Consider the following 66,150-nt stretch of genomic DNA (forward strand, 5'->3'; position numbering starts at 1 on the left):
AAAACTACAAAGGTCACAACAAAAGGAGCACAAAAAAAGAGTGGGATAATTTCATAGTTAATAGGTCAGAATTTTGATCAGGGTGATGTCAACATAATATCTTCTTGAAAAATATTTTCCTGCTTGTGGACAGTCCTTTTTTAATTTTACAAACTATTGTCTGCAAACTTAGGATTTTTTTTGTTTACAAATAAAGCACAATATCTAGTAAATGCCGCAATTTCCCTTGATTTCTTGATGGTGAAATACAAATTTTGCCCCCCAACAACAGCTGAAAAAGGCAATTTAATAAAGGTTGCGTTATTTTGCCCCCAAAATCAATTTTCGAATTGATTTCCTTGTTGGTTATACCTTATTCCTGATTCTAAATGGGTTGAGGTAAAAAAAATATATTTGTTATATATATATCTGGAAGATTGCTGGAGTCAAGGAGTTGCCAGGATAAAAAAATTAATTGTCAGTTGTGTGTAATTAATAATTAGATTGGAAAACTTGTTCATTTTAAACATAGAAAAAAGGATAGAAAAATTTGGTAACCACTTAAAAAAGAGATATTTTAGAAGCCTAATTAAGTTTTCCATGGTATATTTCAAGACAAACATATGATGGAAAAGTGAATTGTAGAGTATGCACATTAATCAGAATATTCAAGAATCCAATTATTAAAATAAACATTTTGATATTGCTTTTTAAGTAGATACTCATTTGTCAAAGAAGTTTTTTTTAAAACTTAGCAATTTCTTTTAGAGGCATCTAGTGGCACTTTTAATGTTTTTATTTTTTTTTATTCAAGTCTCTACGATATCTTGTTATGTTGCTTTTAAGTCTCTACGATACCTAACTGTGTTGCGTTCAAGTCTACGAATATTTAAATTTTTTAAAAAAATTTTGTGGTGGTAACCTCTCCTAAAATAGTTAGAAACCTTCCAGGGACCTATGATGAGCTACCCTGTTAAGGAGAACCCGATTGGTTCAGCGAGATCCTTCGGTAAAGACAGACAAACATAAATCCTATTACTTTATTATAAGGATTACAGGCGGATTGAAGGACATTTAGAATTATAGAGTAGCTTCCCTGCTAAAAAAACACATTAATATTATTGGTCTTGGATAATACAAATTATAAGTTTGTGGTCTTTTCAAAGCATATTGTTGTATACTGTACATTTTTGCTATAGGTATTACCGACAAAACAACCAGATTTATAATATTAGCGACACATTTGAGGGGACTTTGAATTGTTAAATAAACCAATAATCTACAAAAGGGTTAAATTTGTTTATCATCATTCAACTTCTTTTTTTCTTGTTTTTGTGTTTTACGCTCTATGCGGTAGTAATGGTATCTCTAAAAATATAATATACATACGGACATTTATAATACACAAAGTAGTCGTACTACTGAAAATTGCAAAACTTTTAAATTTGTTGTTTTGACTGGCAACTTTTGCATGCCTTTCTTATAAGGATTGATATATGTGCAAAATTTTACAAGCTGGCTGGATATTAGAAATATAAAAATAGAGATATATGACAATATAGATAACCAGCGACTATGCCCCTAGAGGAAGTTTAAAGAGGGTGGCGAATGTAGTCAACCCAGTACCATCTTAAACATTGTTTTTAAAAACAAAAGTAAAAATTATTCATATTTTTGTAAATCCACCCGTTCTACTCCTAAACTTTGATCAGTCAGGAGTATGGGTGGGTGGTAGGTGTTCCACCTTCTTTTTTAGGTAAATATTCTAGCAGTAAGTTACTTACCTTTTTTGTTGTCTCCACCCCATGAATAAAATCGTATGTAATCCCCCCCTCCCCTGCAATGCACTAGTTAATTTTGACAAAATACACTTTTAATCACTCTTGTTAAAAGTGAAGCTTTTCTATAATTATGGTAGGTCCGTCCGTACGTCCGTAATGGTTAGCTCTTTTTGTTAATTTTGCATGATGATTGCTATAACAATTAGTCACAACATTATAAGCAAAGTATCACTTTAATCAAGTCCTAAAAATGTAAGTATATGCTTTAAAATATTTCGTACAATTTTTTTTATAACTTTACATTTATATTCAGTTCATTCAGTTCTGACACTTTTTATGTTTGTTTGCATTACCGTTTTAGAGCTTCGCCTTTATGGATGTTGTTACCTTGTTTTAAAATAAGTCAAATTGTTTTTATAATTGCATGAATTCTATTATTTGCTTAATCTTTTGTTTGTATGAAGGCGCGTACATAGGATTTTGGCAGGAGGGTGCATGAAGCGCACATCTAGCGTACCAAGCACGCGCTGCACGATGGATGGACATTACTCAGTTTAACTATATAGGGAAGCTTTGCTTTTATCCCCAATAACACAGATGTTATATTCATAAATTTATTTGTACACAAGTTAAACAACAATAAATTCAATATCTACATTAATACATTATATGCGGTAATAATAAATTACTTCCATTTACATGTTTTGGAGTGGGAATGAACAACCTAATAGATATACCAAGTTATGATCATGGTTTACCTAAAATAGAGAAGACGAAGATCGAAAGTCCCTCAATGACGTCATAAAAATGAGGGATGAGGAGAGGAGGAGTGGGAAATAAAACCCCTAAAAAAGAGATGGATAATCCCTCGTTTTTATGACGTCACATGCTGATTTTTTTAGAGACTTTCTTCGTCTATGGGGCGTACCATGATTTTTGGGGGTGTTAATTTTCAACAACACCCCCCTGAAGCACGCCCTTGCTTGCATGGTTCTCTAGAATTTGTCTGCCAAGTTTGAAATTGAGAAAGGGGCCGGACTTTTTTGGATAAGAGTCAGATGTTTTACAAATACTGCAAGTAGATTTTATGGAAAAACATTTATGCATGCATTTGTTTTACAAGCGGATGAAGACATATCCTTATACAAATTTAACATTATGTCTGTCTGTTTTTCTGTACCGAAGGAATCTCATTGACCACTGAACCAATATGGTTCTCCTTTACAATACTCCAGGAAAGGTTTATGTATTTTCTTTTTTGTTTTTCTTTAAAACTAAAATTAAAAAAGGGTGGGGGTCCACCCCCTCCCCTTAACTCAAATGGCGTATCTGCTTGTATATAATGTTAATTTTGGTTTGTTGATCTGGACTGATTGAGTCACAAGGACCTCAGGATAGTTTTAGGCTATTTTACTGTGGAATCCCGCCATAACCTTTTTGATTTGAGCGAAGCCATTAGTGGTCAATAAATTAAATTGTCCAATATGTGAAATTATTTTTGACTAATTAGAACGAGTTTAGAATATGTTGCACTATTTTTGACCAAATAAGACCTAAAACTATTGTATGACTAACAGGACAGAAGGAGAGAGAAAATAAATTTTAGAATATTTATTATTCTACCCGTGACCCACCCCATGACCATGTGCCGACTTTCAATTGGCTCTTTGAATATCAGCCAATAGCATCGTAAATAATAACACAGCTAATTTGATGAAAAGAGCAGGAAGCAATTTGCTAGCAGACAAAACAGGTCCCAAGACAGGAGTCAGATATAGTTGTCTTGGTTATACATCTACTAGCGGCTTTGCCCCTAGCCTCTATGGGCTTTGACCCATAAGGTAATTAAAAAAAAAATTTAAATAGTTAAAAAATTGGAAATGCACCCACTATTTTCGAACTTTTACAAAAAAAATTGAGGGAAATTTTGTTTTTTTAGGGGGTTGGGGATGTCCCACCCCCCAAGAAAATATCCTAAAACCACTACAGGACCAGTAGGTAATTTCCCTGAAGAGTAGAATCCGTTCAGAATCGGTTCAGTGGTTACCGAGATCTTAAGCGACAGACATACTGACGGACAGACACACATCCTGTTACTTTATTGTAAGGATACTTTATATACTGTTTGATTGTGAAAACACTGTAAAAAGAGAAAGAGTGTGTAAAAAATGATTGATGTGTACAGCGTCTGTAAGATCTAGGGATTAGGCTATGATTTGCACATTTTCAATAGCGAAGCATTTCTATAATTAGGGTCGTCCGTACCTAATTATTTCCTTAACGGGCATCTCAATATTAATTTAGGCATGTTAGAATTGACCTGTCAAACTTTGCATGATGATTCCTGTAGCAGTTAGGTAAGATTTAGTAAACGTAAAAACTCATATTTTATTTTAGAATTATTAAAATGCATGTACATAAACAATATCCTGCCTTTAAGCAATTTTGCAACAAATTTATATTCAGTTATGTTTATACAAATTGATTTTCTGCTTATTAAGTTCTTCATACACTCTACAAGAGTTAATGTACGTTTGTTCCACCTTTCCTTTCATGGATATTTGCATTCTTGTTCAACGTGCATTCTGAGCGCCCAAACTTGTATTACAAGTTGCTAAAATAAATGAGTATACTTTACTTTATTGTTTTAGGATAGCAAGAACGAATATTTTCTATGTAGCGAATCAAAAAAATATGAAAAGAAAAGAATTTCCTCCCCCCCCCCCCCATCCCCATTAAATTGGATTTTTGGTAGCAAAGCTACTCTATAATTCGAAATGTCCGTCCGTCTGGTAGAAACAATATTGGGGAAACGTAACAGAACGTTTTATTAAGATTGAGTGCTGGTTCGCTTCCTAAATTTTCACGTTATACAATTTAAAAGGTTTCGTGATTTATTTTAGTTTAATATTTCTTTATGTCACTGATCTATCCTATTATATAAAGTAGTAAACGTTTTTTTGTCTGTCCCGAAGGATCTCGCTAACCGCTGAAACGATATTGTTCTCCTTTACAGTGAAGCTTCTTATATTTGGGAGGGTGTCTTCACCCTCCTCCCCCCCCAAAAAAAATTTTTTTTTACTCTTTTGAAACTAAAATTTAAAATGGGATGAGGTCGACTTTACCCCCTCCTACCTTAAGTGCCCCTAGAGGCTTCTAGGGGGCGTAGCCGCTAGTAGTTCATATTTCTCCGAATGTCCAGTCCATCCATAATTTGCAAGCTTCGCTACTTATGGATGTTGGCATCCACTCTGCTTTGATAAGGCTTCAGATGGTGGCTTACAGCCGCAGCCACTATCAGTCACAGCCATTTTCAGCCTTATCCACTTTAAAATAGCTAAAACCTTGTAAGCTAAAGTTCTTTTAAGTTTTGACTTACGTACGGAAAATCGTATAACTATAATACAAAGTAGCTCCTGTTTTGGTTTTCTTCGGGGGTGGTACACCCATAACCCCCCCCCCCAAAAAAAAATGAAAATATCCCCTCCCCCCCCAAAAAAAAAAAATTCTGGGAAACTAATTCACATAAATTATGGGCGCAGCACCAGAATTTTTTATTTTTTTTTTATTTTTTAAAAATTACCTCATGGAGCAAAGCCCCTGGAGGCTAGGGGCAAAGCCGCTAGTATCCTTATTAAAGAGTATTCATCTAAAAATACAAAGAAGAACGATGTCTGTCTGTCTGTCTGTCCCGAAGGATCTCGCTAACCGCTGAACCGATCGGGTTTTCCTTAACCTTTACATGGTAGCTTCTCATAGGTCCCGGGAAGGTTTATAGCTATTTTCTTGAGAGATGGGACACCCAAAAAAAATCTTTATCTTTTAAATCTGAAATACAAAAAATTAGTTTAGGAATAATTAACTAGAAAAATTAACGTTATTATGAAGTTTTTAAGTTTAATAACATTGCAAACTTAGCTTTGACATGCAAGCTTTCATAAATGCACGCAAGACATAATTGTATGTTAGGGGGGCCGAGAGGTACACCCCCACGTAAAAATAATAATCTAATAGTTTAGGGGGGGGGGGAGGTTAGGATAATTATAATTTTTAAAGTAAACACTAATGATGTATTATCATTTACTACCGGATATGCCCCTAAAGGCCTTTAAAATAAAAATTTAAAATGGACGTTCGGACATTCTGGTAATGATTATAGAGTTGATACGCTTTCTAAATCGTACCTAAATACTACAGGAATGCAAAGTTTGAAATCGATAGGACAATTCTAACATGCCTAAATTAAAAAAAGCTATCCGTCTCGGATTAAAAAAAAATAAATGAAAAGTAATTAAATATTAATAATGTATGTAGGTATATGGCATATGAATTGAATGGATCAATGACCTATGGATAAATGATTCAATATATTTTTTACCGAGCTGAGGTTTAGATCCACCATATTTATCCATATTCAATAAATCAATTAGAAATATAAACATATTTATTTTGAAAGTGGCAAAAAGAAAACCAAATTATCCAAATAAATCAGATTCGGTGGCTGAACTGTATTGATAATCGATACATTATTACTTGGATCTTGTACCAGAATTTTTTGTACTCTGTTAAAGTGATGCTCGCAGCTGGCTAAAATAAAGATACCTCCACAAACACCCCTTTTTATCCCATCCCCATCCCTCCTACTGGATGGATGAACTGACCAAAAAAAGAGGTCCATATTAGCTACCTAAATTGAAGACAAATTTACCCGTGTCAATATTTCCTCGTATATCTTATATCCATTGTATTGATATTTTTTTTCATTTTGTAATCAAAAATTGTTTACATTTAGTTTTTTAAAGCGAAGCTATTCTATAATTAGGGTCGATCCGTACGTCCGTCTGGAACAGCTGGCTTTTTTCGTTAATTTAGGCAAGTTAGAATTGTCCTATGATTTTAAACTTTGCATGATGATTCCTGCAGTAGTTAGGTATGATTTAGAAAGCGTAGCAACTCTATAATCGTTACCAGAATGTCCATTCGTCCATTTTCAACATATTGCTTTTTAACTTTTTTAACAACAAATTTGTATGTGATAAAATTATCCGATTGATCTGATATTCCTAGGACAACAAAGTACAATGTTATAAGAGAAGCATCTCTATAATCAAAACATAAAAACGTAAGGATGTCCTTTAATCATTGTCCTGTATTTAAGCAGTTTTTCAACAAATTTTCTTACAATTTTGATTCGACATTTATAAATTTATGTTCTGATTTTTTAGTTCTGACACTCTACAAGTGTTAATGTCCGTTCGTCCTACTGTTTCAGTGCTTCGCTGCTTATGGATGTTGTCATCCTTGTTTACATTTAATTTTGAATTAAAGAATTTTAGTAGCAAAGTTACTCTATAGATATGTAATGTAGGTAAAACTATGGTTTTAATAAATGTTTGAAATTTGTAAAAAATAAATAAAAAGGATGACAACAATCAAAGCGTTAATCTGACAAAAACAGTGATGCTATGTGGTAATACGGCAACAGACGGACGGGTAGTTTACAGAGTTGCTACGCAGTGGCTTATCATGTCAAGCCTTCTGCACTAATCCTATTATATCACCATTCACCTCATGACCGCAGATGACCCCGTTGCGCAGCGGTCAAACTGGACTGGCTAAATAGGGGAGGGGCACGGACACTTCGCAACCCCGCGCCCCTCAGGCAACTATACAACCGGGAGAAGGTGCCTTCCCTTTTACCACCGCTACCCCCACAGAATGTCTACCGCCGCGGGCTACGCCCTTGTCTCCCACACCCCCTTCAAACCTAACCTATTGTTACAATCTATTTGTATATATATAGTAACCACCCATTGTAAATGTATTCAGTTAAATATATAATTTCTGTATGAGTAAATCCTGCTAGTTTGTTTTGGTAGAATACTTCAAGGCTAGGGCTCGTTGGATTCGAACTCGCAACCGGTGAGCTGAAACGCTTCGGCTTACCACATCTTGGTGTCAGCGTGTTTCAATCGAGCCCTACAGAAACTAGCCAATTCTACCTCTGATTGGACCCTTTTGCAAGTAAGGGGACAGTCAGCTGCCAACTGAGAAGCCAACTGACCCGCGAGACGGCCTTTTTAGGTTGATTTTCCATCATTTTTAACGCATTATGTAGGCCTCTGGCCTACGGCAAGCAGATTTAGCCTGCTAAAAGCGCCAGTTTACGGCGTTTTTCCGTACCGTGTGGGAGTAGCGCTAGGTGCGCAGCCACGGTAATCGGATAATTTAGCTCAGACGGCTACAGAACTGAGTCTAGATTGGCAAGTGTAGCTGGGACAAGCCCCAGGACACCCAGGCCAAATCTACGAGACGGACAGCTAAGTGCTGGTCTCCCTGAAAAGGCAATGTGTGGCTGCGAAGCTTCAGCACACAAGTAAGGCCTACCACTGCGACGGATAGCAGAATTTGAGCCAAAGGCACGGCAGGACGGGACATTCCCTGCCGTTGCCTCCCAGGATTCGAACCCGAGGCGCTGCAGGAAGGGCCATTCCCTGCCGCCATCTTTCGGGATTCGAACCAGCGGCGCTGCAGGACGGGACATTCCCTGCCGCCGCCATCCACTTGACCCTTGCAGGACGGACATTCCCTGCTGCCGGTGCTTCCAGAATCACACCTAGAGCTCCTAGTGATAACTACACATAAGTGTGTATAAATGTCAACCAAGTGATAAAAAGAAATATAAAATTGTTGACCCAGTGATAATTGATAAGCTCTAGTGATTCGAAGCTACAGTATAAGCCACCACCAGCGGTCTGCACACACCATGGTAAGCAATACTACCATAGCTGCGGTTCGGCCACCGCCGAAGTTTCTGCCGACCCCAGCCGAGCAGGAGGCCCCCTTGTCTCAAGGGCAGGACCTCCACTTCCCCTGCCACATCAGGGTGAGGTTCCCTACTCCTGACCCTGCCCAGCACGTACAGGTTGATGCCATGGTAGATTCTTGCAACCGTGTACCAGGGTCTGCCGTCATTTCTGAACACCTCATGCACGCAATGGGCGTGCAGCGAATGTTGGTTCCAGACAACACCCAAATCCTGACTGCTAATGAGGAAGGGCAACCCCTTCAGGTAATTGGAAAATTATATGAATTATATATGGCAGTCTCACACACTCTTATACTCCATCTGTACCACGTGACTGTGGTACGGAATCTCTCACACCCTCTGAACCTAGGAGGGTACTTTCTCAAGGAGTTTGGAACTAGGCTCTGTTTCGACATGCAACCCCCCTGCTTGTGGGTGCGTGGGGAGTTTATCCCACTCCGTGGCGTCCCCATCGACCGGGAGACAGCCGAGAGAGAGTTGAGTTACAAGGGGCCTCTGCCAGGCCCACTGCCAGAGCAGCCGCGTGTAGTCAAGAAAGGCACGCACTGGGTGGATGCTGCGCTGAACGCCCACAGGGGGACCAACCTGCTAGCCAGGGGGTTGCCCCCAGTACCCAAGGTGCCTCTGGAGAACCTGCCAACGACGTTTCCCGAGATTTCCAGCCCTCCAGAGCCTATCTTCTCCGCCGACACCTTCATCAACGGCCAGCCTTGTCCACCTGGCCCCCTCTACCTGGGGCCCCCAGCAATCCAACCGGCCAAGTCCGAGCCCAGGCCCGTCAAGTCGCGGTCTGATGCACTCGGAGCCACGCCCAGCCCCCAGGAATCAGCCTCTCCCGGCGCCGTGCCCGTCAAGTCGTGGCCGGACGCCCCCGGAGCCACGCATGGCTCCGATGCCTCAGCCTCTCCTGGCGCCGAGCCCGTCAAGTCGCGGCCGAACGCCCACGGAGCCAAGGCTGGCCCCGGCACCCTGGCCTCTCCCAGTGCCGAGCCCGTCAAATCGCAGCCGGTGGCTCCCGGAGCTGAAGTTGACCCCATGCCAGCCACGTACAGGCTAAGCGCTGTCACTCCAACCGATGGCCAACCACCCCAACTCCGTACGGCCAAGAGGGTGGTCTTGCCTGGCCGCGGTGTCATGGCTGTCCCCGTTGAGCTAGTGGGACACCGTACCGTCCAACTATCTGCCCCAGAACAGAGGTTTGGGGAGTATCTTGTCATCCCAGAAGGCCTGTATGCGCACAGGCCTGGCTCCGCCAGCGTGTTCCGAGTGCTGGTGGTAAATGAGGGGGAGATGCCTCTCCTGCTGAACGCCGGCCTCCCCGTGGCTAGGGAGCTGGTAAAGCCCGACATTCTGGAGGTTTCCGACAAGCCTCCCCCTCGTATCCATTCGTTCCAAGAGCCTGTTGAGCCCCCAGATATGCAGCAGCTGTGGGCAGCCCTTGAGATGGAGGAGAACGAATTTCTGCGCAAGGACCCCCTGCTCAAGAAGGAGGTCTGGACCATGTTGTCAGAGTACAGAGATGTCTTCTCAAACTCTACCCCCGGCTGCACTGATGTAGTAGAGTTACAGCTGCGCCTCAAGCCAGGGACCCAGCCGATCCGCCAGATATTTAGGGATCTGAACCCGCGGCAGGAGGCTGAGCTGGAAAAGCAACTGGACACCTGGCTGCAAGAGGGAGTCATAGAGCCTTCAGACTCCGCCTGGAGCAGCCCCCTGGTGCCCATCAAGAAGAAGGACGGGAGCACCCGCTGGGCCGTCGACTACAGGGCCCTCAACAAGTGTCTTGAGCTGGACAGCTACCCCTTGCCCAGGATCCAGCAGCTGGTAGAACGAGCTGGGGGACACCGCGTCTACAGTGCCTTAGATGCGGTGGCGGCGTACTACACCATCCGAGTGTCCGAGGAAAGCCGGCCCTGCACCGCCTTCACCACCCCCAGAGGCTTGTACCAATGGAAAAGGATGCCCTTTGGCCTAGCTACAGCACCATCTGTCTACTCCAGATTTATTGCAGGGGTCCTAAACCCATTAGGCACGGCCAACCTTCAGTCATATCTTGATGACGTCCTGACCTTTCACCAAGCCGTGAGGGGATAGCCATGCAAGAGGATTATATTGACCGCATCCTTGACTGGCCGGCCCCCATCACCCCCAAAGACCTGCTGGCGCTCCTGGGGTTCTTTGGCTACTACCGCTTGTTCATCCCCGAGTATGCCGACCTCACCTACGAGATGAATCGGCAGAAAACGGCCAAGACACTGACCTGGACGGCCGAGATGGAAGCCCAGCTGGTACAGCTCAAGGACAAGTTTCGCCAAGCCCCCATCCGAGCGCCACCCAGGTTTGACTTACCAGCCGTGTTCCAGCTCACCACAGACTTCAGCAGCCGCGCCATCTCTGCCATACTCAGCCAATGCCAGGACGGCAAGGAGAGGCTCATTGCCGCCGTGGGGCACAAGACAACCGACCCCGAAACTCGCTACCCGTCCTGGAAGGGAGAGATGGCCGCCATCATGTATGGAATTCGGAAATTTCACGGCATCTTGTCCTACCGTAGTTTCCAGATCAACACTGATTCCTCAGCCTTGCTACAGATGAAGTCGCTGAACACATCCACAGGGATGGTGGCCCGCTGGCAGGAGGAGCTAGCGGCCCTAGATTTCACTGTCTGCCATCATCCTGGCACCCAGAATACCAATGCTGACGCCCTCAGCCGCCGGGAATACGATAATATGCCGACGGCCACCGCCGAAGAATTAGCAGAACAGGCGGAATACCTTCACACCCTTTGCCAGCTAGGGGAGCCCGCAGCTGGCAGACCCTCCGCAGCACGGCTGGACCCGGCCCGAGTCTTAGAAGCACAGACACAGGATCCCCTCCTGCTCCGTGTCCGCCAGTGGGTGGCCGACGGAAAGGCCCCAACCAAGGCTGAGCTGCGAGGCAAGGACCGGGACAAGCAGCAGTATGCCAGCCGCTTCGCAGCCCTGGGACTCGACGAGCATGGCTGCCTCACCACCACCGACCAGACCCTGACAGGGGAGAGGACAAGATACCTGCTGCCTTCGGCCCTCCAGCAGGACGCGTTTTTCCTGGCCCATGGGACCCCCATGGCTGGGCACTTTGGGATGGACGCCACTATTGCCCGCGTCGCCATGCATTTCTGGTGGCCCAACCTGTCCCGTGACGTCCGCCTGATGGTTCAGACTTGCCCTGAGTGTGTACAGAAGGTCACCAAGGAGAGGCTGAAGTTAGGAATACACGTGCCCTCCCGCCAGGGGTATCCACAGCAAGTCCTGTTTATTGACCTGGTGGGGCCCCTACCAGAGATGCCAGCCGGGAACCGCTACATCCTCACCTGTCAGTATGGGTTCAGCCGGTTTGTCAGCCTCTACGCCATCCCCAACAAGCGCACGCTCACGGTGGCTGAAACCCTACTGCACCGCCACCTGGCCACGTTCGGATGTCCCCTGAAGATCCACTCCGACAATGGGATGGAATTCACTGGCCAGGTATTCAAGGAACTGGCCTCCAAGCTTGAGATTGGCCTGACACATCCACCGCCCTACAACCCGCAGTCCAACCGGGTGGAGAGGTTCCATCGGACGCTCAACACAGGCATGCGGCTGTTCCTGGACAGAGACGACAACAACTGGGAGCCACACTTGCCTGCCATTGCCTTCGCCTACAACACCAAAGCCTGCAGATCCACGGGCATGACCCCTTTCCTGGCCTACTTTGGGAGAGAGGCCAAGCTTCCGGTGGACATGGTACTCCGGCTGCCAGACACTGAATATGCCTCAGTCCCAGCCAACGTCCAAGCCCTCCTGCAACGATACCATGCCGTGTACGACACAATCCAGCAGCGAGAGGAGGGAACCATCCGAAGGAGCGCGGCCGCCTACGAAGGCACGGCCAAGTACGAAGTTGGAGACCTGGTCTGGTATCTGGCCCCCCGCCTGGTGCCAGGGAAGTCAGCCAAGATTACCAAGAGGTGGACTGGCCCTTGGAAGGTAGTGAGACAAGCCATGGACGTCCATTAAGTCATCAAACCTGCCTCTCCAACAGCCAAGATCTCGGAAATCACCGCGCATGTAGGCCGACTGCGCAAATACACCGGACATGTAACTGCCCAGCAGATTCCAACAGACATCCAAGGCGACCTGGACGGCGACGAGGACGCCACTGAGCTGCCAGCCGGAGCTGCGGCGCTGCCGGCTAGTGACCCAGGACAGTTTCCAGTGTACCAGCCGGCAGCCGCCGCCCCACAGCCTAGCGGCCAGGATCGTGACCCGGTAGAAGAGAACCTGCAGCACCAACCCAACGAACCACCGCTGCCGCCGCCAGCCCCAGAACCGCCTAGGGATGCAGTCTGGAACCCTGATGCTGACATGGAGCCCCTGCCTGCCAGCAGCGAGCCTACAGGAGGAGAAGCGGCCACTGAGATGGAAGTGGCGGCCCCAGAGGGTGAAGCTGAAGCGATGTGTCCCCTACTGATGACAGCCGTCCCCATCCGAGTGGGAGCTAAGAGGCCGAGCAACCTGGACCAGGCAGGCGCCCCCATGGAATTCTACGCGCCTTCCTCCATCGTTGTTCCCCCCTTGGGAGCCTCTAGAGTGAGCCTAGGCCTCCGTGTTCAGTTACCAGCCGAGACAGAGCTAGTCCTGCAAACAAGGCCAAACTTCCAACGACGGGGCCTGGCTGTCGCCAACCCGCGGCTGGAAGCCAACCGGGAGTTGACAATGCTGATATCTAACCACAGCCAGACCAAGCAGCGAGTGTCCCGCGGAGCCTGTATAGCCAGAGCTGTCCTGCACCAAGCTGTGCCCCAGGAAGATGTTGTCGTTCGCAGACAGAGGCTGCCGTATCCCCAGGTTCAAGGCCTGGTGGCTCGGGAGCCCCGCAGCCCTTGAAGGGGAGGTTGTGGTAATACGGCAACAGATGGACGGGTAGTTTACAGAGTTGCTACGCAGTGGCTTATCATGTCAAGCCTTCTGCACTAATCCTATTATATCACCATTCACCTCATGACCGCAGATGACCCCGTTGCGCAGCGGTCAAACTGGACTGGCTAAATAGGGGAGGGGCACGGACACTTCGCAACCCCGCGCCCCTTAGGCAACTATACAACCGGGAGAAGGTGCCTTCCCTTTTACCACCGCTACCCCCACAGAATGTCTACCGCCGCGGGCTACGCCCTTGTCTCCCACACCCCCTTCAAACCTAACCTATTGTTACAATCTATTTGTATATATATAGTAACCACCCATTGTAAATGTATTCAGTTAAATATATAATTTCTGTATGAGTAAATCCTGCTAGTTTGTTTTGGTAGAATACTTCAAGGCTAGGGCTCGTTGGATTCGAACTCGCAACCGGTGAGCTGAAACGCTTCGGCTTACCACAGCTACACTATTATTATTCCTAATCATCCTATGATGCGCCATTTTAACAAGTCAAAAAAAAAATTGGATAAATGTTTAAATACGAATATGATATAAAAAAGGTAAAATAAATCAAATGTAAAGGTTTCGTGAATTTTTGTATCACATGTACCACCCCAAGACATAAGTCTAAAATATAAAACAGCTTAAAACTATCCTAATGACTATGAAAAGCTTTCCTAAAAAGAAGAACTAAAACGGTTCAATAGTTCTCGTAATCCTAAGTTACAGACAATGAAAACCTTACTACTTTATATGATAACTAGTGGATACGCTCCTAGAGGCCTCTAGTGGCACTTGAAGGGGGGGGGGGGAGGAGGCGACTGACTCCACTTTATATTTTAGTTTTTTTTAATGGGTGATTTCTTTTGGGATGGTAGTAATACCCCCCCCCCCAAAAAAAAAAAAAATAGTTATAAACCTTCCCAAAACCATATAGGTTCAGTGGTTAGTAAGATCCTTGGTACAGACAGACAGACACACACAGACAAACATACATCCTGTTACTTTATTATGACGGTGATTTTTTTTTATTTCTCTTTAATGAATTAACCAATTCAATTGTGCTTTTCGGGAAAGCTTTATATACATATAATTATATATCTATTTGAATTAGAAATCCCTTTTTTGCAGTCCCAGGAGGCTAGGGAGAAAAACAGCTAGTTAAGAATTGTCCTATTGATTTCAAGCTTGGCATAATGATTCCTGTAGGCTTTTAAGAACAATATAGAAAGTGTAGCAACTTTATATTTGTTACCAGAGAGTCCGTAAGTCCATTTTAAACATTTTTATGTCAATATCTATAGTACAACGTAGCTTGATGTCTGTCCGTCCGTCTGAAGCTTAAGATCTCGGTAACCACTGAACAGATTGAATTCTTCTCTTCAGGGAATGTATCTACTGGTCCTGTGGTGGTTTAAAGCTGTTTTCTTGGGGGGTGGGACAACCCCCAACCCCCCAAAACAAAAAAATCCTTCCTCCTCTGTTATTTTTGGTGATGCAGCCAATAAAAACATTGGTGCCTAACAACCACTTTTTTAAAAGCGAAGCTTTTCTATAATTAGGGTCGGTCCGTCCGTACGTCCGTCCGTCCGTCCGTACGTCCGTCCGAGATAGTTAGCTTTTATTCGTTAATTTAGGCATGTTAGAATTGTCCTATCGATTTCAAACTTTGCATGGTGATTCCTGTAGTAGTTAGGTACGATTTAGAAAGCGTAGCAACTCTATAATCGTTACCAGAATGTCCGTACGTCCATTTTAAACATGTTGATTTTTTTACTTTTTTAATAACAATTTTTTATGTGATAAAATCATCCGATTGAGCAAATTTTTTGATTACTGATTCCTATTACTATAAGGTACAATATTATGAGCGAAGCATCTCTATAATCAAGTATTAAAAATGTCAGTATGTCCTTAAACAGAATTCTGTATTTAAGAAGTTTTGCAACAAATTTACGTATAATTTTGTCAAACCTTATATTTTCATATTTTATATATTCAGTTCTGACACTCAACAAAAGTTAATGTTCGTCTGTCATATCGTTTCAGAGCTTCGCTTTTATGGATGTTGTCATCCTTGTTTTAATTACCTCTTGGGATAAAAACCCTAGAGGCGGAGCATCCAATGTTAAAATATTTTTTTGGTTAGATTTATATTGAATTTTTGTTCAACATGATTTTTAATATTAAATGCGCTGTTGTTAATGTTAGTTTGTCTGACTTTGTTGAGCTTCGCTTTTAAGGGTGTTATCATACTTGTTTAGTTACATTCAACGGAAGTAAAGCTGCTCTGTAATATATTATCTTACAAGGATGACAACATCCATTAAAGCGAAGCTCCAAAAGTATGATATTAATGTATATGTATTTTTAAAAAATCAATTCGATACTTATACGATAATGATTAAATACAGAATACTGATCAAGGGCATACTTACATTTTTAAGATTGGATTAAAGAGGTGCTGCGTTTCTGAAATTTTACTTTGTTGTCCTAGGAATCAGTATTTCAAAAATCATATGCATAGGATAATTACATCACATAAATAAAAAATTGATGTCAAAAAAGTTATAAATCAACATGTCTCGAATGGTAGCCCTTGTAGAGTAGCTATTCTATACGGACCGACCATAATTATAGAAAACCTTTACTTTTAAACAGGGATCGGAAGCCGCGCGTAAGCCGCGTGTAAGCCTCACTGAAATCGTCATTTTATCACTATAAAATTTAGCTGGATGTATAAAACTGCTCTTTGGCAGACAATCCTTTTTTCTGAAATTTATTTTTCTGCTCACAAGCAGGTTTAAAACTGAGGCTTATGCGCGGCTGAGGCGCGGCTTCCGAACCCTGCTTTTAAACATTAATGTATCTTTATCAATTATATTTCCTAAAACCATCAAATAATTAAGCCAAACTAAGTCTTGATAAGATTATAATTTTAGGTTATTTTTAGTTAGTTAAATACATCAGGCTCAAGTAAATGCTTATAATTTCGTAAGGAAGTATCTCTATAAGATCTCAGAAACGGCCATATCAACATATCTGTATATATATGATTGTTAATTTAGGCATTTTAGAATCGTCATATCGATTTCAAACCCTGCATAAGGATTCATGTGATAATTTGTTATAAGTTGCCATCATATATTCGTTCTTCAATTTCAATATTCAACAAGGATGACAACATCCATAAAAGCGAAGCTCTGAAACGGTAGGACAAACGGACATTAACACTTGTATAGTGTCAGAACAGAATAATCAGAATATAAATGAATAAGAGTCAAAGCATAATTGTGAGTAAATTTGTTGAAAAACTTCTTGATACAGGATAATGTTTATGGACATACTTCCATTTCTAGAATTTGATTATAGAGATGCTTTGCTTATGATAATGTACTTTGTTGTCCAAGGAATCAGTAAACCAAAAATCAGAACAATCGGATAATTAGATCACATACAAATTAGTTGTTAAAAATGTAAAAAATCAACATGGTAAAAATGGACGTACGGACATTTTGCTAATGATTATAGAGTTGCTACGCTTGCTAAATCGTACCTAACTACTACAGGAATCACCATGCAAAGTTTAAAATCGATAGGACAATTCTAACATGCCTAAATTTATGAAAAAAGCTATCCATCTCAGACGTACGGATGGACGGATCCTAATTATAGAAAAGCTTCGCTTTTAAAAAATGTTCTTTATATCAGTATCCTGTAGTTACGCAATTTTTCAACAAATTTAAATACAGTCATTTAAAAATAATATTTTGCTTTTTAATTTCTGAGACACTGTTCGTTTGTCCTATAATTAGATTTAAGTACTTCGCTACTTATGGATGTTGTAATACTTTTTAAAGGCAAAGCTTTACTATAATTAGGGTCGGTCCTTCCGTCCGGAACGGTTAGCCTTTTCGTTAATTTAGACATATTAGAATTGTCCTATCGATTTCATGATGATTCCTGTAGTAGTAAGGTACGATTTAGAAAGCGTACAGCAAATCTATAACCATTACCAGAATGTCCGTACGTCCATTTTAAACATTTAGATTTTTAAACAACAATTTTTATGTGATCTAACTATTCGATTAATCTGATTTTTTTGGTATACTAATTATTGGGACAAAGTACAATATTATAAGCGAAACAATTGTATAATCAAGTCCTATAAATGTAAGTATGTCCATAAACACTATCCTGTATCAAGCAGAATTTACTTACAATTTTGCTTCGACTCTTATACAATTATATTCTGATTATTCAGTTCTGAAACTATACAAAATTATTATCCGTTTGTTCTACCATTTCAGAGCTTCGCTTTTATGGATGTTGTCATCCTTGTTCTTCTGATATTTAGAAATGGAAATGAGTATAAAATTGTTATTGAGGCGGTTGATTAAAAAAAATTCTCTGCATATTTGGATTATATTGATAATGGAAACTTTGATATTGGCTCTTCTTGTTTTATTCTCCAGGTACTACTTTTTAAAAGCGAAGCTTTTCTATAATTAGGGTATAGGTCTGTCCGTCCGTGACGGATAGCTTTTTTCGTCATTTGAGGCATGTTAGAATTTTCCTATCGATTTTAAACTTTGCATGATGTAGTAGTTAGGTACGATTTAGAAATTGTAGCAGCTCTATAATTGATTTTTTTAAAATTCTTTTTGGATATAATCATCCGATTGATCTGATTTTTGGAGTACTGATTCATATTACAATAAGGTACAATATTATAAGCGAAGCATCTCTACAATCAAATCCTAAAATGGCAGAATTCGGAATTTAAGAAGTTTTGCAATTTACGTATAATTTTGTCAAAACTTATATATTTATATTTTGTATAATCAGTTCTGACACTCTAAAGGGGTGTAGAGAGGTAAATGAAGATATTCATCACTTTTAAATTTTTTGGGGGTATATATAAACCCCCATTAGGACTCTTCATTTTAAGCGAAGGTATAGGTCAACTCCCAACTCCAGTGGAAAAGCCATATTATTGGTTTAACAGTGTGCGTGGGGGGGGGGGGGAGGTACATTACATTTGACTGTAAGTTATACTGTTACCCAAAGTTTTGTATCCTATTTGCATCAATCGTTTAAAACTTTGGACAATCAATTTTGAAATCTTGGTTTGGTGGTTCAAATCAGCAGTGATAAAAACTAAATAAGAAGTAATTTTGTTTATAATCAATGGAGATGTGCATTAGGGTGGGTTCATATCGGAATTAGACAAGGCGGGGATATGCAACAGATAAAATTAACCTTAAAAACATTTCTGACCGAAAAAGAATTTTAAAAAATTGAGTTTTAGAACACGACCACTTAAAAATATAATTCATTACTTATTAGTATGCAAAGACGACATTCAAAAAATTTTTTGAATCAGAACTATGGCTTCATGGTGCTCCCTGGAAAGGCCTTGAGGAGCTGAATCAGGAACTTTTGTCCGTTTCAAAATATCTTGTTCCTAGCCTTAGAAATCACTGAAAAACCAAAATTTTTTAAGGTTTATTGAGAATTGTCCAATTTGTAGAGGTTTTTTAGATTTTCTCAGGCTAGGAACGAGATTTTTTGAAACGGACAAAAGTTCCTGACTAAGCTCCTCAAGGCATTTCCAGGGAGCACCATGAAGCCATAGTTCTGATTCAATAAATTTTTGACTCCCCTTTAAAAATAGCTATACAATTGAATGTCTGGTCGTCAGCGGTTTTAAGACTTAGGCTAAATTTTAAATCATCCAGAGGTGTATTATATCTATATAAATTGAGTGCAGATCCCCGCTTTGGCCTCAGAAAAAAAAAATGTCCAAAATCGACCCACCCTAATGTGCATCAATTTAACGTCCATTGTCTTATTCCTGGATTTAAAAAATGAAAATATTAGGTTTAGTGACGATATGAAGTCGGGTGATTTCAACTCAATCTTTCCGCTGTTTACAGGTGAATTATAGAATGGGTATCCTTATAATAAAGTAACAGGATGTCTCTGTGTTTGTACTGAAGGATCTCGCTAATCGCTGAACTGATCGGGTTATCCTTAACAGGGTAGCTTCTCATAGGTCCTGGGAAGGTTTATAACTATTTTGGGGGAGGGTACCACCACCCTCCAAAGAAAAATCGACAATTAATAAAAAATAAAAAAAACGCCGACCTGCGGACATTTTTGCAAGTAGCTATCGGCGAAAAAAATATTTTTGGTAAATAGCTGAATTTAAAATAGATTGAAAAGAAAATAGTTTACGTGTCCCTAGAGGCCTCTAAGGGCGTAGACGATAGTAGAATATACTTGGACTGACAGCAGAAAAATGTTGCTAACATGGATATAATTTATTGTTCAGTTCGTTCATAGAGTAGGATAGGAGGAAATGGGGTAATGGAGTTTGTTGCGGAGATTCGTTATCTTAGCACGCTACGAGTTTAACTTTGTAAGATGAAAATCTTATGTAATATCTAAGAAAAGTTATATCCATTGGTGTTTCTAAATTCATATTTAACAAGGATTACAACATCATGAGTAACGAAGCACAAAAAAATATGTTTGGACACAGCGTATAAAGTGAGTTATAGAGTAGTTGTTCAGTGGTCATAAAAAAAGAGGGAGAAAAAGAAAAAGATTAAAGAAAAGAAAAATAAATATTATTATTACAGCATAAACGAAAGACTAACTCACTAAGAAAATTGTCTACAATACGATAGATGATTTTATAGTATGTCGGCTATTTTCGGATTGGAAGACATACTAGAAAATTATTTTATTGTAGATGTGCATACGATGGTGTATTTGGGAATTGGGTATATTCTCACTTTTTTGAGGTAATTATTTTTAAAAGCGAAGCTTTTCTGTAATTATTACGTCCGTACGTGACGGATAGCTTTTTCCGCTAATTTAAGCATGTTAGAATTGTCCTATCGATTTCAAACTTTGCATGGTTATTCCTGTAGTAGTTAGGTACAATTTAGAAAGCGTAGCAACTCTACTTATAATTACCAGAATGTCCGTTCGTCCATTTTAAACATGTTGATTTATCTATTTTTTTTAACAACAAATTTTTATATGATCTAATTATCCGACTTATTTGATTTTTGGTATATTGATTCCTGGGACAACAAAGTACAATATAAGCGAAGCAACTCTATAATCAATTCCTAAAAAATTTAAGTATGTCCATTGACATCATTCTTTATCAAGCAGTTTTTAAAAAAAATACTTACAATTTTGCTTCGACTCTTATACATTTATATTCTGATTATTTAGTTCTGACACTATACAAGTGTTAATGTCCGTTTGTCCTACCGTTTCAGTGCTTTGCTTTTATGGATGTTGTCATCCTTGTTTAGTAGCAAAGCTACTCTATAATTCACTTTTTCAGTCCGTCCCTCCATAACACAACGGGGGAAACGATATTTTCTCGGCCTTTTTTCAAAATAGACGGCTGATTTTTTGGGGGAAGGTTCTTATGACCGTTAATCATCTTCTCTATATCTCCCTTTGTGAGTGTGTATGTCAAAAACCCTAATGGTTTGGTATCTACTCTATTAATACTGTATCAGTTACTAGCAGCTACGCCCCTAGAGGCCTCTCAGACACGTAAAATTGTTTCTCTTTTACTCCTTACAGATTGGGGGGGGGGGGGGGGTCTAAAATATTTTTTACGCCGATAGTTTGTGTTATTCATGTTTTTTTAGCTGCATGCAAAAATGTCCGCCAGGCGGCGCTTTTATTTTTTTTTATTTTTGTAGATTTCTCTGGGGAGGGTGGTCGTACCATCCCCCAAAATAGTTATAAACCTTCTCGGGACCTATGAGAAGCTAAATGCTTCGCTAATTATGGATGTTGTCATCCTTGTTTGTTTTTAGAAATTACAGTATGAGTGCGGTTACAATAACATTATTCCTTGCATCATTTTCTGTTCAAATATATCTCATCATTTCAGGTATATCCTTATTAAAAAGTAATAGGATGTCTGTTTGTCTGTCTCTTTATACCGAATAATCTCGTTAACCGCCGAACCGATATGGTTCTTCTTTACAGGGTAGCTTTTCATAGGTCCTGGGAATGTTTATTACTATTTTAGAAGAGGGTACCACCACCCTCCCAAAGGATATGGCCTCTAGAAAAAAAAATAACCTCCCCCCCCCAAAAAAAATATATTATTTTAATCTTTTTAAATGAGGGAAGGGGGTTACCACATGTATTTCTAATGTTGATTGTGTTTAGGATTATTAGAGTATATGTTTGGAAATTCAGAAAGGTAAAACAAGCCTAATTAATCATTAGTACCGAAGCTAATCTATTGTAGGGTTGGGCCGGATACCGGATATCCGGCTTATTTTTTATGCCGGATATCCGGTATCCATCCAGATATTGAAACTGGCCCGATATCCAGCAAACTACCGGATATCCGGTAACAGAAATCAGCCGTATATCCGGCATAAGAAATCAGCCGTATATCCGGCATTCAGATAGCTTCAATATTTAGTATCCGGCCGGACATTGAAAATGATCGGCCAAACCGGATATCCGGCCCAACCCTACTCTATAGTTCACTGTGTCTCTCCGTCCGTAACGCTGTAAGGAAAATATGAATTTATCGGCTGCTATTTAATATACACAGGAAAATGGGGATAAATGTCACCGCGTCTGGCCTACCTATTCTATTGACGTCACAGTAGAGGAAAAGAGAAAGGGAAGGTGGAAAGAAACCCCCTAGAAAAGAGATGGGGTATAGGGTATTTTCTGATGTCAATAAAATAGGTAGGACAAAATAAGTTATATCTATCCCCATTTTGCTCGGGCATTATAGACAGCTGCTTGAATGTTGCCATAAAGCGAATCTTTTCTATAATTAGGGTCGGTCAGTTCGTCACTCCGTAAGAGATAGCTTTTTTCGTTAATTTAGGAATGTTAAAATTGTCTTATCATTTTCAAATTTTGAATAATGATTCCTGTAGTAGTTAGGTACAATTTAGAAAGCGTAGCAACTCTATAATCTTTACCAGAATGTCCGTACGTCTATTTTAAACATGTTGATTTTTTTACTTTTTTAACAACAATATTTTATGTGATAAAATCATCCGATTGATCTGATTTTTGGATTACTGATTCCTATTACAATAAGGTACTATATTTTGAGCGAAGCATCTCTATGAACAAGTCCTAAAATGTCAGTATGTCCTTAAAAAGAATTCTGTATTTAAGAAGTTTTGTAACAAATTAACGTATAATTTTGTCAAAACTTACATATATATTTTTAAATTTTGTATATTCACTTCTGACACTCTACAAGAGTCAATGTTCGTCTATCATACCGTTTCAGTGCTTCGCTTTTATGGATGTTGTCATCCATGTTTTTAGTTATGTGATAGAGTTAGATAGCACGACTATGCTATATGCAGATTTTGCCGCCGCAACAGTTCTTGTCTCTTTTTGCGTTCTTCTTGGCAAGGTAAAGCAAATGGAAGAAAATTGTATGCTTTTTGCGGCTGGTTGAGCACTGATACTTAACCACCCTCTTTAATAGGGTTGGGCCGGATATCCGGCAATTTTCAATATCCGGCCGGATACCGGATATCAAAACTATCCGGTTACAGCATATCCGGCTGATTTTTGACGTCGGATATCCGGTTATCCGGCCGGATATCTGGTAATTTGCCAGATATCGAACGTTGGCCAGATATCCGGCCGGAACTGGATTCCGGTATTATAAATCAGCCGGATGTCCGGTATCCGGCCAAAAAAGTATCCGGCCCAACCCTACTAACCACCCTCCTTAATTTTAGAAATATTGAAAGTGATGGGGAGTGGGTAGTTTTATATCTATGTCTAGCCACGGCGGCGGGCTCTAAACCTGTGGGACCTATACCTGCTACCTAGCAGCGAATATAACCTACCCTGACCTAAAATAATAAACAGGCTAAATAAAAAATACAATCTAAAATCTACTCACTTCAATTTAATTAAAAGGCACCGAAAAATTTGTCTTTGCCATTGATGTTGATCAATTTCAAGTATGCATAAAGAAAATTAAAAGATTTTTTTGTGAGTTTATGATAACCATGATAGACAGACAGATACACATGACATATGGAGTAGTTTTGATTATTGGGATATACAATTTTTTAGGTTACTTTGCTGCAATTAATTCCAATGGCAATAATAGAGGTAACATTTTTGGGGGGGGGAGGAGTACCCCTGAATTTTAGACAACAACTTAAAATCATTGTATTATCTAAAATGAACATTCCCCCCCTCTTTTTAAATGTATTTCATAGGAGTTAAGGTTGTTTTATATCAAGAGCGTGTAGCCTAATGGATAAGGCACCAGACTTCGGATCTGGGGATTGCAGGTTCGAGTCCTGTCACGCTCGAAAATTTTTCTTCTGTAACATGTTTATTTATACTTACTTTAGGAAATAATAAAATTATTTTGTTACAGTTTTTATTATTAAAACATTTTTGATATTTTCAATTATTGTTTCTTTTCAAAATTGGCAGGATTCGAACTTTCAATTCATGGTTTATGAAAATAAAAAAAAAACATGTTTAGGAATAATCATTTTTTCCTTTAAACTAGTTATTTTTTCCTTTAATTTAAGGATAAAATAAACTAAAAATATTTGTATAATGATTTAGCCTTTTAACTTTTTTTTATAGTTGTAATACTATTTTATATAATCTTTAAAATTTAATCGTTATTGAACAAGCAGTCGTGGCCGAGTGGTTAAGGCGTCTGACTCGAAATCAGATGGGGTCTCCCCGCGCAGGTTCGAATCCTGCCGGCTGCGAGAGAATTGTTATGACAATTTTTGAGAATCGGAATTTAAGTTTTTTTTCTTGGGGAAGGTTACTTCACCCTCCCAAGATAAAACATGCCCGGAAAAAAAAGTTATATAGTGTATATATTATCATTTCCCAGTATTTATGTTTGAACATTTGTTTTAGACTAAAACCGATTTTTTTAAGAACCTTAATTGATCTAATATTACTTGGATCTTGATCAATATCATGTTTTCTAGTAAAGTGAAACTTGTAGGAAGCTAACATAACGATCTCTCCCATTCCCTCTTTCATAATATCATCCAAGTATATTAATACTAGCGGCTTCGCCCCTAGCCTCTAAGGCTTTGCCCCAAGAGATGATCAAAAAAAATTAAGCTGAAATTCGTAAAAGGACCAAGGAAATCTTCTGCAAAAAAAAATTAAGGACAATGGAAATCTTCTGCAAAAAAAAAAAAAAATAAAGGACCAAGGAAATCTTCTGCAAAAAAAAATAAGGGGGGGATTTTTTTGTTTTTGGAGGGGGGGTTGGGGGTGTCCCACCCCCCAAGAAAATAGCCTAAAACCACCACAGGACCAGTAGGTATATACCCTGAAGAGACGGAAGGACGGACAGACGGACAGACATCATTCTACTTTGTATTATAGATTATACATCCATTGATCTTCCTCTTACTCTCAAGGTTTGTTTTATAGAGTTGTTGATTTTAATAAAAAAATAACTTACTTAAAAGGATAGTTTGAGCGTGACAGGATTCGAACCTGCAATCCCCAGATCCGAAGTCTGGTGCCTTATCCATTAGGCCACACGCCCCTTTGTATGTAAACGTATCTTTATACATAAAACTAGAGTTGGCTCGATATAATTACAGGACGATTGAGAAAGAAAACCTTAGTTTTTTTAACATACGCCCCCTAGAGGCCACTAGGGGCCCTTGAGAAGGGGAGAATTGAATTTGATAACCCAATTTTGTATTTTAGATTTTTAAAATTTTTTTTTAAATTAGTGGGGGGGGGTAGTAATATTTTTCTGCGAACGATTTCTCTTGAGAGGGTGGTAGTTCCCTCTCCTAAAATAGTTATGAACCTCCCCATGACCTTTAAGAAGCTACGCTGTAAAGGAGAGCCATATCGGTTCAGTGGTTAGCGAGATCGTTCAGTATAGACAGACAAACATCCTGTAACTTTGGCCTGTGTACAAAGATGTTAGTTTGATTAAGTGGCCTTGGGTCGAGATGGATATTACACCAGATTTTCATGTTCTATAATAAAGTGAACTCTATAGCGGGCTAAAATAACGATCTTCCCCATCCCCCTCCTTTACCCCATTCCCTCCCCTCCTATTGGATAAAAGGCCAGACCACTAAATCTAGGGGAAATTGCAACCTAAATTGACGACAATTTTTCTCCTGTCATAATATCCACGTAAATTATATATACATTTTTTTAAATCTATACATTATACAATTACTAGCGGCTTCGCCCCTAGCCTCTAGGGGCTTTATTTCTGAAGGTTCAGGGGAGAATTTTAAAAATTTTGTTTACATATTTTTAGATATTTTTTTGTATTTTATAACATTTTATTACTCTTTATATCATTTTATAACTCTTTATAACATTTTATAACTTTTTATATTGATTTATATTATTTAAAACCTTTGAAATTTTTCTTTTTTTTATTGTTTTTTTTTAAATTTCTTTGCCATTAGTCTTTTTAGGGCTTCTCCCCACAGGAGAAGGAAGTTTTCACAATCTTTTTGAATTTGATAAAACAAAGTTTAAAAGAAGAAAAGAAATTTAAAAAGAAGAAAAATAATTGAAAATATAAAGAATATATAAAAAAGTATAAAAAAGTATAAAAAAGAATATAAAAATTAATAAAAATATATAAAAACATAAAAAACATTAAAATTAGAAAAAAATATGAAAAAATATTTTTTGGGGGGGGAAATTTTCATTTTTGGGGGGGTTGGGGGTGTCCCACCTCCCAAGAAAATAGCTTAAAACCACCACAGGACCAATAGGTATATACCCTGAAGAGTAGAATCCAATCGGTTCAGTGGTTACCGAGATCTTAAGCTTCAGATGGACAGACGGACGGACAGATGGACGGACAGACATCAAGCTACTTTGTATTATAAATAAATAAATATCTTCTATTAAAATTTAGATTTTTCTATTTGTTGTTAATGAACATATTGGACGTAATATCTATCAAGGTAAGATTCGTTATTTTCCCATCGTATTATAAACAGCTTTCCGCGGATATAAGATTTTTAATTATTAGATTAAAACCAGTTTTTTAGCACCGAGATGCCGAAGGCACGGGACAAAAACTGGTTTTAATCTTATGATTGTACATTTCTATATTCGTAGAAAGCTGGATATAATAAGATGCTAGACATAGTTTTTTTCGTATGGATGAGAACCGGTTCCTATCCACCGAATTCGAATGAATACGAGAAATAAAATTGCAAATTCTAAAAAATACCATAGTTTAATTAAGCTCCTTAATGTTGGGAATATTTACAAAAAGTTTCAGTTTTGTATCTTGAATAGGAGCCGTAAAAATTTCGTTTCTCCCAGTTCGTGTCCGACGGACGGACATTTGGAATTATAGAGTAGCTTTGCTACTAAAAATATTGATGTTTTTTAAGCTTTTGATGTTGGAGATACCATATTTCTGCATATTTTTGCTGCTTATTTTGGATTAGCGGCCAGCAGGTAATTATTTAGTAGAGATGCTACTCTATATATGAACTAGCGGCTACGCCCCTAGAGGCCTCTAGTGGCACTTTAAATGTTTTTGTTTGTTAAATTCAATTTTTTATGTACGATACCACCTTATTTGACGTTGAAGTCTCCCCTAAGGGGGGGATTTTTTTTGTTTTTGGGGGGGTTAGGGGTGTCCCACCCCTCAAGAAAATATCTTAAAACCACCACAGGACCAGTAGGTATATTCCCTGAAGAGTAGAGCCCATTCGGTTCAGTGGTTACCGAGATCTTAAGCTTCAGACGGACAGACAGACGGACAGACGGACAGACAGACATCGTTCTACTTTGTATTATAGATTATTTTAGTTTTCTACAAAAACAAAAGTAAAACGCCCCAGTGGCAAGTTTAAAAATATGGAGGAGGGGGGAACGGCCTAAATGCACCCTCCAAACTTACGATCATGTATCTATCTATATATTTTTAATGGCGAAGCTTTTCTATAATTAGGGTCGTAATGGATATATTTTTTCGTTAATTTAGGTATGTTAGAATTGTCCTATCGATTAAAAAATTTGTATATTGATTCCTGTAGTAGTTAGGTACGACTTAGAAGTCGTAGCAACTCTATAATCGTTACCAGAATGTCCGTACGCCCATTGACCTTATTTTTTTAGTACTGATTCATATTAGAATAAGGTACAATACTATAAGCGAATCTTCTCTATAATCAAGTCCTAAAATGTCAGTATGTCCTTAAACAGTTTACCCAGAAATCTGTATTTAAAAGTTTTGCAACTTAACGTACAATTTTGTCAAAACTTATATATTCATATTTTGTATATTTAATTCTGTTACTTTACAAGAGTTAATGTTCGTTTGTCTTACCGTTTCAGAGCTTCGCTTTCTGGATGTTGTCATCCTTGTTGAATGTTAAATGTAGTAGATTATAAGTATGAGAATCCAAGATGGCAACCTTAGTCTATCTACCTATCTATCTATCTATTATAGAATGCTTTATAGTAAATAATAGTTATTTCTCACATCGTATTATAAATGGCTTTCCGCGGATATAGAATTTACAATTATAAGATTAAAACCAGTTTTTTAGCCCCTAGGTGCCGTAGGCACGGGTTAAAAAACTGATTTTAATCTTATGACTGTACATTTTTATATTCGTAGAAAGCTGGATATAATACGATGCTAGACATGGGTTTTTCGTATGAATGAGAACCGGTTCCTATCCACCGGATTCGAATGAATACGAGAAAACTAGATATGATCCAAGTCTTAGTGTATCTATCTAATTATCTATGTATCTATCTATTATAGAATGTTATATAGTAAAGAAAAAGTATCAGAATCCAAGATGGCGACCTCAACTGCATCAAATCTATTTTCTCTGCTAGGCACAGTGTTCATTATAATTAAGGACAAGGATATGTTACTGAAAGATAAAATATTTTGTCAAATCCCATTTTAGAAGGGATTATATGGGTGTTGCCGATTTGTATCTCGCAAATGATCATAGTTAACCTGTTAGGAACAATTGTCCTGTGGATATACTGGCCATCATTTATGTCAAGCGGGGCCATACCAGGTCAGGTTTTATCACGTTATTTACAACTAGCTCTAACTTAACTCTCTTTATAAAATTGAGAAAAGTAATAGTTATTTCTTTCATCGTATTATAAACCTCTTTCCGCGGATATAGAATGTACAATTATAAGATTAAAACAATTCTTTTTAGCCCCGAGGTGCCGAAGGCACGGGCTAAAAAACTGGTTTTAATCTTATGATTGTACATTTTTATATTCGTAGAAAGCGGTTTATAATGCGATGCTAGACATAGTTTTTTCGTATGGATGAGAACCGGTTCCTATCCACCGGATTCGAATGAATACGAGAAAAAAAAGGAAGGTGGTACCGTCCCCCAAAATAGTTAAAAACCTTCCCTGGACCTATAAGAAGCTTAATTGTAGAAAAGAACCATATCGGTACATCTGTTAGCGAGATCCTTCGATACAGACAAAAAAAAGCTTACTACTTTATATAATAGGATTACCTTACTTAACATCTGGAAGGGAGGGGACATTGGACTGTAAATTATACTGGTACCCAATCTTATTAAATGGTTCAAAAACTTTAGGATCTTTTATTGAACTTTAATTGGTTATTTCCCAACCTAGTAGTGCTCAGACTAATAATTTCAATCAACAAAAGGGATAATTTTGTTTATCGTCATTGGTTATTTATATTTGAACTAATCTTATTATCATTTCAGGAGCCCCGCAAGGGAGAGCTATGATTAATACCTACCTTTCTCTAACTGGCTCTGTCATAGGTAATTTAGTGAAAGAAAATAAGCAATGACAATGAATTCATAAATTAATTAAACCATACATATATTCATCTTAATAGATAAGTTATCATGTCTATATTGTATACTTGCAGCTACGCCCCAAAAGGCCTCTAGTGGCACTTTAAATACGATACTTATCTTTGTTGCTTTCAAGTCTTTACGATACTTTGCAATGTTGCGTTCTAGTCTCTAATAGTTAAAAAATCGATTTTTTTGGTGATTTCTCTTGGGAGGGTGGTTGTACCCTCCCAAAATAGTTATAAACCTTCCCGGGACCTATGATAAGCTACCCAGTAAAGGAGGATCATATCGGTTCAGCGGTTAGCGAGATCATTCGGTACAAACAAAAAGACAGACAGAGAGACATACAGACAAACACACATCCTGTTACTTTATTATAAGGATTGATTTTGCCATATAGGCTTAGAGATCTCCGATTTAGCTTGAAATGTGTATATACCTTAAATTAACATCCAAAAAAGCGAAGCTCCGAAATGGAAGGACAAACGAACATTAACACTTGTTTAGAGTCAGAACTGATTAATCAGAATATAAATGTATAAGAATCGAAGCAAAATTGTAAGTAAATTTGTTGAAAAACTGCTTGATACAGGATAATGTTTATGGACATATTTATATATTTAGGACTTGATTATAGAGTTGCTTCGCTTATAACATTGTACTTTGTTGTACCAGGAATCAAAATACCAAAAATCAATCGGATAATTAGATCACATAAAAGTCTGTTGTTAAAAAGTAAAAAATCAACATGTTTGAAATGGACGTACGGACATTCTGATACATGATTATAGAGTTGCTACGCTTTCTAAATCGTACCTAACTACTACAGGAATCACCATGCAAAGTTTTAAATCAATAGGACAATTCTAACATGCATAAATTAACGAAAAAAGCTCTCCATCTCGGACGTACGGACGGACGGACAGACCCTAATTATAGAAAAGCTACGTTTTTAAAAATAAGGAAGGGGGGAAGGAGGTCACTAAGAAAGAGGGATAGCGTTTTAATAATTTATTTTGGTAAAATTTAGGTTCCCTATCAATGTCTAGCTTTACTAGCAACTCTGGAAAGATACAAATAGGTAAATTTTTATTAGGGTTGGGCCGGATACTTTTTTTGCCGGATACCGGACATTGAAAATGGCACAATATCCGGTAAAATATCGGATAACCGGCATAAGAAATTAGCCGGATATCCAGGATCTGGATAGTTTCAATATCCGGTATCCGCCAGGATATTGAAAATGGCCGGATATCCGGCGCAAGCCTAATTTTTATCTTATCTATGTTTCCTATATACAATGACGTCCAACTTTTTCAGAAGTTGAAAATTAAACCTTTAAGCAAAATCGTCTTAATCAACAAAGGACCTACGCCCCTAAAGGCTTTGTGGTGGAGGGTTTAGTTGGACCCCCCCTCCCTCCCCATTTTTGTTGTAGTTTCAAAAGGAAAAAGAAAAATCCCCCTCTCCTTAAAAAAATGTTATAAAGAAGGTATAAAAAGTATCTTAAAAATTCATCCACTTGACGTCATAAAAATGAGGGATTATCCATCTCTTTTTTACAGCTTTTCTTTCCCACTTCTCCTCTCATCCCTAATTTTGATGACGTCACATGGCTGATTTTTGAGACACCTTCCCGGGACCCAAGAAAAGCTACATTGTAAAGGAAAATCATATCGGTTAAGAGGTTAGCGAGATCCTTTGGTACAAACACACAGTGATAATTCTTCTTGTAAATAAGTATCATAAACATTTTATATGACCCAATATATCTCTATACATGTAACTAGCGGTTACGCCCCTAGAGGCCTCTAGGGGCACTTGAGGAGGAGAGAGTAAAATTTAATATTTCAATTTCTTATTTTAGATTTTAAAAGAAAAAGTAAAAAAAAAATTTAAGAGGGGGCGAAAAAAAAAATTTTGGGGGGGGGTTGCGGGTGTCCCAACCCCCAAGAAAATAGTTATAAACCTTCCCGGGACCTATGATAAGCTACCCTTTTAAGGAGAACCCGATCGGTTCAGCGGTTAGCGAGATCCTTCGGTACAAACATACAAACACACAAACATCCAGTTACTTTATTATAAGGATATATCTGTCTATTACAAATTCACAATGTATATTTTAGAACATGTACAAAATGCTGTACTAGCTGGAGGAGTTGCTATAGGTGACATTTAAATTTTCAGAGAAGCTTAACAACTTTTTGTGCACAACATGTTTAAAGTGGTTTTACTATGATTGGGCCGGATATCCGGCTATTTTTAATATCCGGCCGAATATCGGATAGTAACACTATCTGGATACTGGATATCTGGCTGATTTATAATCGGATATCCGGCTAGATATCTGCTAATTTGCCGGATATTGGGCCAATATCCTACCGGATACTGGACATCTGGCATTGGAAATCAGCCGGATATCCAGTATCCGGCCAAAAAAGTATCCGACCCCAGCCTAGTTTTTACATTACACAACAAATGCTGAGAGCTAAAAGGATTTTTTGTGCATAATAAAATTTTTACTCTTGTCAATTTTTTAATATTTTTCATTTGTACATAAACCTTGTTTTTATGCTCAAAGGAGCTACAGCAGATTTGATCGTCTGGCCATATGTTAGGTAAACATATTTTTAGTAGCGAAGCTACTCTATAATTCACGCTATAGGGGAAACGTGATTTTCTCGGCTCCTATTCGAGATAGACAGCTGATTTTTTTAGTGAAGATTCCTATGACATATGCCCATCTAATCTATACATTATTTTGTCCATCTGTATGTCTGTTACTTAGGGTGCTAGATCGATTTCTAGATTTTCAAGTTTTCATTATTTTCTCAATTCCTATTCAAGATAGAAGGCTTAAACTTTCATAGATTAATTCATTTTACATTGAAAATATTTTCACCAAGTTTTATTAAGATTTGTATATTTATTGGGGTGCTAGGTCGATTCCTATATTTTTAGGTTTTCGTGATTTTCTCTATTCCTATTCAGGATTGACGGCTGAAATTATCAGGGATTGAATATGCTTATATTCTACATATTTCCATGAAGTTTCATTAAGATTTGCGGTGCTACATCGATTATTAGATTTTTAAGTTTTTTTGTGATTTAAAAGTTGCGTGATGTTAAAGGCTTCGTGATTTCTCTCTTTTATCAGGTTTAATGATTATTGTATGACACTGCTCTATAGTAATTTTTTCCGATATTCATTCATAATTTTTGAGCTTTGCTACTTATGGATGTTGCCATCCTTGTTTTACTTTAAATTGTGTATTATTACATTTTTGTTTAGTTTTTATAAATCAAAGGTATTTTTAATTTTTGTGTAGATTTTATGATTTTATATTTATAAAATCTTTTTCTCCATACATAGTTTTATGCTTATTGATTAAAAACTTCAAAACTAATTTTAAAAAATGCACATTTTTTTCAGCTTATTGGTCGGCTTGCTAGCTGGCTGTTTATCCACTGTTTGTTTTGTGTATACAACTGAGTTCACGCTCACAAAACTGAAGGTAACTTTCATTTAATAACTTTGAATGAAATTCTGATTAGGTTAATGAGTCATTCAGTGAGTGATAAGGATATTTGTTTGATGACACCCTTTTGCTGGTCTAAATGAGGAAAATCCATATGAATTTTTAAAAGCGAGGCTCTTCTGTTAATTAAATAGGTTAGAATTGTCCTATCGATTTTAAACTTTGCACCGTGATTCCTGTAGTAGTTAGGTACCATCTAGAAAGCGTAGCACCTCTATATCTGTTACTAGAATGACCGTACGTCTATTTTAAACATGTTGATTTTTTTAACTTTTTAACAACAAATAATTATGTGATAAAACTATCCGAGTGATCTAATTTTGGAATACTGATTCTTAGGACAACAAAGTACAATATTATAAGCAAAGCATCTCTATAATCAAGTCCTCAAAATGTAAGTATGTCCTTAAACAATATGAAAATGCTAATTCTTCTTAATTGTACATGGAATTCCTGGAATTTTTTAAATTAATGAACAGGTTGATGATACTTGTGGTGTCAACAGTTTACATGGAATACCTGGAATTCTTGGAGCCTTTGTCAGCATAATCCTTCCATTTTTCCTGACAGACAAAGTTTTAGGTAAATAATACTATAATATTAAATGAAATTTTTCAAATAATCAAAAGCATTTCCTGCTGACTGATTATCCAAAACTATGGAAAAAAGAAAATCTGTTATAATAAAAACCAGGAATAACTTTTTTCTCGTATTCATTTGAATCCGGTGGATAAGAACCGGTTCTCATCCATACGAAAAAACTATGTCTAGCATCGTATTATATCCGCGGAAAGCCGTTTATAATACGATGCGAGAAATAACTATTAAATAACCTTATATCAATCTTTGAATCAAAATGGCATAGGCGATCCGGCCCACCAAGTGGCGCACCTCTGGTGCACCAGTTACACTCGTTTGGTGTAGCCGCCGCGCCGGATCGGGGTGAGCCGTATTTCATTAATTGATATTTTTTTCAATTAGTTTTAATATTTTCTTTCAAAACTATCGTGAAAACATTTTTATAATTATTTTTAAAATAAATTATATATTGTTTTATTATAAAACAATATATAACTTTATAACTTAAGCCGTGTCAGTACAAGATTTTATATAAAGTATTGTACTGACATGGCTAAAGTTATAAAGTTGTACTGGTGCGGATAAATATTTTATTGAGTGTCGCCAGTGATCTGGCAACACCGCACCAAAAATCTTTTAAAGATCAATGTTTTTTAGCAGTGGCTGTGGCGCACCTTCGGCCCACCTCCAGACCACCTCTGGCACACCCCGATCCGGCTTACCACTAAATTGGTTTAAAGATCCACCTCAGATATACTACCCACTAAGTAGAGGGAATGCCAAGTCCTTAAAAGGCACATTTCACTACCATACACTATTCAAACATACAGAAGTTTCCAAGGAAGTATTGCGATGGTTGAGATAATCTGACTTTTTTACGAAGCATCCTCAGATAAATTAATATCACATTTATTTAGGTGAGGATTACAATGCTTTGCTACCTGGAATGTCTGATGGAAGGTCATCTTCTGGTCAGTCTATTGCACAGGTATCTAATAAAAGTCCAAGCCGTTTTTTAGCTAATAAATAAGGGAGATTTTTTCCTGTCCTGTATAGAATCTAAGCCCTAAAAAAACTTAAGATTATGAGGAAAACTGTTAAAATATTTAAAAATAAAATAATGATGGGGGGGGGGGAGTAAGATGAAAGTAACAGGAAAATGAAGAGGAGGAGATGGGCAAAGTATGAAGAAAAGAGAAAATAGGTGATAAACATATTTAGGGGTGGGGAAGGGTGGTTGAGTAGAACTTAATGGACTGTCAAACAAGTATAACTAAGACTTGTAGTGTATCATTGCTCTTAATAGAATTTTTTCATACTTAGCCATACTGAAAAATCATGTATAGTATTGTATTACAGACAATTTTCCGTTAATATTAAAATAAAAATCATAATATTAATTTACAATTTTTGTTAGCCCAGGCCTTTGTTCCCCCAGGGCTACCAAAGCTATTTTTTTTCATATCCGCGGAAATCTGTCTATAAAATAAAGCAATAAATAAAACTATTTATAAGGTAGCAGCATTGGCTACTACTTTGTTGATAGCCATACTTGGTGGATGTATCAGTGGAATTATCATGGCATGGATTGCAAAATATATTCAACTCTCTGGAAACTCAGTTCTGAATCAAGGAAAAATAAAATAAATATTGTTTTGAACACAAAGAGTATTGCATTTACTAAACAGAAATGGATTCTTAAAAAACTTTTTGGCCCACTGCCTCACTTAAATTAGTGAGGCTAGATAAAATTTTTTGTGAAAAATCTACAAAAATGAAATAAAATCATAAAAGGATTATTAACATAAGATTTTTTTTAAAATTTTGGTAGATTTTTAATGCGATTTTGGAGGATTTTTCACAAACATTTTTTGAGAGCCTCACTAATTTTAGTGAGGGAGTGAGCCAAAAAGTTTTTTAAAGAATTCAGCTAAGTTTTATTTGTTTTCTTTTAACAGGAATTTTAAAGGATAAGACAGTGGATAATAATTTGATATCAATCACAATGACATCCATTTGGGGAGGGGGGGAGGTGAAGGAAAAATTCAAATTCAAATTTTTTTTTTTTTGGGGGGGGGTGGGTGTTAATCTTTATATATTTATAAATGCAAGGGCGTCCAAGCTTTTAATTTTTTTAGGAAGGATAAAAATTTATTTGTATTAGGGGGGGGGGGTAATCACCTCTTTATCCCCCCCCCCCCCAAATGGACATCCTTGATCAACCCCCAATGACGATAAACTAAATTAAACCTTCACTAGATTATTGGCTGTACAGTTTACAACTAACCAATCAAAATACCCAATGTTTTTGATGTAATGAATAAAATAACATGGTTATAAATCATTGGTTGGGAACCAGTTTAATTTATAGTCCAATGCCCTCACCCTCCCCTCCCTGTCACCTAGTAAAGAATATCAAGACTAAATATTGTTTTTTAGCGAAGCTTGTCTATAATCAAGGTCGCTCCGTCCGTACGTCCCTGACGGATAGCTTTTTTCGTTAATTTAGGCACGTAAGAATTCTCCTATCGATTTCAAATTTTGCATGGTAGTAGTTAGGTACAATTTACAAAGCGTAGCAACTATATAATCGTTACCAGAATGTCCGTACGTTCATTTTCAACATGTTGATTTTTTCACTTTTTTAACAACAAATTTTTATATGATCTATTTATCTGATTTTTGGTATACTGATTCCTGGGACAATAAAGTACAATATTATAAGTGAAGCAGTTCTATAATCAAATCCTAAGAATGTAAGTACGTTCATAAACATTATCCTGTATCAAGCAATTTTTCAACAAATTTACTTACAATTTTGCTTCGACTCTTATACTTTTATATTCTGATTATTCAATTCTGACACTATACAAGTGTTAATGCCCTTTTGTCCTGCTGTTTCAGAGCTTCGCTTTTATTGATGTTGTCATCCTTGTTTGCAAATTAGTTTACAAAATGACAGAAAATATTTATTTTGTTGCTAGATGATGTTTTAAATGATTCCTATCTTATTGAAGCATCAATGAATGATGATAGAGTAAATGAAGAAGTCATTAGGAACGATTGAAAATTACATATTTATTTGCTTAAATTAATGCAACTGATGGCATCCTAAAATAAATTAGTAAGGTTTTTGTCTGAAGCTAAAGATATCTAAAATGGATTGTACTTTATATCAAGAAAGATTTATAATTCTTTTTGGTTGGTTATAGGCTAATTTTCTAACGTCTCCTATCCTCCTTTATAGAAATCTCTAGAGGAGATGCATCTGGTTACTAAAAAAGGAAAAGAACAAATACATTATTTAAATCTTAAACATGCTAAACATCTTGGTGTAATAAAGCAAGCCATTTTGCCAATTTTAAGAATTGTAATTTTATGTGTAATAAAAGTTGTCACAAATATAGATATTAAAGAATCAGATTTATTATGTGTAAAGAATTAAATGAATTTTCGTTCAATTTTAATTATAATTTTCTTTTTGATAGAGATAAAATTAGGAGGAGTAAACTGTTACAGGTTTTAATGTTTGATAACTGAAGCTCTTTATAGTGCCTGTACAAATAATGACGTCATACCGATGACAGGCCAATAAACGGACTAAATTACAAATGGCAGGCCAGTATACATTTTAATTGACCAATGGTAGGCCAGTATGAAGTCAATTTTTATAGGCACAATAAAAGCTTCATAACTGGAAATAAAATTAAACTTGTCTTCTTAGAAGGTTTATAGATTTTTAATGAAATTCTTATAGTCTTTACTTAGAGTTTTTGACTTAAAAAGAAGAATGACAACATTTTTAAAGAGAAGCTCATTTAGTTACATTTTTCAATTGAATTAGAGTTCCTACGCTTATAAAATCATGACTCACAGCTTTAAGAATCACCATTCCAAGTAGTATATACATGTAAAAATCTTTGATGGATTCATTCTATATTTATTTTTTAGGCCTACTACAGGGGTATATCAATGGAAAATATCTCAAGGAATACTGCGGAAGACGATATTATAAGTCTTCCACCCCCTCCTGACCAGTTTTTGGATACACCGGTAATTTACTTTCCTGTATGGATTTGAAACCGATGGTTATCCGCTGGATAAGAACCGGCTCTCAGCCATACTGATAAATTATGCATGGCATCGAATTACAGACAATTTTCTTCAAAAATTTATATCATAACCTTATTGACATTACCCAATACCCTTCTCTGACCATAGAAGAACAGATTGACCAATATCTGAGGACATTATTAGCAACCTAAATTAACGACAAAATTCCACTGTTACAATATCTATGTATTCTAATGACCCTCCTATTGTCTGTAGCGAAGGATCTCGCTAACCGCTAAATTGGTATGGTTCTCCTTTTATACAGTGGAGCTTCTTATAGGTCCAGGGAAAGTTTATAACTATTTTAAGGGAAGGGTATCTCCACCCTCCATAGAAATATAACTCGCCCTCAAGTTTTTCAAGGTCGACTAACCCCCCCCCCCCTTCCATATTCTTACAGTGTCCTTAGAGGCCTCTAGGGGCGAAGTCTGTAGTTCTTATTATAGTATTAGCGACGATACTAAAATAATTATTTCTCGCATCGTATTATAAACGGCTTTCCGCGGATATAGAATGTACAATTATAAGATTATAACCAGTTTTTTGGCCCGTGCCTTCGGCACCTCGGGCCTAAAAAAAACTAGTTTTAATCTTATGATTGTACATTTTTATATTCGTAGAAAGCTGGATATAATACGATGCTAGACATAGTTTTTTCGTATGGATGAGAACCGGTTCCTATCCACCGGATTCGAATGAATACGAGAAATGTTTTTCTTATTTCAGAACATGAAACATATTTCTACCAGGCCTGATCAAAATCGAAACATTACTGTCATTTCAATAAATGAAAAGGATGATTCTTTCAAGAATAGTTCTTATGTAAACCCTGTTTTTGTAAATAATATGTAGAAAGATTGTCATAATCATGCATGTAAAAAATATCTTATATTTTTTAAAGCTCTTATCTCTCATAATTGTAATTAATGTAAGTAAATTAATAAACTTCACAAGTTCATATATTTAACTATTATGTATAATTGATTTTTTGTACGTCCCCTCGAGGCTTACAAAACAGGTTTTAATATTTTAGTTTTTTATTCTAATATCTGCGGAAAGCTGTCAGTGTCTATAAAATTCTCGAATCATATTATAAACGTCTTTCCGCGGATATAGAATGTAAAAAAACTGGTTTTAATCTTATGATTGTACATTTTTATAATCGTAGAAAGCTGGATATAATACGATGTAAGATATATTTTTTCGTATTGATGAGAACCGGTTCCTATCCACCGGATTCGAATGAATACGAGAAATAATTATTACATTCTAATTTATTTGGTTTTCTAAATTTTTTATAAGAGGTAGTTAGCTATCCAAACTTTTGTTTTGAGGAGGGCGGGGGTAAATGAGGGCTTTTGATGTTTATATGGGAGTAATCTAAAATGCAATCCAATTTTTGTGACATGTATATTTGTAATTTTAAGTAGAAAAAATAAAAATTCAAATTGATAATTTTCTAAGACGACATTTTACTGAACACTTTAGAATTACAAAAAAAAATAATGTAAGATGATTAAATTTTAGACCTTCAGAGATGGTAAATTAAGCCTAGGCGCTGTTTTAAGGCATCTTCTTGGAAAATGTCCCGTTATTTCATGATAATCCCCAATGATGATACACAAAATTACACTTTCTGTAAAACATTCAAAGATGATAAAATATTAGACTTTCTAAAGACTTCAGAGTTGGTAAATTAAGCCTTGGCGTTATTTTAAGGCATCTTCTTGGAAAATGTCCAATAATTTCATGATAATCCCCAATGATGATACACAAAATTACCCTTTCTGTAAAACATTCAAACATGGTAAAATTTTAGGCCTTCTAAAAACTTTAGAGATGGTAAATTAAGCCTTGGCGTTGTTTTAAGGCATCTTCTTTGAAGATGTCCAATAAATTCATGTTTATCCTCAATTATGATACACAAAATTACCCATTCTGTAAAACATTTAAAGATGATAAAATTTTAGGCCTTCTAAAGACTACAGAGATGGTAAATTCAGCCTTGGCGCTGCTTTAAGGCATCTTCTTGGAAAATGTCCAATAATTTCATGATACTCCCCAATGATGATACACAAAATTACACTTTCTGTAAAACATTTAAAGATGTTAAAATTTTAGGCCTTCTAAAGACTTCAGAGATGGTAAATTAAGCCTTGGCGCTATTTTAAGGCATCCTCTTGGAAAATGTCCAATTAATTCATGATAATCTCCAATGATGATACACAAAATTACACTTTCTGTAAAACATTCAAAGATGATAAAATGTTAGGCCTTCTAAAGACTGGTAAATTAGATGGTAAATTAAGCTTTAGCGCTGTTTTTATGGCATCTTCTTGGAAAATGTCCAATAATTTCATGATAATCCCCAATGATGATACACAAAATTACGCTTTCTGTAAAACATTTCAAGATGATAAATTTCAGACCTTGTGAAGACTTTATAGGTGGTAAATTAAACCTTGGCGTCCTTTTCAGGCATCTTCAGGAGAAAAACAGTTTGGATGGTGGGGAGAACATATCCCATAGAAGCATAATGTCCCCTACCACTGATCCCTGGACAAATAAAGCTAACCTAACCTTATAATTTTAAAGTATATATATTAGAGTAAAACACTAGAGGGAGAAGGGGTTGAATAACTGTATATCCCCATCGCAACCACCTTGTGCAACCTTTCTATTGGGTCATTGAAAATCAACCAAAATGGTGTCGCATATATTAACACAGCCAAGTGGCAAAAAATAATTTAGAAGCAGACTTGACAGGTCTTTGAAAAAAGGAAGGGAGGTAGTTGTCTGTATATACATCTACTAGCGGCTACGCCCCTAGAGGCCTCTAGTGGCACTTTAAATGTTTTTGTTTGTTAAAGTTCATTTTTTATGTACGATACCACCTTATTTGACGTTGAAGTCTCCCAGATTTTAAGAAAATTTTCAATTGTTTTGTCATTTCTTTTGGGAGGGTGGTAGTACCCTCCCCCAAAATAGTTAAAAACCTTCCCAGGACATATGAGAATCTACCCTGTTAAGGAGAACCCGATCGGTTTAGCGGTTAGCGAGATCCTTCGGTACACACAGACAGACACACAGACAAAAATCCTGTTACTTTAGTATAAGGATACTATAGACCTGTTGTATATATGTACTAGCGGCTTCGCCCCTAGCCTCTAGGGGCTTTGCCCCAAGAGGTATAATTACATCTTCTATTACTTACCCAGCAGAACGGATCGCAAATTTTCGCACCTACCCAGCAGGAAAACATTTTCTAGATTAAATAACGAATTCGCAAAATTCGTAAAAAAAATAGTCTAATGTGTTTTCAAGAATTTTTTTTTTTGGGGGGGGGGTAAATTTTCATTTTTTGGGGGGTTGGGGATGTCCCAACCCCCAAGAAAATAGCTTAAAACCACCACAGGACCAATAGGTAGATACCCTGAAGAGTAGAATCCGATCGGTTCAGTGGTTACCGAGATCTTAAGGGACAGACAGACAGACGAACAGACAGACATCGTTGTACTTTGTATTATAGATATATGAAAAACAAACATCTATCAATGAAATATTTATTTAAAGTATTTTTTATATCAAAAGATAAAACAAAACTTTTAAAGATGAACATACAATATTAAGAGTTAAGGGGTATACAAACAACAAAAATGATTTTCATTATTAAAATATATAAATAAATAAATATAAAAAAGTAAATATGAAAAATAGTTTTGATTATAATAAATTGTCAGCTTAAAAGTGTTATTTATTCTTTTAAATACTTTATTTATTTATTTCTGTTGTACAATTTGTTCATGAGAATTAAAATCTTTTTAAAAAGCATTAGGTGCATGCAAAGAATTAGTTAAAATGATTTTTTAAAAGTATTTAATGTTTAAAGGGGTTATTTGAGTAATACTCATATGTTTCACTTTTATCCTGCTCACCATTTTCATTCAACGACGACATTGAATTATTTTCCTTCTCAAGCAAAGGCGACATTATGCTGGTATCATTTTCCAATAAAGATGACATTGTAGAATTATCTTTCTCAAGCAAAGGCGACATTTTCTCCTCTGAAGACGATAATTCATCATTTTCTTCTACAGGTAAATTAGTAATCGAGGAGGATTTATTTGCAATTGCACCATTACTACTGGACAAAAGTAAGTCATTCTCATTATTTATGGGTTCATTTTCTGTTGTGTTTAGAATCTCATTCTCATGATCATCCTCTTTGTGCTCATGATTACTTGAATCATCCTCTGATTGTTCGTCAACAAAGTTCATGTGAATGAGGGCAGGGTTCACATCAAAGCAATTCTGAAATAATAAATAAAAAGAATCAGACGGTAAAATTGAAAATGGTTAGGATTTTGGTAACCACTGAACCATTCGGATTCTACTCTTCAGGGAATATACCTACTGGTCCTGGGGTGGTTCTAGGCTATTTTCTCGGGGGGTGGGACACCTCCAAACCCCCCCCCCCCAAAAAAAAAAAAAAAAAAAAAAAAAATTCTCCCCCCCCCATTTTTAAGCAGTTAATTTAAATGAGTGGTCGCAGCACTAGAGATACTTAATTTTCTTTTTTTATTTTCTCTTTGGGCAATGCTCATAGAGCTAAGCCTCTAGTTAAACATAAAGCTATATAAATAGGGTAAAGTTTGTGTCTATAATTCATTGTGATATCAGCAAGAAAACTTAAGAAAAAGTGTATTAGCATATATCATTAATATTCGGGGTTGAAAGGATAAGACAGAAGAAGTGCCTATAAAAAATGACGTCATACTGGCCTACCATACGTAAATTAAAATGTATACCGGCCTGCAATTAGCAATTTAGTCTGTGTATTGGCCTTTCATTGGTCATTTGTATTGAATGGCATCATTTTTCTATAAACACTTCGAGCTTTGATTTGACAGAAATTTTTATTTTAATTTTATCATTAAATGTATATTTTTTCAATAGTCCTTTCTCATCTAAATTGAGCATAATTCACTTTGTCAAGAAAGAAGTAAATATCACGAAACCTTTTCATAAAAAATGTGTATTAGTCTCTTGTAGGATGACTGACAGACAGACGGACCAATTAAATTATATTTTGAATACAAAATAGTAATGGGAATCTACACAAAAAGTGTAATGTTTATCTTAAACAGCAGCCAAGAAATCTAAGTTTCTTACATTACGAATTATAGAGTAGCTTCGCTCCTTCGAACCAACCCTTTGATTGCCCGACCTTTTTCTGAGAAGGCTCAAGTGTGCATGGTAATGAGTTGCGCATGTTTATGGGCCAAGACATTACCTCCCACTATAACTATTTTTGTCGCGCACCTTACAAGGCACCAGTATGACACGGTGTCAGGCCGAGATTTGAACCTCTCACCTCCCCAACGACGAAGAGCGGATGTGCTACGTGTTGAGCCATGGTCACGGGTATACCCTATGTCCCTGTATTAATAAAATGATTTACATATGAAACACATTATTCCATTAATAAACATTTTTTCTCTCTTTCTTTTCTCACGAATTATTCATCATTTAAAGACAGAATATCATTTTTCAGAATTAAAAGATAGAAATTGAAAATATAAGTTTTACAAAATATATTATCAAGCAAAAAGATTGGGGACAATAGGTTGTTTATTACACTAGTCCCCAAAGTTTCATAATAACGTTTTATTATTCGTTAGCTTCACAACTATTGAGACTTTAGTGACTTTAGGTTGAGTGTTCATAAGTTTCAACTACTAATTTTGATATACAGAAGGGTAATTTTGAGTATCATCATTGAAGATGTACTATAAAGCATCTTAGATCCCTTTATCAAGTCATATATCCTAAAATACTTAAAATGAAGATAGAACATAGATTTTTTCTTATTTTTCCCTCTAAAAAATCGTAGGTACTTTTTTATACAAATAAAAAATGTTTGGTGTTGAAAATAATCTTCTTCCTAAGGCAATTTATTTTAAGAAAATAGATGAAAACCATCCAAGGACCCTTTTAAAGTACCCCGGTGGTAGGCCAGCTCTTAAATAAAAAAAAACAACCAAACGGACATACACCGTCTCTCTTTTGTATGTAGAAAACAAGGATGATAACATCCATAAAAGCGAAGCACTGAAACGAAAGGACAAACGGACATTAACACTTGAATAGTGTCAGAACTGAATAATCTAAATATGGAGTGGGAACAAAACACCTAATTTAAAAATGCCTAACTAAAACACCTAAGTTTAAAAATACCTAATGTTAAAAACACCTACATTAAAAACACCAAATTTAAAAACACCTAATTTATAAATGCCTAATTTAAAAACGCCTAACTAAAAATGCCTAACTAAAATTACCTAATTTTAAAAATGTCTAATTTTAAAAATGCCTAATTTAAAAATACCTAATTCTAAACTATCTAAATGCCTAATTCTAAAATATCAAATATTTTCACTAAAATACCTAAAACATTAATCGAATTGGCTGATTGTTATTGCTGAAGGATCTTGCTAGTCGATGAACCAATATGGTTCATCTTTACAATGAAGCTTCCCGTATGTCATGGGATGGTTTATACAGTGTGTTTTTTTATGAGAACTTTTTTGAAAGCAATTTTACTACACTTATAGTCATCAGAATTTAATGATTAATGGCTTATTTTCTTCGTTTTTTAATGCAATTAATAGAACAACAAAAAAATATTTCAGTTTTTATTTAAAAATTACAGTAAAATCTAAAATTCAAAACTTAGGTGTCAACATCTAAAAATGGTTTTAGCGCATTTTTCTTATGCTCAAATATTCAACCTTTTGCAAGAATGGCTGCTAAACACTTCAAAGTTGCGATATAGAGCTAAATGTATACAGATACTATTAGGGACACGTACTAGAACATATCAAAGTTTGAAGGTCATATCTCAACCAGGGAGAGAGTACTGGCCCCTAAAAGTCGACTACAGAAAATCCAATTTTTTTCTTGCAAAGAGTAGAAGATTTAGTCATAAGAAAAATGCGCTAAAACCATTTTTAGATGTTGACACCTAAGTTTTGAATTTTAGATTTTACTGTACTTTTTAAATAAAAACTGAAATATATTTTTGGCGTTCCATTAATTGCATTAAAAAACGAAGAAAATAAGCCATTAATCATTAAATATTTTAATATCAATATTTCTTCAATCTTTCTTTATCAAACTAGAACGAAAATGGGGATAATCAACTATCACCCACCAAGAAAAAAAAAGCAACGCTACGGCTACTTAGGGAAGAAACCAATAAAAAATAAAATTCTAGAGGGGGGTATTCCCCCCCCCCCCCCAAAGACTTAATCGAATTCCCTTCCACACTACAATCGCCCCTAGAGGCCTCTAGGGGGCGTAGCCGCCGGTTTAATATATAACAACAGTTTTAAGATATGCTTAAAATTAGTTTTTTTTTAAATTAGGTATCTTAAAATTAGGTATTTTTAAACTTAGGTATTTATAGTTAGGTGTTTATAAAATTAGGTATAACAGTATACCAAAAACCAGATCAATCGGATAATTAGATCATATAAAAATTTGTTGTAAAGAAAGCAAAAAAATGAACATGTTGACGAACGGACATATGGTAACGATTATAGAGTTGCTACGCTTTCTAAATTGTACCTAACTACTACAGGGATCACCATGCAAAATTTTAAATCGATTGGATAATTCTAACGTGCCTAAATTAAAAAAGCTATCCGTCAGGGACGTACGGACCTACCCTAATTATAGAAAAGCTTCGCTTTAAAGAAAATAGTTTGAATCCCCAGATGGTAGAAGCCAGGCCATTAAGATGAAAACAAATATTTTTTTGCATCTAAACTTTTTATCTTTTAACATACATGGAAAAAGCGGTAAAAATTTCTTATATCACCATAGGACCCTATCAGCCACCTTCCCCAAGGCTCTGTTGTAGAGATCTTACAGGACATACAACCAGGGTTGTTAAAACCCGTGTTTCTTTAAAAAAAAACCAGACCCAACCCGAAAAAAACCCAGGTTTTATCAATAAAACTCGGTTTTTTGGCGGGTTAATTAAAATGTTAAATAAAAAGGCTTTGGTAAACTAAATAATGATTAAAATTGTTTTTTTAGGCATATTATCCCCATAAAAACATTTTTGTCTTATAATGAAAACTAGAAGAAAATATTCAAAGAAATGTAGAAAATAAAATAGGAATCTATTTTCATTTACTCTACTAACTTAATATTTAATGAAACCCCCTCACCAAAAATAATGGATTTCTATAATCTTCCCAAAATCCACAAAAAAACCGGGTTTGGGTTTTTGGTATGGGTTATTGGTTAACAACTCTGCATATAACCTACTAATTTAGCTAATTGTCCTTATCTGAGCTGGATCTTTAAATCATTTTAGTGGTGCGCCAGATCAGGGCGCGCCAGAGGTGGTCCGGATGTTTGTCTGTGTGTCTGTCTGTGTTTTTGTCTGTGTGTCTGTACCGAAGGATCTCGCTAACCGCTGAACCGATTGGGTTCTCCTTAACAGGGTAGCTTCTCCTAAGTCCCGGGAAGGTTAATAACTATTTTCTTAGGGGGTGGGACACCCCCAACCCTCCCAAAAATGAAAAATGCCCCCCTCAAAAAAATACTTTTTAACGTTTTTTAACTAAAATTAAAAATAATAGGGGGGGGGGGGGGCACACCCCCCCAAAAAAAAAAATTTCCACCCCCAAATATTTTTTAGAATTTTTCTTTTAAAATCTAAAATAAGAAATTGGGTTATCAAATTCGACTCCCCCCCTCCTCAAGTGCCCCTAGAGGCCTCTAGGGGCGTAGCCGCTAGTATAAAATATTGTACTGACACTGCTAAAGTTATGTATTGTTTTTATAATAAAACAATATATAATTCATTTTAAAAATAATTATAAAATTGTTTTCTCTATAGTTTTGCAAAAAAAATATTAAAACTAATTGAAGAAAATATTAATTTATTAAATACGATTCACCCCGATCTGGAGCGGTGGTTACACCAAACGAGTGTAGCTGGCGCGCCAGAGCTGATCCACTGGGTGCGCCGGATCGCCAATGCCATTTTGATTTAAAGATTTATATGAGGTGCACCAAATCTGTCGTGCCCCGATCCGGCGCACCACTAAATGATTTAAACATCCAGCTCTGTTGAAAATTAGAATTATTTATGAAGCATATGGTTGAAAGGGGAGGGGTTCTAGTTATAAGTGTTCCACTGTAAATGAAAAGTATTTTTTTTTTTTAAGAAAAAGCTCTGTACATATTTTCAACTTTACCATACACACTATTTACAACTTTTAATAGTTTTGTTTCAAAAGTTGGGAAACTTTTTTTTTCATGAAACATTAAACTTTAGATGTGTCTTTTTGTCTTACAAAGTGGGTCACAGTGGGATCTTTTGACAAAAAGCGGGACATCCAAAAAATTTTAAATCGACTTTTATCTATCCTAGGACCTAATAATGGCTGCAAGTAGACAACTAGAAAAGAAATTTTTAAAGAAAAATATTAATTTTTGGCGGATTTATGCCATTTTTAAAATAGGTAGTGAAAAACTTCTTGTCAGTTTTCATGATTTTCCAGATTTTTTTTACCCATTTTAAATATGTTATTGTTGTTAATATCTGTAAAAAAAATATTTGAAAACATGCCTTACAAGTCTCCTATTTTACTTATTCTGGGCCTACCTAAAAATGCCGGGATTTGAACTGGGTGCATCTGACGCTCTATTCTTGTTCACAAACATTGTTTGCATTGAAGAAATATTTACATAGACGTTGATTTAAAAAAAAAATTCCTATCCTAACTTAAGTCATGAAGGTATATAGATTTTTTTTAAATAGGGTAGCTTCGCTCCTACAAAACAGCCAGACGTACCTACCAAATGCAAATTAGAAGTTAACAGGAGCAAAATTTAAGTTATTTCCGAGTTAAAGCAAAAGAAATTACACCATTACTTCAAATACAAGCCTATTTATTGAAGTTTACTTTTGTCTACTCTTAATGTCCAAGTATTTTTCATTTGATCCCACTGTGTGGGTTTCTTCATAGGCGTTGTCCTGTTATGGGGGGGGGGGTTAATCCCCTAAATCGCGTAAACAATGGATATACCATTTCTTGGATCTTACACCAGATTTTCATGTTCTATAATAAAGTAAAACTTGCAGAGGGCTACAATGAGGATTCTCACTCCCTTCACCCCATGCCCTCCCCTCCTAAAGGATGACCAAATTGACTAATAAACGAGTTACATGACAGCAAGCAAAATTAACAATTTTCCCCCCAATCAAAATATCCACGATATTTTACATACATTCCTCCCTTCTAAAATAAATTCTATAGACATTTAAAATTTGATAGTTAAGGGAATAGTAGCTTACGCAATAATCCGTAAAATTGTGAGCAAGCTTACAGTCAAATGCGCTTATTAGGTCTGTTTTTAAATATGCGTTTATTTTATACTAAGCGTTTGGTCAACATTGAGAACAGTTAGACTTAATAAGCGCATTTGACTGGAGGCTTCCTTACAATTTTACGGATTACTGCGTAAACTTCTATTCTCTTTGTTATGCAAGTTCACACTACATTTTAAACGTGTAAATTTTTTAGCAAGTTCGCAACAAATCTTTTTATCATTCAAATTTTAAAAAGAGCATCAACTTTATCAGTGTTTAGATTGTACGTCCCTTTTTTTAGCTTTGCTTTTATGGGCGTTAACATCCTTGATTTACTTACATTATCATTATCATGTTCTTCATTGTAATCATCTGTGCTTCTTGAACTCATTATTCCTTTCTCTAAAAGTTATAAACACTTTACAATATAATTTTGCCTTTATTTTCAATTAATCCTTATGATAAAGTAACATGATGTTTGTCTGTCTGTCTGTATGTATGTAACGAAGGATCTCGCTGAACCGATCTCAATAACAGGGTAGCTTCTCATAGGTCCCGGGAAGGTTTATAACTATTTTGGGGATAGGGTACCACCACCCTCCAGAGAGAAGAGAAATCGCCCCTATAAAAAATTACTACCTCCTCCAAAAAAATTATTTTCTTTTAAAATCAAAAATAATAAATTGGGTTATCAAATTCAACCCCCACTCCTCAAGTGCCCTAGAGGCCTCTAGGGGCGTAGCCGCTAGTTATAAATATAATGAACTGGTATATGGTGAGAGCCAGGACGAAAGAGCGATGAAAATATGTATATTTGATTAATTTAACCATCCACCCTTTTTATGGGTGCTTCGCTTTTATGGTTTCAAAGCCCTGTATTTTTTTAATAAATCATGTTAGCTTGAAAACACTTGGGCGAGATAACAAATTTTAATAAATTCATCTAATTTGTAGATTTTTTTTATTTTAAATAAACAATTCTGTGTAAAAAGGCCTGACTGGCATTATTCTCCCCCTTTAAAACAATATCTGATATAAAGACAAAACAAACTAGCCTTTTTCACTTCACAGGGGGAGCATTGGCCGCTGACAATTGTCAGCCCTATGATTGACCATCAGACAAGCAACCCTTTGACTCCACGATCTTTGTCTAAGAAGTCCTAACTGTGCATGGTAGTGAGTTGCACCTGTTTTGAGCCAGGGCATTCCCCCCACTCTAGCTATTTACGTCGCGCACCTGACAAACCAGCAGTAGAAACCATTTTTAACGTCTTTAGGCATGACACGGTGTCGGACTGAGATTCGAACCTATCACCTTCCCGACGACGAGCGGATGTATTACGTGTTGAGCCAATATCTGACTTATTAAGACAAAAATTGTAAAGTTTTCCTTGATACGTTTCAGCTATTGTCTGAATGTTAGTATGTCCTCTCTCCTCATCAACATTATGAGCTGATTTATCATTTGCAGTGTAGGCTTTCTCCTCATAGGATGTTTTAAATGTCTCATCATTGGCAGTATTGACGACCTCATGATTAGGAGTATGAGCTATCTCCACATGATTAGAATGAGCTATCTCCAGATGAGTAGAATGAGCTATCTCTTGATGAGTAGAATGAGGAATCTCCTCACTGTTTTCCTCTGATGTCTTGAGGTCATCACTGGTTATAACTGCGGGTGAATCATAGGCAATTTTAGAGTCCTTGGAATTAATCAAAGAATCAAATTTTCAGTTTGTATTTTTTAGGTAACAAGGATGATAACATCCTTAAAAACGAAGCTCTGAAACAGTATGACAGACGAACATTAACTCTTGTAGAGTAACAGAACTCTGACTGACACATTGTCGAAATGCAGTTTTCTTGAAAATCATTCATGGCTACAATAATCGGGTAAAGTCCCTTTCGTGGGGCGTTTCGTTGTATTTTCAAAGTAGCTTTTCCCGTAATTCTGCTGGGGGCTCTAACCCTACGGGGCCAATTGTCTAGCCCTTCGGGGCAATCACTAAACCCAACTTAACCTAAGCTAACCTAAAATAGCCCAAAAACACTAATGTGAAAATACGAAAACAATCCCTTAAGAGGCGTTGCCACGAAAGGGACTATACCCCAATATTGAATTAATCAAAAGAGAGCATAGCTGATATTATTGTGATTATAATATTACCCAATACTATTAATGTTGACAAGGACGTCCAAATGAGGGGGGGGGGCGTAAAGGGGTGATTCCCTACCCCCACCCCCCCCCCCCAAAAAAAAAATTAAAAAGCTTGGACGTCCTTGCCTATATGATAACTCACCCCCCCCCCCCCAACTGAATTTGGGGGCACCCAAAAAATATGGAATTTGAATTTTTACCCCCCTCCCCCAAATGAAAAAGCTTGGACGCCCTAGTATGTTGATATCTTAACTTCAAAGAACAGGGCTGCGCTGATTTTAAATCTTTGTTTAGGAAAATCAAGTGGGGGTGCGTTGTCTTGTGGCATTATAGGTTATCCTACCAAAATATCTAATTTCCTATAATGTCAATTTTAAAATTGATTCTTTTGAAAAATTTTCCTCCATTTCTCTTTGCAAAATTTCGTCCATTGAGAGACTTCCTTTTCCGTTGGAAGTGTTGGTTGTCGCAGAATCATTGCTTTTCATACTTTTTACTGATTCTAAATAATAAACAAAAATAATTAATCTCAGGTTTCTTTTCTAAGTTTTAATGTATTCATTAGTCATACCCGCGGTCGTGGCTCAACTCGTAGCGCATCCGCTCGTCGCCTGGGAGGTGATAGGTTCGAATCTCGGGCCGACACCACGTCCTTACTAAAGACGTTAAAAATGGTTCCTACTGCTGCTATGTCAGGTGCACGACATAAATAGTAACAGTAGGGGGAATGCCTTGGCCCATAAACAGGCGCAACTCACTGCACAGTTACGACTTCTCAGACAAAGGTCGTGCAATCAAAGGGTTGGTTGTCTGATTGATGTTACTTAACCTAATAGCCTTGGGTGTTTGAGTATCGCATCACATTACACGTGGATGATGCTCTGGATTATCAAATTAAGTCATTCAGTCTGTTGATCTGTTTTTATGGCAGTCTTTCTATTGCATGTCTATATTTCTGTCTTTTTGTGTATCTTTCTGTATGTCTGTCTTTCCGTCTGTTTGTGTCTATATGTCATTATGTCCGTCTGTCTGTCTGTCTGTCCGTCTGTCTGTCCGTCTTTCTGTCCGTCTGTCTGTCCGTCTGTCTGTCCGTCTGTCCGTCTGTCTGTCTGTCTAGTTGTTTGAACTGACATTTTCATCTAATCATCTTTCTATGTAGTTAACATTTTAATTTTAGTTTTTATCTAAATAATATCCATCCATCTATCCAATCTAATCATTAATCAATTCATCCAGCCATCCATCTATCTAAATAAAAATCTACCTGTAGTATCTTCGTCTGGATAACCGGTTTTATTACTGTCATCATCGCGGTAACTTTTGGCGCCATTTTCCGACGCCATTTTGAAACTGTTGCCAGACGGATCTAGTGTCCTGGAGTTTGATTGTTTGGCACTGGTACTGATATTGTTGTTGCAGCTCTGCTGTAGAATTTGCACATCCCGGCTGTTGATGTTGTGCAGCCAGCTTTGTGTTGGACTGCAGTGGATCTGTAGCTGTTCTCTGTTTGAGTCCTTAAATTAAGCATGAGGAGTGGTAAAAAATGAACGGTTGTTCTAGTTAACGCTTGGTAAATGTTGTAAAATTTGAAATGTTTAAACTAAATTAAAAGTAAAGGTTGAATAAAAAATCATTTAACATAATCGTACTTGTATACATACTGAAAACATGATAACTATGAGATTTTCCTCTAAAAATATCCTTAATAACACATTTGCTTTTTTGGGCTATTTGAAGGCCAGAGGAGAAGGCTTCCCGGAGTGATTAGGCATAATTTTATAAAAATATTTACCTGTAATTTTGGATAAAGTTTTGATGGCACATCTTTTGTCTAAAACAAAATATAGATTTAATCAGAGATCTAAAGGGATCAGACAATGGCCCATAAATTGATGCACATTCCCAATGATTATACTTAAAATTATCCCCTCTGTAGATTACAATTATTGGTTAAAAAGTTTACACTCTCAACTTAATGAACCAACCAATCCAAATTCAGTTGTTGAGCCAACGAATCAGAAAACATTATCTTAAAACTTTGGGGACTAGTGTAATAAACAGGATAATGCCCTCACCCTTTCATTTTCCCATACCTTCAAAAGTTACCAAAAGCATGTACCCAAAGTTTTATAACCTAGTTCTCTTATTTATTGGCTTAAAAACTTCGAGTACTTTTAAATTTCATGGTTTTAACTTGTTGTGTTCTAACCTGTCCACCAATAATTATTAGGGTGGGTCGATTTTGGACATTTTTTTCTGAGGCCAAAGCGGGGATCTGCAAATGATTTTTATGAGTATAATACACCTCTGGATGATTTAAAATTTATCCTAAGACTTAAAACCGCTGACGACCAGACATTCAATTGTTTAGCTATTTGTAAATGGAAGTCAAAAATTTATTGAATCAGAACTATGGCTTCATGGTGCTCCCAGGAAAGGCATTGAGGAGTAGAATCAGGAACTTTTGACCGTTTCAAAAAATCTCGTTCCTACCCTGAGAAAATCCAAAAAACCTCTACAAATTGGACAATTCTCAATAAACCCTTTAAAAAAATTGTTTTTTTAGTGATTTCTAAGGCTAGGAACGAGATATTTTGAAACGGACAAAAGTTCCTGATTCAGCTCCTCAAGGCCTTTCCAGGGAGCACCATGAAGCCATAGTTCTGATTAAATTTTTTTTGAATGTCGTCTTTGCATATCAATAAGTAATCAAATATATTTTTTAGTGGTCGCGTTCTAAAACTCAATTTTTTTAAATTCTTTATCGGTCAGAAATGTTTAAAAGGTTAATTTTATCTGTTGCATATCCCCTCTTTGTCTAATTCCGATATGAACCCGCCCTAATAATTATCATTAATTACCTGGGTAAGAACATAGATAGTATCTGCTGTCTGCTTCAGAATTGGATACATCCTACTCGTTCCTTCATTTGAGGACCTGATAGTTAATACGTCAGGGTTAATCAGAGCTGGATCTTTAAATCGTTTAATGGTGCGCTGAATCAGGGCGATCCAGTTCGGCGCACCTAGATATTAGATTTCAATCTTTAAATCAAAATGGAATGGGCGAATCAGCGCGACCAGTGGCGCGGTACTGGCGCGGCAATGGCACTCAATGAGTGACATTGCCGATCCAAACTGGGGTGAACTGGATCACCCCGATTCAGCGCACCACTAAACGATTTAAAGATTCAGCTCAGGGTAGTAGAGATATTACTTAAGAGACATAATGTCTGACTGCACCAATAGGAGAATTCTTAAGGAACATTCAAGAGATCTCATTAGTTGAAATTGTGTACACATTTTGTTACAGTACGAGTTTTTTTTTCATTTCATACAAAGATAAAAGTCAGCTGTAAGCAGAATAATTTCTTAGTACAAAGCTTTGCTGAATCAGACTTAATTGCCCAAAAATTTCGTTATAATTTTTTTTTGAAATGTGAAAGCTTCAAAACAGAGAGGTTGATTCTTAAGAAAATTAGGCTCGCAAAATCGTTATTAACATAAGATTTTGTTTAATTTTTGTAGATTTTTAAAATTATTTTGAGGATTTTTTACAAAAATAATTTTGCCTCACCAGCAAGTCGCGAGACTAATTTTTTTAAAGAAACCACCTTAGCTTACGTCGAAAGTAAACAAATCGGATCATGGAAAGAAAACAAAGTCATTCCTAATTAGGACAGAAGTCACTGGAAATTGATCTAAGGAAGGCTACTTATGTCCTTCATCTAACAAAATCTAACTTAAGGGAGGTGACTTATGTCCTTTGTCTGACAAATTCTTACATTAGGAAGGCTGCTTATGTCCTTCATCTTGCAAAACTTAGCTTTTCTGTCCTTCACATTGCAAAACCTCACAAAACATAGCTTTTCTGTCCTTCACATAGCAAATTCTTGCAAAACATAGCAAATTCTAGCAACACATAGCAAATTCTTGCAAAACATAGCAAATTCTTGCAAAACATAGCAAATTCTTGCAAAACATAGCAAATTCTTGCAAAACATAGCAAATTCTTGCAAAACATAGCAAATTCTTGGAAAACTTAGCTTTTCTGTCCTTCACATAGCAAATTCTTGCAAAATATAGCAAATTCTTACAAAACATAGCAAATTCTTGCAAAACATAGCAAATTCTTGCAAAAAATAGCAAATTCTTGCAAAACATAGAAAATTCTTGCAAAACATAGAAAATTCTTGCAAAACTTAGCTTTTCTGTCCTTCACATAGCAAATTCTTACAAAACATAGCAAATTCTGGCAAAACATAGCAAATTCTTGCAAAACTTAGCAAATTCTTGCAAAACATAGCAAATTCTTGGAAAACTTAGCTTTTCTGTCCTTCAAATAGCTAATTCTTGCAAAACATAGCAAATTCTTACAAAACATAGAATATTCTTGCAAAACATTGCAAATTCTTACAAAACATAGCAAATTCTTGCAAAACATAGCAAATTCTTGCAAAACATAGCAAATTCTTGCAAAACATAGCAAATTCTTGGAAAACATAGCAAATTCTTGGAAAACATAGCAAATTCTTACAAAACATAGCTAATTCTTGCAAAACATAGCAAATTCTTGGAAAACTTAGCTTTTCTGTCCTTCACATAGCAAATTCTTGCAAAACATAGCATATTCTTACAAAACATAGCAAATTCTTGCAAAACATAGCAATTTCTTGGAAAACTTAGCTTTTCTGTCCTTCACATAGCTAATTCTTGCAAAACATAGCATATTCTTACAAAACATAGCAAATTCTTGCAAAACATAGCAATTTCTTGGAAAACTTAGCTTTTCTGTCCTTCAAATAGCTAATTCTTGCAAAACATAGCAAATTCTTACAAAACTTAGCAAATTCTTGCAAAACATAGCAAATTTTTGCAAAACATAGCAAATTCTTGCAAAACATAGCAAATTCTTGGAAAACTTAGCTTTTCTGTCCTTCACATAGCTAATTCTTGCAAAACATAGCAAATTCTTACAAAACATAGCAAATTCTTGCAAAACATAGCAAATTCTTACAAAACATAGCAAATTCTTACAAAACATAGCAAATTCTTACAAAACATAGCAAATTCTTGCAAAACATAGCAAATTCTTACAAAACATAGCAAATTCTTGCAAAACATAGCAAATTCTTGCAAAACATAGCAAATTCTTGGAAAACTTAGTATTTCTGTCCTTCACATAGCTAATTCTTGCAAAACATAGCAAATTCTTACAAAACATAGCAAATTCTTGCAAAACATAGCAAATTCTTGCAAAACATAGCAAATTCTTGAAAAACTTACCTTTTCTGTCCTTCACATAGCTAATTCTTGCAAAACATAGCAACTTCTTGCAAAACATAGCAAATTCTTACAAAACATAGCAAATTCTTGCAAAACATAGCAAATTCTTACAAAACATAGCAAATTCTTACAAAACATAGCAAATTCTTACAAAACATAGCAAATTCTTACAAAACATAGCAAATTCTTACAAAACATAGCAAATTCTTGCAAAACATAGCAAATTCTTACAAAACATAGCAAATTCTTGCAATAGGGGTCCCAAACTCAAAAACAAATTTTCAGCGCGATCCGACCACCGGTTCTTGAGATACGGTGACCTGGTGTCCTTGTTACTGACGGTAAGATTTGGGAAATGGTTCGAATCCTTAGTAAATTTTTTAAGTCCAAAAATTTTTTGACACTTAGAATATTTTCGACCTGGTGTCCTCTCAGTAGGTACGCTTTGTGTCACCTTGGTATTTTTTATTCAAAAATTTGACTAAGGGTCAAAATATTTTTGGACTTAGCCAAATTTACTAAGGATTCGAACCATTTCCCAAATCTTACCAGAATCTTGCAAGAATTTGCTATGTTTTGTAAGAATTTGCTATGTTTTGCAAGAATTAGCTATGTGAAGGACAGAAATACTAAGTTTTCCAAGAATTTGCTATGTTTTGTAAGAATTTGCTATGTTTTGCAAGAATTTGCTATGTTTTGTAAGAATTTGCTATAATTTGCAAGAATTTCCTATGTTTTGTAAGAATTTGCTATGTGAAGGACAGAAAAGCTAAGTTTTCCAAGAATTTGCTATGTTTTGCAAGAATTAGCTATGTTTTGTAAGAATTTGCTATGTTTTGCAAGAATTTGCTATGTGAAGGACAGAAAAACTAAGTTTTCCAAGAATTTGCTATGTTTTGCAAGAATTAGCTATGTTTTGTAAGAATTTGCTATGTTTTGCAAGAATTTGCTATGTGAAGGACAGAAAAGCTAAGTTTTCTAAGAATTTGCTATGTTTTGTAAGAATTTGCTATGTTTGCAAGAATTTGCTATGTTTTGTAAGAATTTGCTATGTTTTGCAAGAATTTGCTATGTTTTGTAAGAATTTGCTATGTTTTGCAAGAATTTGCTATGTGAAGGACAGAAAAGCTAAGTTTTCCAAGAATTTGCTATATTTTGCAAGAATTTGCTATGTTTTGCAAGAATTTGCTATGTTTTGTAAGAATTTGCTATGTTTTGCAAGAATTAGATATGTGAAGGACAGAAAAGCTAAGTTTTCCAATATTTTGCTATGTGATGGACCAAAAACCAATTTTATGCAAGATTTTGCTATGTGAAGAATCAAAAAGCTAGGTTTTGTGAGGTGAAGGGAGGCTACTTATGTCCTCAATCTTGCAAAATCTTTGTTAAGGGAGGCATGTTATGCCCTTCATCTAACAAATTCTCACTTAAGGAAGGCTACTTATGTCCTTCCTAGGAAGGTGACTTCTGTCCTAATTTAGGAATGACTTTGTTTTCTTTCCATGATCCAACAAATCTTTCGTCTGCTAGAAATGTTCCTAACTCTTGCAGGAGTACAACCATTACGTTGTTAGTAACCTAACCTAATTAATTTATTTACATATATCATTTAATTGTGTTAGAAACAGACATTAATCAACCGCTAACCAATAATTAATGAGAAGCTTTGTAACAAGGATGACAACATCCATAAAAGCGAAGCACTGAAACGGTAGGACAAACGGACATTAACACTTGATAGTGTCTAAACTGAATAATCAGAGTCGAAGCTAAATTGAAAGTAAATTTGTTGAAAAACTGCTGGATACAGGATAATAATTATGGACATACTTACATTTTTAGGACTTGATTATAGAGTTGCTTCGCTTATAATATTGTTCTTTGTTGTCCCAGGAATCAATATACCAAAAATCAGATCAAACGGATAATTAGATCACATAAAAATTTGTTGCTAAAAAAGTAGAAAAATCAACATGTTTAAAATGGACGTACGGACATTCTAGTAATGATTATAGAGTTGCTACGCTTTCTAAATTGTACCTAACTACTACAGGAATCATCATGCAAAGTTTGAATTGGATAGGACAATTCTAACATGCCTAAATTAACGAATAAAAGCTATCTATCTCGGACGGACGTACGAACAGACGGACGGACGGACGTACAGACGGACCGACCCTAATTATAGAAAAGCTTCGCTTTAAAAAAATTAAACCTTAAATTTTACATACCTATTTCCTCCTGTTTCTTGCACTATAAGATAACTTGTACTCTCGGAATTCACAATATCATTCTAAAAATATGGGTAATATTCGTGGAAAATTGTCAATAATACGATGCTATTCATAATTTTTCAGTTTTGCTGATAACCGGTCCTAATTCAACGGATATTAATCTGTTTTGAAGCCATACTTGAAAAGTTTTTCTAAATAATTTTGTTACTTGTTATAGAAGTTTAACTGAACCGTATCATGAAGATGACTAAAGTCCCTCCACAGATTATGATTGGTCAATTACAATGTATACTGGCCTCTCATTGGCTTTTCTATCGTATGACGTCAAATCTGTGGAGGGACTTTAATCATCTTCCCGTATCATTGTTGTAAATGGAGAAAGTGACGTCATAAAAGTGAGAGAGATGAGAGGAGAAGTTGGAAAGAAACCCCCTTAAAAAAAGATGGATAATCACTCATTTTTATGACGTCACATGTCGTTTTTTTTAGCAACTTGCTCATTGTTTTACATTCAATATGTTATTAAATTATTATCTTTAATTGTCTTTCAGAAAATACTATTTTTGATAACGGTGTCAGACGGACTGGTGAACGTACGGACGGACCGACCCTAGTTATAGAGCAGCTTGCGCTACTAAAAATTAGGGTTGGACCAGATACTTTTTTGTCCGGATACCGGATATCCGGCATTAGAAATCAGCCGGATATCCGGCTCAACCCTACTAAAAATATACCTGAAATGGATGTTGTGTATAATACATGGACTCCTTTCTGAGGGGTAGGGTTGGATATAGGCTTGTGCCTGCAGCCAAATCTCCTTAAAAGGTTAAAATTAAACTGTGTCATAAGTAAAGACGTTAAATAATAAGGTTGGCAGGAAACTTTTTTGGCCGGATACCGGATATTCGGCTGATTTCTAAGGCCGGATATCTGGTATCCGGCTGGATATTGAAAATGGCCCAATATCCGGCATAGAAATCAGCCGGATGTCCGGTATCCGTATTGTTTCCATATCCGGTATCCGACCAGATATCCGGCCTAACCCTATTAAATAATGTTACTTAAGTGGCGATTTTATATTCACTCATAGTAATAGTCTCAATTTTTGTCTTAACCCTTAATACCTTAATCAAAGCGATTTTTTAATACTGGCGACTGCGTCCCTAGCATCTTATAACCATCTCAAAACTTAAATCTAAATATTTTAAAGCCTTAAACCGTCCAAGGACACATATTAAGCTTGAATAAAATGAAGAACTCAATCGGTTCAGTGGTTATCGAAAACTTAAGCTAAAGATAAAACACTTTACTAAAGGGCAAAACACTGTGTATAAGGATATTAATGCTCGTTCGGTCAGGTATTAGGCTGAACTAGAGCACTCTCAGGGGAATGAAAAACCGTACTAATTAGACATAAGTGCAAGGCCCCCAACTCACCATAAGTTGGTTGAGCTCTCTGGTCGAAATTTCATTCCTTACTCGTCATGGGGTAATGGCGCAACGTGTAGGGTGTTGGTCTGGTAAACTAAAGGTTCCCGGTTCAAGCCCCTCCACGTGCAAAATTAACTCTGATGAAACACTGTGTCTGTGGATACTTTAAATAATATGATGTTTACCTGGCCTAGATTCTAATGTGTGTCTTCTGTGCTTGCGTTTGACTGGTAATGATTTGTATTTAGATTCCAGACCTTCTACACATTCAGTATATTATCATTCCATTGCAAAAAACGCGATATTTGGTAAAAGTTAATAATCATTTATTTAGCTTTTTTAGAACATTTTGATTTAAATAATAACGCTCGATCATTTATTACCTTGGGATTTAAATATTCATTTATGCTAAATTTTGTTTGATTAAATAACTCATTTAACCCTGAACAGTAGCCCATCTCTCCCCCCCCCCTCTCTATTATTTCAGCTCCTATTAGAGCTAGAGGACTAAAAAAATGTGAAGATTATTACGACAGATTATGACGATAGCATAGCCAATGAGAGGCCAGAATACACTGTAATTGACCAATGGTAAAATTTATGCTAGACTCTCATTAATTATTTTATTGTTTGACGTCATAATCTGTGGAGGGACTTTTTTCATCTTTCAAAATGTGTGCATGTCCCCTGTTCGATAAAGACAGACAACGTCATATTTTGCTTAATTTACCTTTTTATTTATTAACCTTTATGATCAGTCCTATCCATATACATTAGGGCGGGTTCATATCGGAATAGGATGTGCAACAGATAAAACAAACTGAAATAAAATTTCTGACCGAAATTTTTTTTTTTTAAATTGATATTTAGAATGTGACCACTTAAAAATGTATTTCATTAATAAAAAAATATGCAAAGACGCCATTCAAGTTCTCTCCACTTATTATCTCAGTTCATATTAGTGCTAGAGGGATAAATATTTTTTTTGTGCATTTCCCCAGTTATATAATGAATTTCCGACTTTAAATCAGTCAAAGTCATATTTTGCTTCCTTAACCTTTATTTACCAACCTTTTACCACAGGAAAGGCATTGAGGAGTAAATTCAGGAACTTTTGACCGTTTAAAAAATCTCGTTCCTAGCCTGAGAAAACCTCAAAAAACCTCTACAAATCAGACAATTCTCAATAAACCTTAAAAAATGGTGGTTTTTTAGTCATTTCTAAGGCTAGGAACGAGATATTTTGAAACGGACAAAAGTTCCTGATTCTACTCCTCAAGTTAGTTTTATCTTTTGCACATCCCCTCTTTGTCTAATTTCGATATGAACCCTAGACTATATAAGTTTGAAGGAATTTTAATTAATATAATAGATTTGAAATCTGCATAAAATTTTAAGGTTTTTTTTATAAAATTCGTTTTTTATATAATTCTTTATTTAAAGGCGCAAATACGATTTAAGTTAATTAATTTTGACATCTGTGATTGGTGGATTGAAAACTATCTGCGCTCTGATTGGAGAAGCTTAAGTGTCGTACATCATTCAACCCATTAGAGCGCGGGTAGGTTTCAATCTAGCTTTCCTATTCGTTAAAATAAATGAACTTAAATCGTATTTGCGCCGTTAAATAAAGAATTAAATAAAAAACGAATTTAATAAAAAACCCTTAAAATTTTATGCAGATTTCAAATCTATTATATCAATTAAAATTCCTTCAAACTTATATAGTCTAATGAACCCGCCCTAGTATACATATATACAACAGTGTTTTTTTTATGAAATCTTCACGATGAGAAGAGTTGGTATCACCCAAAATAAATCTTTGAAACCCCTCTCTGATATTAATAAAAGGCCTCTTCATTTCAAAAGTTATAATAATACAGAGTCATATGCTTTGATTATGTCGAAGTACGTAAAATTAAGATTATTTCATATATTTAACCTTTTTCTAATGTAAAGATATTTTTATGATAATTGTTTTAAATTTAATTAATTCTTAATATATTTCGTCATGATGGGAATGATAAAATATTATAAAAAAAATTCATACAAACAATTGTTGTGTGGGAGGAAGAGAAAAAAGAATATAAAAAAGCTGATTCAAATTTTACAATATATTTGCTATTGAGAAATCTGCAATTGTTAGGGGGTTTCAATGAAAAAGTCAACTTTTATTGGCGAAGTCTTTTAAGTCTTTTTTCTCTCTCTCTCTCTCTCTCTCTCTCTCTCTCTCTCTCTCTCTCTCTCTCTCTCTCTCTCTCTCTCTCTCTCTCTCTATCTCAGTACTTCCAACTTATCCGCCTGTCTAAAGTGACACTACAAGTCTTCATTAAAGGCAATAATAGAGTGGATTTGTAATTTAACTTAATGGATAATATACTATTACTTGGATCTTGCACTAGATTTTTCATGTTCTCTAATAAAGTAAAACCTGCAGCCCGCTAGAATAACAATTCCCCCCTTTCATTCACTTTTACCACATCTCTTCCCATCCTACTAGATGAACTAACTGACCTATAACCGAGTTCCAAGTTAGCAAGCTATATTGACGACAATTTTTCTCATGTCATAATATCCACGTATATTCTACATCCATTTTAAACTTGCTCCTCTAATTTTATCTATATTTTTTACTCTTGGCATTTTATTGCAACACTTACAGATTGAAAAAAATCTATTCATGATTTTTAATCAAATTTTGATAGAACAATAATTTTTTCTTGAAAAAATAAGCAAATATCGTAATATATTGGGTTTATTCAGAAGTTAATTTCGTTAATTTAAAAATGTTAAAATTGTCCTATCGATTTCAAACTTTGCATGCTGATTCATATAACAGTTAGGTACGATTAGTAATTTAAAATCGCAACTCTGTAATCGTTACCAGAAGGTAAAATTATCCTATTCATCTGATTTTTTAATACTGATTCCTATTACAACAAGGTATAATATTATAAGCGAAGCATCTCTATAATTAAATGTATATAGAATATTGTATAAGTTTGATCAGTTCTGACACTCTACAAGTGTTAATGTTTGGGTGTCCTTCCATTTCAGAGCTTCGCTTTTATGTATGTTGTCATCCTTGTTTATAATAGTTGAAACAGTGACATTTTACACGTACTAGGACAATTACCATGAAGATTAGGTTTCGTTTTTTTATTTTAATGTTCGAATTTTAATGTTTGGAAAAAAAGGAAAATCTTCGAATTTTATTTAATATTTTTTTCCAACTCAAGAACAATGAGAAAACAAGGATGGATGACAACATTCATAAAAGCAAAGCTCTGAAATTGAAGGACAAACGAACATTAACACTTGTATAGTGTCAGAACTGAAAAAGCAGATTATTATTGCATAAGTATAATAAACAAAATTGTAAGTAAATTTTTTGCAAAACTGCATAAATACATAATACTATTTAAGGACATACTTACATTTTTAAGGACTTAATTATAGAGATGCTTCGCTTATAACATTGTACCTTGTTGTAATAGGAATTAGTATTTCAAAAATCAGATGAAGCGGATAGTTTTACCTTCTGGTAACGATTATAGAAATGCTACGCTTTCTAAATCGTACCTGTAAACTATTATAGAATCAGCATGCAAAGTTTGAAATCAATAGGACAATTCTAACATGTTTAAATTAACGAAAAGAGCTAACCGTGACGGACTGACGGACGGACCAACCCTAATTATAGAAAAGCTTCGCTTTTAAAAACGTCTAATGGAAACATCCCCGTGTAAACTGACTAATTAATTTTTTTCCTGAATATTTTTTTCGAAGACCTTAAAAATTAGTTTCAGCATTCAATGACAAATACAAAAAAAAACATAGTTTTTCAATAAATTGTTTAGAAACACAAATCTATTCTACAAGGCTCAGTGTCCCTCATCAAATGATAAATTTCCTTGAGAAGAGCATGGGTTGAGTAGGCTGCGTCTTCGGTCCTTGTAAAGGGACTTGGTGTCTGTTAGGTACCCCCGGGATGACTGTACACCAGCCAAGTCGAATAATAAATATATAATACAAAGCAGAATGATGTCTGTCCGTCCGTCTGTCCGTCTGAAGCTTAAGATCTCGGTAACCACTGGACCGATTGGATTCTACTCTTCAGGGTATATACCTACTGGTCCTGTGGTGGTTCTAGGCTCTTTTCTTGGGGGGTGGGACACTCCAACCCCCCCCAAAAACAAAAAATACCCCCCTATTTTTTTTTTTTGCAGGAGATTTCCTTTTACGAATTTCACCTTAATTTTTTTTGTTATCACCTCTTGGGGCAAAGCCCCTAGAGGCTAGGGGCGAAGCCGCTCGTATACAATAAACAAGGATGTCAACATCCATTTAGGCGAAGTTCTCAGATCAAACGGTAGGACAAACAACAGATCTATAGTATAGATGTATACACAGACAACTAACTCCCTTTCTTTTTTAAGAACCTTTTTTTGTCTGCTTCTAAATTATTTTCTGCTATTTGGCTGTGTTAATATAAGCGACACAATTAGTTTATTTTCAATGACCCAATAGAAGGGTCGCACAAGGCGGTTGCGATGGGGAGATACAGTTATTTAACCCTTTCGCCCTCTAGTGTGATAATTGTTTATCAGAACTTAAAAAGCATAATATATCAATTATAAGTCTAGCCTAAATTATATGTACATACGTATATTTATTGCAAAATTTCTTAAATACAGAATACTGATTAAGGACATACTTATAATTTTAGGACTTGTTTATAGAGATGTTTCGCTTATTATATTGTTCTTTCTTGTCCTAGAAATCATTATTCCAATTTTTTTAAAAGCTAAAAATATTTTGTTTTAAATAGACTTATGCATATGTTAAGTAAGAATCACAAAAAAATAGCAATGCTAATAAAAGTAATACTAGACTAAAAGGCATTAAACAATAAAAATTTCTTTTTCCAAAAAAATATTTTTAGATATAATCTTATTTGTAATTTATTACGAAGAATTTAAATAGATTCATCATTTAATACCTTTATCTGCGACAACTTTTGTTTTATACAATCATCCAATTTTTAACATTAACAAAATCCTTGTTTTAGATATATGCATATGAAGTGCATAAGTAAGAAATAAAAATAATAAAATATTAATATAGCAATAAGATGTTTATTGTGTAGTTGTGAAAAGCTGAATTATTTAGATTTGTCTAAAAGCGTAGCTGTTAGTTTACCTCTAAATGTTAGTTGATCCAACTACCCCCCCCCCCCCCACTGCGTTGGTTGCAGAACAATAATCCATAAGAGTAACAGGGTGACTTTTAGTCTGTATATCTGTACCTTAAGATCTCTATAACCGCAGGACCGATATGGTTCTTCTTTACAGTAAAGGTCAAGGAATGATTCAGATTTTTAGGGGTAGAGTACCTACAACCACCCAGCATAAATCGCACCTAGAAACCCCCCCCTCTACCCCTCTTAAATAATTTTAAAAGTCGTTGAATACCCATATGGAAAGTAAAGGGTCCACTCCACCCCCCCCCCCCCTCTTCGCTAATATTGGTCTTGAGACCTCTAGGGGCGTTGCAGATAAACCTGCACTAGACAAACTAACTTAAAAAATTAGTTGTAGTTTTAAAGAACGATTAAATCTGCTCATGTTTAAACTGTTTGTAACCTATTTTTAAAAGGTATAAAAAATATACACTGACACCTGTAAAATCATTCTGCAGAGCTAAAAATGAGAATAATAGCCAATAATACCCAAAAAGAAAAGACACATCAATAAATATTTAGCAAAATTTACTTAATCTATATTAAAAAATAAACTTTAAAATCCTAATAAAAAAAAAAAATTTTATGACGTCACGAGGATGATTTTTGAGTGACTTTCTCCTCTTACTAAGCCTTGGGATACTGTCAGACTGTACCCCACCTCCCTCTTCAAATACAGAGCCCCTAGATGCTAGGTATAAAACCACTAGATATTTTAAAACTAAGTGACCTAATTCCCCTTTATTGGCGGACATAGTTTGTCATGTAGTGGCTTTGCTACCAAAAACAATAAAATATTTTTTTTTATTAAATAAAGTCTCAATGAGCAAAATGCATGGATATAGAAATAAATTTCTAGTTTTTGCTGAGTCGCTTTATTACCCATTTAATTGCTTATATTCCCTCATATATCAAAACTTTATTAGTATTATGAAACTAAAGTAAATGGTTTACTTTTTGTATTAATTTGTAAATAAAAATATGTTCAGAATAATTTTTAAAAAAAAGTATCTTTGCTAGTATATAAAAACTTTTGTGTTTACAACATTACGGATTTATATTGTGCTTCAATCAGTTGTGACACTCTACAAAAGTGTATGTTCGTTTGTTCTACCGTTTCAGAGCTTAGCTTTTATGGATGTTGTCATCCTTGTTTAATTTTATTTTTTCGACTTTCCTTTTTCTCTGGTTGATGGATAAGTTGATGGAAGGGTTGATGAGAGTGAGAGGGTTGAAGGTGATTTCTGCATAGTTGAATATTACATGAAACTAGAGGGAGAAAGGGTTAATAATTGCATCTGCCCATCGCAATGACCTAGTGCCGACTGTCAATTGGGTTATAGAAATTCAACCAATGATAGTTGGAATATCAACACAGCCAAGTAGTAGAAAACAATTTGCTACCAGACGAAAAAGGTCATTGGAAAAGAGAGGGAGGTAATTATTTGTATGTGCATCTAAACTAAAGTTCTGTTATCATATAAAATAATATAAAAACGACTAAAATTTTTATATTTGAAATCATATGTGGGATAATTTGTAACTAATATGTATAAGTCTACTATATTTAAGCCAACGTTCCTTGCTTTCAGGGAATTTATCACAGAAGAAAGGGAGTAATAGTCCATGGACCCTCCAATTTTTTTTTTAAATTAAAGAGAAAAAAATTAAGATAGAGGGGGGGGATGACTTTTTAGAGACATTTTTCTATATATTGTAGAGTCCTTCTCCCAAAAAGTTAAAAGCTGCACACAACCTAATCTTTCCCGATTTTG

General features: G+C 36.1%; 3 protein-coding genes, 1 long non-coding RNA gene and 3 other non-coding genes across 7 annotated transcripts; 4 read left to right on the forward strand and 3 right to left on the reverse strand.

Moving 5' to 3' along the window:
* Window positions 1-23,823: 23,823 nt before the first annotated feature.
* Window positions 23,824-23,896, forward strand: TRNAR-UCG (transfer RNA arginine (anticodon UCG)). Its single transcript has one exon. It is a non-coding gene; the product is annotated as a tRNA-Arg (tRNA).
* Window positions 23,897-24,231: 335 nt separating this feature from the next.
* TRNAS-CGA (transfer RNA serine (anticodon CGA)) lies at window positions 24,232-24,313 on the forward strand. Its single transcript has one exon. It is a non-coding gene; the product is annotated as a tRNA-Ser (tRNA).
* Window positions 24,314-25,046: 733 nt separating this feature from the next.
* Window positions 25,047-25,119, reverse strand: TRNAR-UCG (transfer RNA arginine (anticodon UCG)). Its single transcript has one exon. It is a non-coding gene; the product is annotated as a tRNA-Arg (tRNA).
* A 5,308-nt stretch (window positions 25,120-30,427) lies between these two features.
* LOC145326176 (uncharacterized) lies at window positions 30,428-32,019 on the forward strand. The gene is made up of 3 exons (XR_013881787.1): window positions 30,428-30,482; window positions 31,528-31,569; window positions 31,983-32,019. It is a non-coding gene; the product is annotated as an uncharacterized LOC145326176 (long non-coding RNA).
* A 798-nt stretch (window positions 32,020-32,817) lies between these two features.
* On the forward strand, window positions 32,818-35,166 carry LOC145325659 (ammonium transporter Rh type B-like). Its single transcript, XM_080168614.1, has 4 exons — window positions 32,818-32,916; window positions 33,420-33,522; window positions 34,437-34,507; window positions 35,035-35,166. Exons 1-4 carry the CDS (start codon window positions 32,818-32,820, stop codon window positions 35,164-35,166), a joined length of 405 nt encoding a protein of 134 aa, XP_080024740.1.
* A 6,109-nt stretch (window positions 35,167-41,275) lies between these two features.
* LOC145325390 (uncharacterized) lies at window positions 41,276-48,423 on the reverse strand. Its single transcript, XM_080168382.1, has 2 exons — window positions 48,366-48,423; window positions 41,276-41,943 (listed from the first exon to the last, which is right to left on the reverse strand). Exons 1-2 carry the CDS (start codon window positions 48,414-48,416, stop codon window positions 41,509-41,511), a joined length of 486 nt encoding a protein of 161 aa, XP_080024508.1. The 5' UTR covers window positions 48,417-48,423; the 3' UTR covers window positions 41,276-41,508.
* A 2,119-nt stretch (window positions 48,424-50,542) lies between these two features.
* LOC145325660 (uncharacterized) lies at window positions 50,543-59,907 on the reverse strand. Its single transcript, XM_080168615.1, has 8 exons — window positions 59,880-59,907; window positions 59,319-59,393; window positions 58,437-58,519; window positions 57,700-57,761; window positions 53,045-53,120; window positions 51,976-52,014; window positions 51,448-51,697; window positions 50,543-50,685 (listed from the first exon to the last, which is right to left on the reverse strand). Exons 1-8 carry the CDS (start codon window positions 59,905-59,907, stop codon window positions 50,543-50,545), a joined length of 756 nt encoding a protein of 251 aa, XP_080024741.1.
* Between the last annotated feature and the right edge of the window lie 6,243 nt (window positions 59,908-66,150).

The sequence above is a fragment of the Acartia tonsa genome, chromosome 8 (assembly GCF_053477335.1).
Source record: "Acartia tonsa isolate MP-2025a chromosome 8, ASM5347733v1, whole genome shotgun sequence".
Taxonomy (NCBI): domain Eukaryota; kingdom Metazoa; phylum Arthropoda; class Copepoda; order Calanoida; family Acartiidae; genus Acartia; species Acartia tonsa.

Coding starts and splice junctions, on each gene's coding strand:
- LOC145325659 (XM_080168614.1), top strand. CDS start 32,818: ATGCACATTTTTTTCAGCTTATTGGTCGGCTTGCTAGCTGGCTGTTTA. Junction 32,917..33,419: donor TCACGCTCACAAAACTGAAG/GTAACTTTCATT, acceptor ATTAATGAACAG/GTTGATGATACTTGTGGTGT. Junction 34,508..35,034: donor CTGGTCAGTCTATTGCACAG/GTATCTAATAAA, acceptor ACTATTTATAAG/GTAGCAGCATTGGCTACTAC.
- LOC145325390 (XM_080168382.1), bottom strand. CDS start 48,416: ATGAGTTCAAGAAGCACAGATGATTACAATGAAGAACATGATAATGAT. Junction 41,944..48,365: donor AAGAACATGATAATGATAAT/GTAAGTAAATCA, acceptor TTATTATTTCAG/AATTGCTTTGATGTGAACCC.
- LOC145325660 (XM_080168615.1), bottom strand. CDS start 59,907: ATGTATATGGATAGGACTGATCATAAAG. Junction 57,762..58,436: donor ATACACAACATCCATTTCAG/GTATATTTTTAG, acceptor CCATATTTTTAG/AATGATATTGTGAATTCCGA. Junction 53,121..57,699: donor CAAGAAACAGGAGGAAATAG/GTATGTAAAATT, acceptor ATTAACTATCAG/GTCCTCAAATGAAGGAACGA.